Raw genomic sequence first — 72,089 nt, 5'->3', positions numbered from 1 at the left:
AATCTGAATAGAAAATCAAAGAAGCAAACAATTCTATTATGCAAATAGCAGTAATTTATTCTGCAGTTAGAAAATAACAATCTCTAAAAATAAATGTTTGTAACAAACTATCTCATGCATATAAGTAGATCAACAACTTATTGCATATTCCTATGAAGCTTGCCAACAGATCTAAGACACAGTTAAGAAGTTAAGATGTTTAAAGACTTTCTTTATCTGTTTTATATTGTTTCCTCTAAGGTCATATTATTATTGAAATAGTGTGCGTGTGTGTGTGTGTGTGTGTGTATGTGTGTCTGTGTGTGTTTGGGGGGGGGGGTATGAGATTCCTGTAATATACATTTTTCTCATTCAAAAGCCTGATTCTGAAAACTGAATTTCCCAAAACATTCTGATAGAGAAACAAATCAGTTTCCTAGAGTTAAATGGAACAGTAGAATCACGTATTTTAGATTCAGAATTTTCTTCCACAGTGAGATTAATTTTCCAGCCTCTCTCTCTCATTCATTGCATATTTATTGGGCATTTTTTATTTGCCAGTGCTTACACTGAGCAACATAAATATAATATTGAGTGAAAACAGATATGATCTCATGAAGGTATAGTCTGGTGGAGAAATACTTTACGCAAATCATTATATATGTAGAATTTAATTATCAATTGTGGCAAGGGCTGTGAGAGAGGGGAATATGATAGGTGGTATTGCCTTAATTAGGAAAGTCAGTAATAGCTTATCTGAGGAAGGGATGATTTGAGTCTGAAAAGATCCAACAGACAGTATTGCACTGCCCTCCCACCCCCACCTCCATCTCAAAGGAATAAAATGAATATTTTCAAGAAGAGTTGCATGAGCATCTATCCAAAAGAGGGTCTGGGTTTATGAATTAACTGTGATAATGGCATTCTGTGAACAAGATGTAAGTAACCAGTTCTATGCCCCAAAATCTTGTAACACAATACCTGAAGACAATATTAAGGGCTAACTTGAAAACACTTTTGAGAGGATAAGATGGAAGCTAAATAATTATTCTCAGCCTTCGCTGCAGATAAAATAAAAGAAAATTAATCAAAATTACATCATTTTTATTTAAGGAAGATAGCACCATGCATTAACAAGGCATGTATGCAATGCCTAGAAGTCATTCAGAATATGTGTTGAGAATAAAAAGAATTTTATCTCCCCAGAACTATTCTTGCTTTCCTTCTTCCATTTTTCTTTAATGGCCCAACAGCCTCAGGATCACTGGAGCTCAAAAACAGAGTCACCATCTATAACATTACTATGTTTAATCAGTGGCCGAGTCCGACCTATTCTACCTTAATGATATCATTCTTATTCCACCATCACTGCTGTAATTCGGGTCTGCAATACATTTCAGCTATGGTATTCTAATAGAGTCGCCACTGGTCAATGTAGCTCAGACTGTCATTCTCGTCATTCATTTTGCACATTGGAACTAGTGTTTTCTCCTTAAAATACATTTCTAGTCATGAGACATCCTTTCGCAGACTTCACTTAGTAGGCAATAGGGAATTGTTGAAAGTTTTAAAACCCATTAGGCTATAATTCATGCTTATTCTCAAGAACTATTTACAACTTATATTTTATCTCAATAAAAACATATTCCCATAATACATTTACTGAACAGATATTTATTAGGCATCTACTGTATGCTAGAAATTAGAGATACAAAAATAGAAAAAAAAAGAAAGTTCTCTTTCTATAGCTTGCAAATTAGCAACTTATACATTTGAATACAAGCATTTTCATAGCAAATACAGCTATAAAAAGCTAAATGTCATGGATTTGTAGAAAAAAGTTATTCTAGTCTAATTCATTCTGTGATGTTTTTTCTTTTGAGTTTTTTGTTATGAGTGTATCAGAAGCTGCCTAATTTTTTTAAGGTGTGTTTAGATATGAGAGTAATGACTCCATTATGTTAGGATTGTAATTACTTCTCTGTTGTCTCTGGCTTTGCATGTGATTTAATTATGTTACTGACAAATTGCTGTATCATGGTTACTCTCAAAACAACAGTGTATTCCATTGATGCTTCCTTTTGAGGACCACAGGTATTTTTAGGTGCTATTGTTTATTACAAATTTATATTTAGCCTATTTTATAGATATATATACCCACATTTTGCAAATGAAGAGGTGACATTTGTTCCTTCTCTGGCTTTTCATTTAGTTTGAGATAATGTATATTTAATTTGCTGTTATATTATAACTAATAAACTGATATTTATTATCTTATAATTAATAAGTTTATACTTATAACTAACATAAGTAATAAACTTAGTTACAAATTTTAATTTATAAATTAAATTGAGTAAAGATATTCAATTTATAGCTAGCAGATTTAGCTTGTCTGTTCACTAGTAATCAGGTATAAATATAAAGACACGCACACACATACTTATATATACTTATAAACACACAATAGTTTGTATGGATGCTTGAATTAAAAGTTACTGATTTTGATCTTTCTCTAATATGACTTTCAAAATAGGCCTATGAAATGAATGATTTGTCCAACTTCCTATAGAGGTTAAAATTCAAATGAAAATCCACAGCTTTCAAGACTTTCTATGTCCTTGGGAAGGATCTCAAATTATTGGAATGGCATGATCTCTTTCCCTGCTCCACTTCTAACCCCTGGAAATGAACATTTTTTAAAGAGCTCATTCTGCTAAACCATAAGTTTTGTGACAATATGAGTTAATTCGATTAGTATGGATTTCAATCCAGGCTGACCTAAAGTTGAATCTATTGTTTCTGTTCCTTAGCTCTGTGGTATTTTTATAGTGGTTCAATCTCTCTAAGTTTCAGAGTATTTTTGAAAAAGCAGTCACAATATCCTCTTCAAAGTTCTGTTGTGATTGATTGATTGATTGATTGATTGATTTTTGACGGAGTCTCCCTCTGTCTCCCAGGCTGGAGTGCAGTGGCGCGATCTCGGCTCATTGCAAGCTCTGCCTCCCGGGTTCACGCCATTCTCCTGCCTCAGCCTCCCAGATTGCTGGGACTACAGGCGCCCGCCCCGACGCCCGGCTAATTTTTTGTATTTTTAGTAGAGAGGGGGTTTCACCGCATTAGCCAAGATGGTCTAGATCTCCTGACCTTGTGATCCGCCCGCCTCGGCCTCCCAAAGTGCTGCGATTACAGGCGTGATCCACCGCGCCCGACCTGTTGTGATTTTTAAATGAGATAAATGTATTTAAAGCCCTTAGCATGTATAAAGCACTTAAAACACGTTTATTTCTGTCTCCCTATCTGGTATGTTTCTGTAAACAAGACATCATTTTGAAAATACTCAGTCATCTAACATTTTGTATAAATAAAATATTTTCTTATTACCCCCAGCCTCTGACAGTTTTAAATTCAAACTGAGATAAAGAAATCAAAATGCTCAAGGGCAAAGGACAAGGTTAAATCTGTGAAGCATAAGAATAGAATAAAAGTTTTAACCGTCATCCCCGATCCTTATTCCTCAGAGGCTGTGAAACCGCCTTTGCAAAAATTATAGCAGTGAGAAAATTATGGCAGTGAAAGAGATCTGACCTAACCAACTCTATCTTGCCTTTAACCTCCAAACTGCCTTTAGCCATTCCTGGGTGGAAGACCACTTTGAGAGAAACTTATTTTATAGTTTAAATGATAATGGCCCTTCCCAAAACTAAACCACCTTTATAAAACTAATAAAAGACCACAAGATTAGGATTATGAGAGGGGCCTGAATTCTGCTAAAGTTTAGATGTAGTTAAAGAATTGCCAGCCATTGTTCTAGAGGTCACAAAATTTGTAACTTTTCCAATTGCTCCTATAAATAACATCACTGTTGCAGAACCTAAGATTGGCCTTTTGAGATGTCTTTTCAGACTTTTGCATTTCTCATGACTGGGTGACTCCAGTTCCATGACTCATGACTCATGACTCAGTGATCCTGTGGTCCCAACTCGGAAGCAGATTCAGCAAAGAAGGACTATTTTCCATGTACCTATGCCACACCAACCAATCAGTATTCCCCACTCCCTAGCCCCTGCCCACCAAACTGTCTTTAAAAAAAAACCCTAGCTCTGAATTTTGGGGGAGACTAATTTGAGTAATAAAACTCCACTCTTCTGTTTAGCCAGCTCTATGCATATTAAACTCCTTCACTGTTGCAATTCCTCTGTCTTGATAAATCAGTTCTATCTGGGCAGTGAGCAAGATGGACCCTTTGGGCGGTTACAGGTGTATCAACTGTTCAGATAGTCATGTTGACTTCTTTGGCTACTGGTATGCCATCAGGGTCTCCATAACAGAACTGCTCAAGTGAGGCAAACCGGCCTGTGATACTAATCTAGGTTTCAAAAGTACCTAAGAAATTCCTTTAAAGCAGGTCACGTGCTAGAAGAATCTAGTACAGATTTAACAAAACAAGAAAACTAGGCCATAGCTCATTTAAGTCTGTAATTGCTTTGAGGTTCAACAGGAAATTGCGATCATAATCATAAAATATATTTTGCTTTGCTTTCTTTCTAAACCATTTTTTCTCTTGATCTCTCTTTTCCCCCTCCTTCCACTTTTCTGATAGATTCCAAGGACAGAAATATTAATAACTCTGGCGAGGTTAAATTATAATACATTTCTTTCTCTTATTTGTTATATTTCTATATGGTCAGATATTTTTATTTGTTTTTCATGCATTTATTTATCTTTAAATGACAATTGACTTGAATTGCAGGGAGATGTCATTGGCGAATAATCATCTAATTGAGGACTAAGAAACTGAGATGGAATTGTTCCCTTGACCCCCAGGCAGGAACTGGAGTGGCTTGTTTTACTCAGCCCACCACTGGCCACTCTTTGTGAGAGGAGGCGTGAGAGTGGGTGAGTGCGGGAACCCGAGCTAATGAATGCTGGGACTGACCAGTCACTCCTCTCTGGCAGGAGCAGGCTCTGTGCGGCCCCAGAGCAGCATCCAAGTGTGTTACAACCAGTGCTCTTTCAGCTCTGTTGTCTGGGGACATCCAAGTGCCCAGCAGCTAAGTGGAGGGTCAAGGTGGCAGCCCTTGTCCTCTAGAAAGGTTCCTTGTCCAGTGTCCAGGAAGAATCCTTGTCCAGCGTCCAGTAAGAATCAGGTCACAAGAACTGTTTGAAAGGTGATGAATGCAGAAGATTGTATTGAGTGGTGGGTGGCTCTCAGTGGAGAGGGAGGCTGGAAAGGGGATGGGAAGGTGATCTTTCCTCGAAGCCCAGCCACCTCTGGCTGGGCCCCTCGCCAAAGCCACACCATCTGAAGTTAGCCGCTTCTATCCATAGTCTCTAATGCTCAGTTGCTTCTCTGCTCACTGCTCAGCCACTTGCTTGTATCCTCAACACTCAGCCGCTTGTATCCTTGACGCTCAGCAGCTTGTGTTGCTCTGCTAGCTAAAGTCTTTTATGAGCACAGGATAGGGATGGGTCAGGCCAAAGAAAGCAACATTTGGATGGAAAAATGGGGCCAGCTGTTTTCACTTAGGGCTGCAGTTCTAGGCTTAAAGGGGGGGTTTAGCCAGAAGCCCAGCCCTTCTGTATTATTACTGTGGGGGCTATAGGACCTTGGCCCCTTAAAAATTGGCTTAAAAAAATCACTGATGTGAAGCAGGTTAATTAATAGGAGAAAAGGCATACAAATTTATTTAATGTGCATATATAGGAGCCTTCAGAATGAAGACCCAACTTCCCAATGAATTACAGAAACTTATCTTGAGGTTATCGAAGGAATGGGAACTTGATCCTGGTAAAACAGATTATGGGAGGGGAGAGAAGAGGAATTCTACTGAGAAGCAATATACGATTGCTGGGGAAAGTGGTTAAATTTAGGAACAGAGATTAACATGTAAATAGATTTCTTTGGAATACAAATGATCCATGGAGACAGTCATTATCCTCATAAAAAGGATCTGCTCAGGTGCGGTCCCATAGAGGCCTTATTTTCTGCAATAGAATAACAAGATAACAGAGAGGAAGAAAAACAATTGCTCTACTTGGTGGATCTGGATTTTAGGTAGATAAAGGAACTTTATTTTCTTTGGGAGAGTTAGTATGTGAGGAAGGTCAGAGATACCTTGATATTTCTTCAGTTTAGCATGTCACAATGTCATATTTTGGGGTCTTGGTTTCTGAGTCCCAACACCAAGGAGATAAAGGAAATGGTTTGTGCATGTGTGAAAACAAGAAGGTAAATGGGGAGGCTGGAATAATACATTTAAAAGAAGCAATGGGATTTGATTTGTTCCTGGCCTACAAACAACAGGACTCCCTGAGCTAGTCCCTGACTGTTCCCCACTCTGCCATCGCACATTGCCTCGGAGGTCTCATTCTGTGTTGTGGCTTTTGATTTAGATACCAGGAACTCTCACATTTACAGATCAATTCCTAAATCCCACACCCAGCTCCAAACTTGTATGCTTAACTGCCCTACTATGCGTTGGATATCGACGTCTAACACTGAAAAATTATCATGTCAAAAAGAGAACTATTGGGCAGGGTGCGATGGTTCATACCTGTAATCCCAGCACTGTGGGAGGCTGAAGTTGGTGGATACCTTCAGCCCAGGAGTTTGAGACCAGCCTAGGCAACATGGCAAAATCTCATTTCTTCAAAAAAAAAAAAAATACAAAAAAGAAAACTGTGGATATTTCCCGTCTTAGTATGTGCAAACATGTGCATGCATACACACACACATACATACACAGACACACACAGACAAACCTGTGTTACTATAACAATCTTAGCACTTTTAATAAATGAAACTTGATTAGGTCTGGTCTGTGGGAGTCAATATTGACTCATTTTTTTTGACATTCTCGTTGTTATTCGTTAAAATGATCCTGAATTCAACAATTTCTCATCATCTCCGTTGTTAGAAACTTCGTCAATCAATTATCAAATTTGTACCCTATGTACCTCTCAGTAAAAACAAACAAACAAAGCAGCACATTCTCCAGCATATATATTTATTAAATTCTAATTATATGTAATTAATATTCATAATGAAGTGAACAGAAGTTTTAAATATTCTAATTTGTTTATTAAAGTCATATTGAAAACATTCTTACTGACAGTAAAATTAGTTACTATTTTAGTTACCATCATTTCATGGAAAAGACTTCATTATTTTTGAAAATCTTAGTTTAGTAATTTCAGATTAGAAATAGACTTTTTTTTTTTTTTTTTCTTGAGATAGGCTCTCACTCTGTCTCACAAGCTGAAAGGCAGTGCAACCTCTAACTCCTGCGCTCAAGAGATCTTTCTGTCTCAGCCTCCTGAGCAGCTAGGACTATAAGCATGCGCCCCCACATTCAGCTAACTTTTTCATGTTTTGAAGAGATAGGATCTGAGTTGTCCAGGATGGTCTCAAACTCCTGGCCTCAAGCCATCCTCCTACCTCTTCGGCCTCCTAAAGTATTCGGATTATAGGCATGGACCACTGCAACTGGCCTGGTGTGCTACGATGTGCATAGTTTATTTTTATTTTATTTTTAGTGGCTCCCATAACTTCAAAAAATATTTTTTTAAAAAGATTCAAATTATAAAAATGCATTTTTGACTGAGTTTCCTCTATTATGTTCATTAGATTTAACAATTTATCCACCAATTGTGGGCTTTTTGCTGAAATTGCTTGCTAAATCAATTATCTGTGTAAACTAATTAGAAGATGTTGTATCTTCATGGTTTTAACACACAGATTCAAAACGACAAGCTGTTAGAAGATTTGTAAGCTGGTTAGAAAATTCTATGCCCGGGGTTTTAAATGGTACAGGTAAAAGAGATTTAATGACACATTTAACATAATTTTATTAACAAAAGGCCATCAAATAGAAACATTTCAAACATCCATTTCCAAAATGCTCTCTGAAGTGCACAATTTTTTAAGTTGTTACTTTCTCAGTCATTTTAAAACATAATTTGAAAGACCAAATTAAGATTGTTTCCTCAAAAACATATATTAAATGATTTAATACTAATATTTATTACATGAAAGTGATCAAATCTGATATACTTTTTGTAAAAAAGAAGTTTACTTTATCTTTGCGTTTCATAACTCTTCATATATTTGGACAGGAAACAAGTAAACTGCTGTGCATCTATAAAATGTTCATTGTCCCATCCATCTCATTAGAAGATGATGTAAAAGGTTCAAAACTAAATGAAAACCTTACATTAAACATAAAGATATTTTTCTTTAGCATGCAAATTTTTCTGTATAGCAAGAAACTGAAGCAAATAAATGAATGAGGGAACAATTGGGACCCCTTGTGAGTGTTACACTGTTGAGAGACATTGGATGGCAGCTGAAATGTATACAACATTTGTGGATCCAAGCTTTAGACCAACAGAGGGCACCAGTGCCAATCAAGAGTGTAAACAATAGTAAGGCTTAATTTCTTTTCTTTTCTTTTTTTTTTTTTTTTGAGACGGAGCCTCTCTCTGTCGCCCAGGCTGGAGTGCAGTGACGCCATCTCGGCTCACTGCAAGCTCCGCCTCCTGGGTTCACGCCATTCTCCCGCCTCAGCCTCCCGAATAGCTGGGACTACAGGCACCCGCCACCACGCCTGGCTAATTTTTTGTATTTTTAGTAGAGACAGGGTTTCACTGTGTTAGCCAGGATGGTCTTGATCTCCTGACCTTGTGATCCACCCGCCTCAGCCTCCCAAAGTGCTGGGATTACATGAGTGAGCCACCGTGCCCGGCCTAGTAAGACCTAATTTCTTAAAGTTAAACAGCTTTCTAAATGGAAGTCCTAATATAGCTTCTTTTTTACCATTTTGTTTTACCTTGTGTCACTGGCATTCTTGGGAGGCATGCATGTTACATTAATGACTACCAGTTAATGCAATAACCTCTATTCGGCAGACAGAATCATTTTTAAAAATATGTATATACATCTGTCATCGGAAAAATGCAAATTAAACTTCAAAATGCTCTTCAAAATATTTAAAGTTAAAAAGATGTAAAATATTATGTTAATTAGAACACGGGACATAAAGAACCCTCATAAACTGCTGGTATGAGTAAAAAAAATTGGTACAACTATTTTAGAAAACTATTTGGTAGGATCTGCTAAAGCAGAACATATGCATCCTTAAAACTCAACAATTCCACTTCTGTCCAAAAGAAATGCGACTTTCTACCCAAAAGAAAAGACCTTCATAGCAGCACTATCTTCAAAGGACAAAAAAATGTGAAACTATCCAAATGGCTATTAAATAATGGAGAAATTTATACCAGTGTATTTCTATAATGTAACACTACAATGCAATGAAAACAGTTCTAGCTACTGCTACACAAAATGACATGAAAATAAAAACCTTATGGGTATGTTAGCTAAAAAAATCCATGTATCAAAGAATATGTAATCTAAGATATTATTATAGCCTGAACTGTGTCCCCTTCAAAATTTATATCTTGAGGACCTAAACCCCAATGTGACTACATTTGGAGATAGAGCTTATAGAGGAGATAACAACTGTTAAATAAGGTTTAAAGGGTGGTGCCCCAATATAATAGAACAGATATCCTCATAAGAAAAATAAGAAACACTACAGCTTTCTGTCTTGCACACATTCACAGAGGTGAGGCCATGGGAGATCACAGCGAGAAAGTGTACATCTCCCAGCAAGAAACAGGGCCCTCACCAGAAGCCAAATCTACCAGAACTTGATCATGGACTTCTAGCCTCTGGAAATGTGAGAAAATTAAAGTCTGTTATTTAAGCCATCCAGTTAAAGGGGTTTTAATATGGGAGTTGAGACTACTAGTACAGATTTTGGTAACATGACATAGGGGATAGTGCTGAATAAATACTTAAAAATGTGGAAGAGCCTTTGGAATGGGGTGGTGGGTGGAGGCAAGAGTTTTGAGTTGCTTCCTAGAACAGCCTTGACTGTCTTAAAGGGAGTGTTGGTAGAAATATGAATGAGCTACACAGAGTATATAGATATCCTCATGAACAGAATGTTGGCAGAAATACAGGCATTAAAAGCCATTCTGGTGAGGCCTCAGACAGAAATAAGGAACATGTTAGAAACTGGAGGAAAGTTGATCCTTGTCATAAATTGGCAAAGAGCTTGCCTCAATTGTGTCCTAGTGTTTTGTGGAATGTAGAAATTGTGAGAAATGAAATTGGATATTTATCTTAAGACATTTATAAGCAAAGTTTTAAAGGCATGGCTTGGTTTCTCCTTATCACATATAGTAAAATGCAACATGAAAGAAATAAACTGAAGAACTTGTTAAGCAAAAAGGTTCAAGAACTTAAAGATTTGTAAAATTATAAGCTTATTCATATTGCAAAAAAAGAGGAAGCATGTTCTGAAGAGAACGCTAAAGCTGGAGCTGAACAAGAATTTCATAAGGAGAGTATGGTTGTGAAGCCTGGATTTATTCAGCCACCTCAACAGAAGCCAGAAATAGACATGGGATTATACCAGCAAAAACTCTACCAGGTGGGACTAAAGGTGCAAAGAAAATGTGATGGAATGAAGGAAAGCTGTTGTGCTTATGAGGTTCTAAAGAATGGGACCGTAGATCTATCCAGCTGTGCATATGCATAATCTTTCAAGAAAAGGAAAGCGTGGACCCACAGTGATTCAGAAATCTTTAGGGTTGCCACTCCCACCACAAGCCTAAGGGGCAGTACTGATTTCTTCTTGGTTTCAAAGAGTGGAGCTATTGCCTTGATCTCAGCTGACCAGACCACCTCTGCCCTGTGCCTCAACACTGGGGATGTCATAAAGGCCATGGGGACAGGGTGCTGCCCAGAGCTCAGGGATAAGGGCCACCACATAGGAACGTGGAGTTGATGCTGCCACCTCAGCATCAGAAGGTGGGGCGTTGGGTCAAGGATGATTATTCCCAAACTTTAACATCTAATGCAATTTACCTTGCTAGGTTTTGAATTTGCTTAGGGCTTATCATCTGTTTCTTCTTTCTGATTTCTCCATTTTGTAATGAGAATGTCTATCTTATGTCTGTCCCATCGTTGTATTTTGAAAGCACATAATTTGTGTAGTTTTTTTTTTAAAACAGAGTTTTTCTCTTGTCGCCCAGGCTGGAGTGCAGTGGCATGATCTCGGCTCACTGCAACCTCTGCCTCCCAGGTTTAAGCGATTCTCCTGCCTCAGCCTCCTGAGTAGCTGGGATTACAGGTGGCCACCACCACGCCTGGCTAATTTTTTGTATTTTTAGTAGAGACAGGGTTTCGCCATTGGGAAGGCTGGTATCGAACTCCTGACCTCAGGTGATCCACCCGTCTCCACCCCACAAAGTGCTGGGATTACAGGCGTGAGCCACCTTGCCTGGCCAATTTGTCTAGTTTTGTAGGTCATAGGTGAAGAGGAATTTTGCCTCAGACTGAACTGTACTTCAAGTCTCATCCATATCTGATTTAGTTGATATTTAGATGAGATTTTTGGCTTCAAACTTCAGAGTTGATGCTAAAATGGATTAATACTTCTGGGGCTGTTGAGATGGAGTGAATGCATTTTGCTTGCAAGAGGTACATGAATTCTGAGAGGATGGCAGAGGATAAAATGTTATGGACTTAATTGTATCCCCACATCACCCCCCCACCACGAAATTCATATCTTAAAGCCTTAACCCCCAATCTGACTGAATTTGGAGCTAGAGACTATAAGGAGACAATAAAGGTTAAATCATGTTATAATCCAATGAAACTGATGTCCTTATCGGAAGAAAGATAGACACTGGAACTCTCTTTCTCTCCATGTACACACAGAGAACAGACCTTGTGAGAACACAGCAAGAAGGAGGCCATCTACCAGCCAGGAAGAGAGCTTTTATTAGAAAATGACTATTCTGGCACCTTGATCAAGGACTTCTAGCCTCCAGAACTGTGGGAAAATATATGTATGCTGTTTAAGCCATTGAGTTAGTGGTATTTTGTTATGGCAGCCTGAGAAGAATAATACAGATACTGTTTATGGTGATAGAAGTCAGGGTACCCAAGTAATGAACATTTGGCACAAAGGAGCACCAGGGAACCCCCTGCATCTTGATTTGGTTTCTGTGTGTTGGTTACATGAGTATGTTCCATTTAGAAACATTTTTCAAGCTTAGCATTTCTGATGTGTGTATATTATATGTCCATAAAATACATATGTATGCATGTTGTATATTAGGGTTATGTGGATGTGTGTGGGTATGTATTTGTATCAGGTGAAATGACATTGAGTTTCAAATGTCTCAGTAGATATTATCACATTCAGAATAAAATACAAACTCTTAACTCTAGGCTATAAAATTCAACATGATAAGACCCCTTCATATTTTGACACCTCTATATTCCTAACACCTTTGCTATCCTCCCTGCTCATTCACACCAGCCACACTGAACTTCTTGCTAATCTTTGAAAATGTTTTCATGGGGGCAAGATTCGCAGCTGTTTTCTTCTCAACTCTACTGCCATTAATTAAAACAGTGCCTGGTTTGGAATAAGTGCCCGTTAAACATTGAGGGAATGGAATGCGAAGACTCTTGATGGTCGACTTGAACTCAGTAATAAAGAGCCATCATTCACTAGCTCCCACATGTGAATTTTAGCTCTCTAAATAAAATTCCTAAAACTCTTCCGTGATTTTTCTTTGCTAACAGGGCAGTTTTTCATTTTACTTCAATCAGAAAGGATATAACAGCTTTAAAAAAAAAATGTGGAGAGTAGAATGGCTGTTTTAAACCCATTTCTCCAAACATCCACATATTAGACACTGCTTATAGTAGTCCCCAAAGCATTGGCTTTTATGTTGTCTAAAGTAAGACAAATATTCTTACCTAATTAACAAACATTGCAATGATATTTTAATCTCATTCAACCTGAGATTCAGAAGCATGAAATAATTATAAACACATTTTAAAGGTATCCTGCTAGCAATCATTCATAGTGCAGAGACCTAGAAGTTTCCAAAAGACATGTATTGAGAATATAGGTAAAATAATATCTATGGAGAAAAATTACTTTTCCAATAAAATGAGTCTTTCTTCCATTGGCCATATGTTCCCACAGCTAGGAGATTTCAGAAAACTGAAGATAGCACAAGTTTAGTGTAAGTTAATACCAGGGGTGAGGGGAGCTAGGTTAGAAATTTTCCTTTGCAAGGATGGCATTTCCCACAGTTCTGCCCCCTTGCTTTGCAGAAGTATGGGATCCATCCGGCCACAGTTTGTGGATACTAAGGGAGGAATGCAGTTTGGAGGAGTGAGGTGCTGAGTTTGGCATGACTCAGTGCCATCTGCTCACTCTTGGAATCCACAGATGTTCCATATCAAAAAACTGTGTAAGTTAAGGCTTAACATGCTCGGTGGGCACTCAGACCCCCACCCGCCAGAGCATCTCTGTAGGTAGGCAGTGGCAGAGTGACAAGGAAGGAAGCATCCCTTCTGAGCCCGATGCAGGGGAGACTTTGAGAAGAAAGAAGTCTCCTGCTTCCTTGAACAGTCCACTTTGCCAACAAGCACATCTGAATGACTTGAGCTTAGAAGCAAATTGTACACCATGGAGAGACTCAAGTATGGTGGATTGTGCATTGGACAATGAGTCCAAAAGATTTGGCCACTGTTCCTGGATCTATTACTGATTCCCTTTGTGACCTTGAGGAGGTCAGATAACTTCTCTGTGCCTTCGCTTTTCTCTTTCCAAAAACCGCCAGTTTTTCTTGCTCCTGCATACTTCCCAGCAGGATTTCTTTTCTGTATCTATTTGAATTTTTGATGTGTAAACTCTTGCATAAAATCTTGGGGGTTCCAATAAGCTCTATATATTATCATAAGAAATATATTGAAATACTTAGCTTCATAATTATGTTAAAACTGATTTTATCAATGTGATGTCTACTCACAAAATTTTTTTTTAAAGAGCAAACTATCTGTGATGTTAAGATAATACTAAATGCTGAGTTCTTTGGGGCTCTACAGTATAAATATATAGATATAATAAAAATATTTTGTATTTATTATTTTAATCATAAATAGATTTTTGCTAGCTATTTATCATTTCTTAATTTTGTTTACCACAATAGAGTCAAATATAACAAAAGTAAATATTATAGCCTAGCCTCTCAACTGGTTATATTTGCATCTTATATCAAAACATTTACTGAGAGAACACCCTGTCTTCTCTGGCCATTGAGTTTAAATTTTCTTACATGTAATGTCAGCCTTCTAGTCATTGAGTTAGCCATGTTGTGAGATTTAAAAGGAGGCCAGAGCTTGTGAAACATGATCATGACTTTCCTAGAATTTTGAGGAATGAAAATGAAGTTCCTATTAAAAGTTCTTCTTCCTTCATCATATTGAGTTGTATATGGAATAGATGAATATTAGCAATAGAGAAGGGGCACAGGAGAGGATAACCTTAATTCTGTTTCCTCTGAGATCAGGTATCTGACTGATAGGGTGTAGTCTATACAGGAGCTGATTATATAGAACATCAGTATGAGCTGTCATGGGAGAGTGCAGCTTAAGTGTAAGAGCACGAACTTTGTAATAAACTGAGTTTAAATCCTGATTCTGTCATATAGTTGCTGTGTGATATTGGCAATTTAACTAACATATCTTTGTACTTTGCCTTCTCCTTTGGAATAGGAAATAAATTATATCCCAGCCTTATAAAGTTTTTTTTTTGTGTGTGTGTGTATGTGTGTGGAGATTAAACAAGACAATGCATGAAAAGTGCTTAGCATAGTGCTACCTAAATATTAGCTTCGTGGTGTTTGTCATACATTCAACTGTGGAAAGATTCCTTTACTGACTATGAGATATTTTCTAAGAGTGACGTATTGTTTTGTTAAGTACCTATTGTATTGTCTTAGGATGGGTTCCCATAAAAGTAGAGCCTGAGATACAGATTGTGCAAGTTATTGATTTTGTAAGTGATGTCTGGAAGTACCAGTAGGAGAGTAGGACAAATATTTTCTTATTTTTATTTTGTTTTGAGACAGGGTCTCGCTCTCTCATGCAGGCTGAAGTGCAGTGGTGCTGTCATGGCTCACTGTAGCCTCAATTTCTCGGGCTCAAGCAATCCTCCCTGCCCAGCCTCTCAAGCAGCTGGGACTACAGGTGTGTGCCAGCACTTCTGGATAATTTTTATAGGTTTTTTTTTTTTTTTTTGAGAGAGGGGGTTTTGCCATGTTGCCCAGGCTGGTCTTGAACTCCTGGGCTCAAGTGATTCACCTACTTCAGCCTCCCAAAGTGCTGGGATTACAGGTATGAGCCACCATGCTTGGCCGAGAGTAGGAAAATTAAGGAAGAAACAAAGGCAATGTGGAGCATGTTAATGAACAGGTTACTCTTATGGGCATTTGAGGCTCATTCCAATTGCTGACTTCTAGTAGATTTCATGGGATGCTCCTCAGAGATAGTCCTCACAAAGAATGAGGAAGTTGAGATATTTACCCATAGGTCCCCTTCCTTGAGTGGCTGAAGGCTGATCCCAGAGGTGTAAACTTCTAGCCACTTTCATCTTATTCAGGTTCCCTCAAGAGCCAATTGCAGGATACCTTGGCAAGCACGAGGGAACAAGTGCAAGGAAATATGGACTGAGCATCATGGTGCCACACTGAGGCTGGCACACAATAGCCTTTTAAGAAAAGTGTCATTTTTACAGCAAACCTATGAAGTCGATTTCTAATATTATCCACTTTATTCAGTCAACAGAATGCTAGCCCAAAGATTACCTTTAAGTTACTTTTTTCAAGGTCATGCATCTAAGAAGTGGCAGAGTTGAAATTGGAACCCATGTCTATACTCTGTTGATAAAACGGAGTAGAACCTAAGTCTCAAGGTGTCTATTTCAGAGCTATTTTTAATATCTCTCCAAAAGTAATTTAAACAAATACGACTGAATATATTGCTTTTTAAAATGATATTTACTCATGCATTTTCTAGATGTGAAAATCTGCCTCAATAAATACATATTTTTAAAAATATAAAAAGTACACCTTTTAAACTAAATTTTAGTGAGGCTTTAGAAGGAGAAAACAAACAAACAAAAAACACGTGGACTCTATGAACTGAAAGTCCTGAGAATGCAAGAACATAATTTTATGTGCTTATGGCAATTAAAAGAGGTTAACTGAGTAGCATTTAAATGGAAAATCACATTTTCATATGACTGGAGGGGAATCTGTGTGCAGTTGGCTAATAAGAACCAGTGGTGATTATTAGGTGGGGCCATGATCTTTGAATGTCTGATCCCACTTCAATACAGTGAATATCAAGGTTCAATATTGCTTTATTTGCTTTTTAAAACCAAACCAAAACCAAAAACCCAACTAATTTGATTTGCCGCATTAAGCATCTTACTCTTAAAGCCTACGGTGTTTAAGAAAATATAGTGTTGGAGGTGAGGCATAGCCACGGCGTGCTTCCCAGCTCTGTTCACTCTATTTGGAAGACAGATAGAGGGATAGTATGTCTATAGATTTGACAGAATCTGTTAAATTAAAACAACAACAACAACAGAAAGAGACAGGATGACCTTCTTCCATAGAATCTGAGATGATGGATGGCTTGTTAATGATCAGAGCAGTTGGGTACCAGGATCATGAAACCTACAAGTCTGAGGTCAAACAGACTGGCCTTCTAGCACCCTTGTAGTCCTGTGGGGACCATAGGCAAATTATGGAGCCCCTTTGAGCCTCAGTTTCTGCATTCGTTGAAAAAGGACTGAGGTTCGTTCTTACAGCAGGATTGCATGAAGATTCTATCAGGTAAAGCATGTAGCTGAGGAATCACACATCCCACTTTGCATGGGACTGTCATGGAGTCATTATATATTCTACTTTCACTTTTAAGAGTGTTCCAGTTAGGATTATCATTTAAATGGTCACTCTAAGGAGCAAGAGCATAGAACAGTGCCTGGAGTGAGTGAGTCCTCACCGAATGTTTGCTTATTTTTGCTAAAGTCATTGCTAGTGTTTTTACTGTTATACTGTATTAGTAAGATAAGTAATTTCCATACACTATGTATTTTCAATATATATCCTAGAAGCTAAGTAAAAGTGATGTGTTTTATATATTCTAATTGGTTTATGATTTTTAGTTCCTTTAAAACTTTAGATGGAAATGAAATACATTTATATTAAGATGTGCTACGTAGAACCTGTGTGTCTAATATTTGATAGATGAACAGTGTATTTACACTACCAGGGTTCAGCCCAGAGTTGACTTCATGTAATTTGAACTCCAAACAGTAAAACTTGCAACTGAATTATTTGTGATCGGCCTAATTTCCTTCTTTTTTTTACATTAATATTACAGTTTGTGGGCTGCATATAACCCTACTCCAATCAAAGTGTATTTTATTCTGGCATTGTGATATCAAAACCAGATTTGAAAGAGGAATATAGATGTCCAATATCCATGAAAACCTCAGTTGAACTCCTTAATGCAATCTTCTAAAATTTTATGTTTCAGTTAGGGACAATTCTCACCTCGAAACCTAACACATTATAAGGCAATGAGGCATACACACACACACACACACACACACGTCTCACCACATATATATTGTTATTTAATGGAACTGAATATATCTTTGGAAAGCCAATAAAATTTGGGCTGAAGGCAAGTGAATGAATCCAAAATAGGAATGAGACTCTCGCCTATGAATTGAGAAAAAAAAATTTTAAATAAAGATTCTAAAACCTATGATCCAAAGATTCTTTATGGAAGCATTCTGATATACATAGTAAAATAAGAATAATGCCAACAAAAAGAAACAATCATAAAGAACTTAATAAAAAGACCCTAAGACGAAGAAGAGGAGACTGTCAGATAAAGACTAATGTCTCACTATTTTTTATTTTTATACTCACTAAATGTAATGTTGTGGTGGATTAATGGAAGCTAAAAATTCTCCACTTTGCCTGTAAGGCAGAACTCCATTCTCCTTGTCTTGAATCTGGGATGAATGGGAACTCAGCTGCTACTGTGAAATCTAAAGACATGTGTTAATGACTTCCAGACAATAAAGCAGTGAGTAGAAGATGAAGGGGCCACAGAGAGACTACCAGTGATGGCTAGGACAGTGAGGAAATGGTTCTATGAGGACATCTATGTTCTTTCCACCTCACTTTTTGGGAACAGGAGTGTCTACTGCCGTCTTGCAGTTAACTTGTATCTGCTACACTGCTCTTTGTTGGGTAGACAAAGAGTGCACACACACACACACACACACACAATTTTATGCTTAAAATTATATATATGTATATATGTTTTCTTTTAGCCAATTTTTTAATGCATTTGTGTCTGAAAGCTATTTAAAAAATATTGGAAGATGGCTGCATTGACATCAAAGGCAATGGGAATCCCTTAGCTCTGAGAATCTATACAAGGGCATCTAACCCCTCCAACTCCCATTTCAGCTGCAGAATTATCCACAAGCCTATTGGTGGTAAGCATGCCCATTTTGTTAGCAAGTTACTAATCTAGAGGCTAAAATGTTCACATCCTCCAGACTTTCTTTTTCCTGCCCCTTTCCTAGCAACCTCTCAGTTCATGCAAACATGGGGGCAAGCACACTCACTGTGGAGTTTTTGCTCTGAGTTAGAGTGTATCCACCTCTGACCTGTGCCTTCTTAGGGAGCTTCACCTATCCAGGGGCTACCCTAATATCTCATTGGCTTTGAAAGGCACATGGGCTCCATTAGTTTAGTTGGTTCACTGTGTATGAATAAAACATTGCTTAACTTCTTCAGATTTAGTTTCCTTTTTTTCACTTAAAAATTGCATCTACCTGATACAATTTTGTGAGCATTAAATAAACTAATGTGGAAAGCAGTCAGTGCAATGCTGGGCACACACTTGGCACATCCTCCGTAAATAGGAGAAGTATGGGATAAGTCAGAGTAATGAATGTTATTGTGATAATGAGGCTAGTCATAATGGCATCACTTAAATGATTTGCTAAGTGCTGGGTACTATTCTAAGCAGTGGGCATATATTGACTTATTTAGATCTCACAGTAATGCTACGATGCTAGTTTTACATTATCATTTTAAGATGAGAAGGCTGGTGCATATATGAGTTCAGTATCATATCCAAGTTCAGCATAGCTACTGCTGCTGCTGATGATGATGATGGTAGTCACAACAGAGGCCATGAGAATAGGCAAGGAAGAGAGAAGAGGGGAAAAGAGTAGAAACAATAGAGAGATGAAAGAATTAGAGGGAGACAACTGGGCAGGGTGGCTTAGGCCTGTAATCCCAGTACTTTGGGAGGCCGAGGTGGGCGGATCACGAGGTCAGATCGTGACCATCCTGGCTAACACGGTGAAAACCTGTCTCTACTAAAAATACGAAAAATTAGCCCGGCCTGGTGGCGGGCCCTTGTAGTCCCTGGAGTAGCCGGGAGGCTGAGGCAGGAGAATGGCATGAACCTGGGAGGCGGGGCTTGCAGTAAGCCAAGATCGTGCCACTGCACTCCAGCCTGGGCGACAGGGCGATACTCCGTCTCAAAAAAAAAAAAAAAAAAAAGAATTAGAGGGAGAGGGAGATGGGGTAAAACACGTCCATTTTCAAGTGTATTTCCAGACCCAGAGAATAAGAATTTGTATTTTTGCTACCAGATGAGACTGAAAAAGACACAGAAGTTTATTATTCAACTTGATGTTTGGAAAGCAAAAACAAGGGGCAGTGAAAGTGTGCAACTGGTCAAGGGTCTAACTTTGGAGCTATCTGGGTATGTTCGTACTATATTACTTTGATCAGATTTATTTGGACAAACAGGAAATGTAACTAAGCAACAAGCGGAAACTAAAGAGATCATATTTAGAATTTGGTAAGAAGTGAAATGAATTTGAATGTTCTTTACTGCTGGAGCTATAATTATAGGTTTTAACTACCTGCCGGGGGTAGAAGGGGAAAGGGAATGAAATGGTTTAGCATGAGTCAAAAAATGATCTTTGAGTGGCATGCCAGAAAATGTTGACATAAGAAGTAATTGTTCTTATTAACTTTTGTCTGAGGTAATTTCATAATTGATCTAGAAATATAAATGATAACATAATGTTTGCACTTTTAGAAGGAAAGCTCTCTTTAAGATTAGTAATATCTGTAATTTGTCAAGAAATCTTTTTTCCTACCTTCATCTCCTCTGTGTACCACTTCAAAGAAAATCAAGCATTTTCAGGCATTCTGAAAGATATCTGTCTGTTAGAACAGTATTTACTAAAATTAAGTCGGCAGGTTACTTATCAGGGGATGGGTTGCCAAAATCTCAGAATTCATTACTAAAGAACTTATACATGTAACAAAATACCACGTGTACTCCAAAAACTATTAAAAAATATTTTTTAAAAGAATAACTTTATGATTGAGAAATCACATTATAAATAAATATCCTTGGACTCCAACAAAGAAATGCTATACCATAATCTCTGATAAAGAGTCCCAGGAATTTTCATCTTTAATAAGCAACCCAGGTTATTTTATTTCTTTCAGTCATGCTTTGAAAACAAAATCTAGAAAATGTGTTTTTCTGGTGTAATCAAGAACTTCTCTATTTCACTGCAGCTTCTAATCATAATTTTGTGTCTCCAAATAGTTATGCCAATGAACTGAGATTCTTTTTCTTACTTAGAAACACTGGCTTTACACTACAAAATAGTTTTAAAGCTTTGAGGACATGAGTCCTTTTTCTCAGTTTCTTAGCACTGGAACAGGAAGAAAAACAGAAGTATTGGTATTCGTAGATATGGGTTGAAAGAACTCAAAGCGAACTTGAAGATATTCTAGGCACTAGCAAAGATCTGCCTTGCCCCATGAAAGTATAAGGGAACTAGGAAGGCTGTATGTCAAAGATAATCAAGTTTAATTACCCTGCATCTGAATCAGAAGTCTATTTCTCTCAATTACTAAATCCAGAAAAGAAACTTAATGGAAGACACATATTATACACAGAGTCCCTCAGAAATAAAGAAGGAATCCTACTTTATATTAATAGTATGTTAAACAATTATATAATATATATATGATACAAATATTCTCTCTCTTTCTTGACTGCATGGAAAATCCTAGAAATTCTGGAAAGGAAACAGTGAATAAAAGCTTTCTTTTGATCTCCGTTTGCAAGGACACTAGTTTTCTATGACTTGGTGGAGAGCATCATGATTATGGCCTTTAATGACAAGAAGGACTGACATAAATAACATAAGCTTAAAGAATTAGGCTTGAACATTGGGGGAGGAGGACCAGGATCAATAGGTTGAAGTAACTGGAAGGTAGATTTCTGAATCCATATAAAAATATTTGTGCGAAGTCTAAGATGACAAACAGCAGAATAGACTTTCCTAACAGTTACTAAAATTACAGCCCACTAGGAGGATCCAAGCAGAAGCCACATAAAATGTATTCCTGAGTACATTCAAAGAGAAGGTATGGCTGGTTGAGATAGTAACTAAGAAGATCCTCATTTATTCTTCCTGTGACTTGTCTTATTCACACTTTTGGTTCTGTGGTTTTATTTATTTAATGCCATAATTCTTTGTCATCTTTCTTTAACTTTGTCATCTTCTTTTATTTTCTTTTACTTTGAGGTGTGTGTTGTTTAAAGGGTAAGTTTCAGAGACACGATGAGCATATTGGAACAGAGGTAAAAAATGTTTATTATGTTTCCAAGAAGATTATGTATTGTTCACCAGCTGTTGCATATTAATCTATCTTAATCCTTCTGCCATCTGTCTTTAGTTACCCCCCAAAATTAGACTGTCCTGAAAACTAGACAGGATAAAGAAAAATATAAAGACATGTGAAATGGAATTAATTATAATCAAGTTTCATACTTACATCAATGCCAATCTAATTCACCTTGCCATAAAGAAGCTGAAATGAATGAATAAAAGTTACTGTTGCTTTAGGATCTACATAATATCTTTTGAAAATAAACATCTTTGCACATTAAAAGCCACTTGAGGTTTCGGGTTCCACATGTAAGAAGCTTGAAAGTTGCTAGTCCATTGTAACAAGAAGTAAAAAGCTGAAAAAATTGAAGAAACAAGAACTCTTCTAATTAGGTTTGTTTAAAAGTAATTACAATTTTTTACTTTTGAATCAACCTAATAGATCTTAAGACTGTTAAGGACATAGGACAAACTGTTGCCCTCAAGACTGGAGAGAGAAATAGGCAAATACAAGGAGTAGGAAGCAGAAAGCACTGTGGGAACAACTACAGGAGTAGGGGAACCTAAATTGTAATAAACAAATTGCTGGGTTCATTGTGGATGAGTCTGAGAGTTACAAACTAAGGGAGATTCCAGTCGTATGGAACCCCCACAGTCTTGTGAGATTTACCATCAGGAGGTTGACTAGCTTCTCACTGGTCAGTTCAGTGACTTAGAGGAAATTCCCCTCATGCTTCCTGCAGAGGAAATGAAGAAAGAATCATTTTGAAATAAGCCCATACACTCTATTCTTAGTAAAGTCTGCCCTCAGGAGAAATCAGTTAATCACATCCTAACCTGCTGAGACACTATCAGAGCCCAGCTGTTCTTAGGGAAGGGTATTACATAACTCCCATCAGCCATAGCCATCCACATGGGGCCGGGGGGGAACAAGAAAAACGTGTTGTTCACAGTCCAGAGACAAAGGCTCCTGAGACCAAACCATGGGACCATGGAACTCTTCCCCATCCCCACACCTTACTATCACATCACTACATGCCTATTTGTAGCAGTTCCTTTCACATGATACATCATGTCTGGATAGAAAGAACAAAATTTACAAGGTATACTAAAGGCAAATCAACAACAAGAAGAAAAAAAAACACAATTTGAAGACAGAGAGCAATCAGGACCAGGCATAGCAAAGAAACTGGAATTAGAAATTTAAAGCAACTATGTTTAATATGATAAGGACTCCAGTGGATAATGTAGACAGCATGCAAGAACAGATGGCCAACCTAAGCAGGGAGATGGAAATTCTAAAAAATGATCAAAAAGAAATACTAGAGATCAAAAATACAGTAACAGAAATGAAGAATGCCTTTGATGGGATTAGTACTAGTCGACACAATGGAAAAAAGAATTTCTGAGATTGAGGGTATCTCAACACAAATCTCCAAAGCTGAATAGCATGAAGAAAAAATAAAAAAGACTGAAAACAAAAAAGAATATCCAAGACATTTGTACAACTACAAAGGTTTTAACAACTATAATGGGAATACCTTAAAGAGCAGAAATATTAAAAGGAAGAGAAGAAACATGTAAAACAATAGCTACAGATACAAGAAGGTGGCTAGGCGCATTGAACCTTGCCTATAATCCCAGCACTTTGGGAGGCCAAGACAGGAGGTTGCTTGAGCCCAGGATTTTGAGAACAGCCTGAGCAACATGAGATCCTGTCTCTATAAAAAATATTTTAAAAATTAGCCAGGTGTCGGCTGGGCATGGTGGCTCATGCCTGTGATCCCAGCACTTTGGGAGGCCGAGGTGGGTGGATCCCCAGGTCAGGAGATCCAGACCATCCTGGCTAACAGTGAAACCCTGTCTCTACTAAAAATACAAAATTTAGCTGGGTGTTGTGGCAGGCGCCTGTAGTCCCAGCTACTCTGGAGGCTGAGGCAGGAGAATGGAATGAACCTGGGAGGCAGAGCTTGCATTGAGCCGAGATTGGCCACTGCACACTCCAGCCTGGGCGACAGAGCCAGACTCCCTCTAAAAAAAAAAAAAAAAAAAAAAAAAAAAAAAAAAAAAAAAAAAAAAAAAATTTCTCTTGATGTCTTCAAGGGACGACATTGAGGGCATGTTTAGGCAAGCCCCTGTGCAAGTTCCCTCATCTGCACAAAACGTGAGTCAGAGGCTCTCCAGGGACTCTTCCCTTACTGTCTGCCTAAAGCAAGCTGGCTATAACTCCTTTCACAAGGGATCTGAGAATTTGAGTGTCTGCTTTGGTCCCTTGTCGAGGCATCAGTGCATGGTTTGACCTGTATCTACTGTAATCTCTACAAATGGTATTTGGCTTAAGAGTGCATCAATCCAATGTCAGTGTCACATCTTCTTGCCAAACAATAGCTGAATTAGGCGTCAGGCCAGTCTCAGGATTGGTGAGGACAATGGGCAGTATTTCTTTTCAGCACAAACTTGCCTCACTTACGTCCTTACTCAATATTCAAAATGAGAAGATATATCTCTTATCACATGCTGCAGAGTTTTACCATCAAATTGAGATGGATTGGCTCCCATCTTAATATCGTAAACATCCCAGTCTATTTTGTCTAGAACTCTAGCCAACTGCTGATTATTCTCTGCAAGATTCACTCCAGGTGACTGTAGGCTCAACTAGACAAACAAATTCACAAGACCCAAATAAGCCACTTTTGGCAATAGCTTCATTCATTAGGGCATGAGGACAGAAACACAGCACGACAGCAATGAGTGCCCTCTCAGCAGGGTACTATGATGGGAGCCTCTTCAATGATTGTCCTCAGGAGTTCAAGCCATTTTCCAGTGACTATTCTCTTTGCCCCCTGCCAAGTAACAGCACAGATGAAAGGGGATCAGTCACATTAATAGAAGCAAGAGTTACTGGCTTAGAAATTCCATGTTTCACATAGAAGATGAGTTTGTTATAATAGTTGTATGTGCACCACCCGAATTGATCCTAAAAAAGAGCACACGCAGTCGCAAGAGTAACTTCACTCTAGGGAGAATAAATCCTCTAAGTATTTATAGTTAATTCACAGTATTCAAATAAACTAAGACATAGCCAGATTCAGTGCTTTTAAGTCATTGAGTGGATCATAGGTTTCTGTTCTTTGGAAATTTTTGAGATATTTACTACCTGGTCTTCTACACCTCTAGGCACCAGGTCAATATACATACCTTCGAGTACAGATCTCTCTTTCTGGCTTACTTATTATTATTTTCATTATTATAATTATTTAAGAAAAATTAACTTGATATCTACCCCATTAATACATTTTTAAGTGTATAACACAGTACTGTTAACTGTAGGCAAAATGTTATATGCTGTGCACAAGTAAATCTTGATAACATACTCATCTTTGCATAACTAAAATTTTATTCCTATTGAACAGTAACTCCTCCTGCCCCAGCCCTAGGCAACTTCTATTCTATTCTCTGTTTCTCTGAGTTTGATTATTTTAGATACCTCATATAAGGGGAATCATGAAGTATTTGTCCTGTGGCTTGCTTATTTCTCTTAGCACAATGTCTTCCAGGTTCACCCATGTTGCCACATATGATGGGATTTTCTTCTAAGACTGAAGAGCATTTCATTGTATTTATAGACTACATTTTCTTCATTCATTCATCCATCAATGGACATAGATGTTCTCTATATCCTGGCTGTTGTAAATACTGCTGCAATAAACATAAGAGTATAGATACCTCTTTGAGATCCTGAATTCCATTTTTTTGATACATACCAACAAGTGGAACTTCTGGTTCATAAGGTAATTCTATTTTTAATTTTGTAAGGAACTTCCATACCGTTACTGTTCTCCATAGCAGCTGCACCATTTTACACTTCCATCAAGAGTTTACAGTTGTTCCACTTTTTCCACATCCTCAACAACACTTGTTATTATTATTGTTTTCTTTTTGGTAATCACTATACTAACAGGTGTGAGATGGTTCCTCATTGTGGTTTCCACTTACATTTCCTTGATTATTATCGAGCACCTTTTCATATACCCATTCGCCATTTGTGTGTCTTCAGTGAAGAAATGTCCACTCAAATCATTTGCTCATTTTAAATTGGGTTGTTTCTATGCTCTTGAATTGTAAGTATTTCTTATGTATTTGGATATTAACCCCTTATATCACATGTATAATTTCGAAATATTTTCTCCCATTCCCTAGGTTGTCTTTTCATTCTGTTGATTTTTCCTTTGCTCCGCAGAAGCGTTTTAGTTTCATATAATTCCACTTGTCTATTTTTGCTTTTGTTGCTTGTGTTTCTGGTGTCGTTACAAAAATTCATTGCCGAGACAAAGTCATAAAGCTTTTCCTTATTTTTTTATTCTAGGAGTTCTATAGTTTTAGGTACTATTTTTAAGTCTTTAATCTACTTTCAATTGATTTTTGTGTATGGTGCATGATAAAGATCTAATTTCATTCTTTTATACATATATAAAAGTTTTTCCAACACCATTTATTGAAGACACCATCTTTTCTTCATTGTGTATTCTTGGCACCCTATACTTACTTTGTTGAGAATTTTTATCATGAAGGGTGTTAAATTTTGTTAACTTTTTTATGCATCTATTGAGATGATCACATGATTTTTGTATTTTATTCTATTAATGTGGTATATCATATTAACTGAATTAGGTATGCTGAAACATCCTTGCATCTCAGACATAAATCGCACTTGATCATATTGCATGATCCTTTACTATGCTGTTGAGGTTGGTTTGCTGGTATTTTGTTGAGGACTATTTAATCTACGTTTGTCAAAGCTGTTGGTCTATAGTTTTATTTTCTTGTTGTGTCTTTGCCTTGCTTTGGTATTAGAAAAATCTGGCCTCAAAAAATGAGTTTGCTAGTCTTCACTCCACTTCAAATTTTTTGAACAGTTTGAGAAGGATTGGTATTAATGGTTGGCAGAATTCACCAATGAAGCCATCTGGTCCTGGATATTTATTTTTGGGGATATTGGATTACAGATTCAATCTCTTTACTTGTTATTGGTCTGTTCAGATTTTCTATTTCTTTATAATTCAGTCTTAGCAGGTTGCATGTTTCCAGGAATTTATCCATAGTATCTGAAAGTCTTTTCATTTTTGATGCATTAATTTTAATATATTTCTTTTCATATCTAATTTTTCCTCTTTTTTCTTAGTGTGGTAAAATTTATTAATTTTATCTTTTTAAAAAGCAACTTTAACTTTGTTTATTTTTTCTATTGCTGTTCTTTTTTTATTGTGTTGATTGCTAACATAATCTTTATTATTTCCCTCCTTCTGCTAAGTTTGGTCTTAATTTATTCTTCCTTTTCCTAGTTTCTTGAGGTGTAAAGTTAGGCTATTTGACTTCTTCTTTGATCCATTTATTGTTCAAGAATATATTGTTTAATTCCTACAGACTTGTGAAGTTTTCTTTTATTTCTAGTTACAGTTCATTGTGTTGAGAAGAAATATTTGGTATGATTTAAAGTTCTTAAATTTGTTAAGATGTGTTCTGTGACCAAATATGTTATCTATTGTGGATAATTTTCTACATGGATTTGAGAAAAATGGGTATTCTGCCATTTGGTGGTATATTTTGTATGTGTCTGTTGTGTCCATTTGGTCTATAATTTTGTTCAGGTTCACTGTTTCCTTACTGATGTTATGTCTGGATATTCTATCCATTATTGAGAATGGAAATTAAAGACTCCTATTATTATTGTATTGCTGCCTATTTCTTCCTTTAGTTCTATAAATTTTTGCTTTATATTTAGATGTTCTGATGTTGGGTGCATGCTTGTGTGTGTACAAGTATAATTGATATATCTTCGTGAACAATTGACTGTTTTATCATTATATAATGACCTACTTTGTCTTTTTTGACAGTGTTTTTCAAAGTCTATTTTGTCTCATATAAGTATAGTCATCTTTGCTCTCTTTTGGTTACAACTTGCACAGAATGTGTTTTTCCATCCATTCACTTTCAGCCTATAATTGATCTTAAATCTAAAGTGAGTTTCCTTTACAAAGTTTAAAATTGAATCTTTCTTTTTCTTTTTTTTTAATCCATTGAGCATTCAGCCACTCTGGTCTTTTGACTAGGGAGTCTAATCTATTTACGTTTAAAATAATGATCACAAAGAATTAACATTTGTTACTTGTTTTCTATATCTTGTAGTTCTTTTTGCCTCTTTTTCTCTCTTACCGCTTTCTTCTGTGATTCATTGGGTTTCTTTCTGTTTGTTTGTTTCTTTGTAGTGTTGTGCTTGATGCCTTTCACTTTTTATATTGTGTGTCTTCCACAGAATTTTCTTTGTGATTACCATGAGGTTTACATAAAACATCTTAGTGTTATGAGAGTTTATTTTAAGCTGATAACAATTTAACTTCAGTCAAATACAAAAATTCTACACTTTTACTTTCCCTCACACACACAATTAATGTTTTTGGTGTCACAATTTACATCTTTTTATATTGTATATCAATTAACATAATTGGGATATGTAATTTTTAATACTACTGTCTTTTACGTTTATACTAGACTTATAAAAGATTTACATAAACCATTACAGTGTTACAATATTCTGTATTTTTACTTTTACCAGTGAGTATTACACTTTTACTTATTTTTTACTGCTGTTTAGTAGTCTTTCATTTCAACTTGAATAATTACATTTAACACTTTTTTGTCAGGTGTATCTAGTAGTGATGAAATATCTCAGCTTTTAGTTTTCTGTCTATATCTATCTCTTCTTCATTTCTAAAGGATAATTTTAGCAGGTGTTATATTCTTGGGTAGCAGTTTTTATTTATTTGCTTTGTTTTGTTTCATTTTTCTCTCTGCACTTTGAATATATAATCCATTTTTCTTCTAGCCTGCAGAATCACTACCGAGAAATCCACTGATTATCTTGTGGTGACTCCCTTGTATGTAGCAAGTAGCTTTTCTCTTGCAACACAAAAGTTTCTTGGTCTTTGATTTGACAATTTGACTATAATGTCTTTTAGTGTAACCTTCTTTAGGTTCATCATCTTTGGGTTTATTGGGCTTCCATAAATCTGAATGTCCATTTCTCTTCTTAGAATTGGGGTTATTTCACTCACAATTTCTTTAATTAAAAGTTCTTTTCCTTTTTCTCTCCTGTTTCTGACATCAGTATTACCTATATTGATTTGCTTGATAGTACCTTGTAAGTCCCTGAGGCTTTCTTTACTCTGTTTTACTATTTTTTTCTTTTTTCCCTTTTGACAAGATAATTTTAAAAGACTTGGCTGATCTTTTCTTATAATTTATCAATTCTGCTATTGAACCTCTCTATTAAATTTTTTAGTTCAGTTATTGTATTCTTCTATAGAATTTCTGTTTCTGTTTGGTTCCTTTTTGTATAGTTTCTCTCTCTGTGTTGATCATTTCACTTTATTCATGTGTCATTTTCCTAATGTTACTTTTGTTTCTTTTTTAACTCACTGAGCTTCTTTAGATGATTTTATTTAATTCTTTATCAGGTAAGCCATAGATACCCATTTTTTTTGTGATTATTTACTGGAGATTTATTTTGTTATTTGATTGGCTCATAATGCCCTGATTCTTTTTGTTTTCTTACGGCTTTACATTAGTATCTGCACATTTGCAGAAAGAGCCACAAGTCCATTTGAAGAAGTGAGCTGGCTTCAACAGAGAAAGACTTGTTCCAGTCAGCCTGACTAGACAATCTGAGAGCCTCTCGAGACTTTTTTTTTTATAGATGTGGCTTCTTTGGATTTCTGCCTGTAGATTTCTGTTAGACAGTTTCACTCATTTCTTCCATTCTTTATTTTCAGTAGCTCTTAATCTCCTGTTTTATCTGGTGTCTGATTGTTGTACTGCAGACCAGAATGATGGAGGCAGTGTCCACTCCTCTCCCTCCTTCCCTTAGGAGATGCCTCAAGTTACGTATTTTCTTCCAACAGTATTATGGAGCTTTCTTTGCTGCAGCAAGCTGCCTGCCCCTTTTCATGGCTTTTAACTTCTCCAAGTATTCAACCTTTGCTGGCTTCATCAGTTCTCTGATAAGATCAGACAAAAATGATCCCTGAGGCAGCACACTCAATGACCAGAAATGTTTGGATGTTCTCAAAATACCTCCTACACAGGTCTGAAATAGAACTATAATCTTGTTTTACTCATTGTCTCTATTTTTTAGTATACTCTATCACATAAATGAAGCTATCGTCTATCCTTCCCTATTATTCTTCATCTTCTTTGTACGATTTTGAGTATTACGCCTAGTAGTTAAGGTGCTTCTTACTTTAATAAAGAACCTTCATTTACATACCATATTAATTAAGAGTTATGACAAAACAAACATTGTATTTGAAAATGATTTTTAATTAGAGATGTTAAGTATTACCTTAACTATGGGTACTATAGGCACTATGCTCACTACCTGGGTGATGGGATCAATTGTACCCCAAGCCTCAGCATTATGCAGTATACACATGTAATAAACCTGCACATGCATCCCCTGAATCTAAAATAAAGTTGAAATTAAAAGAATAAATATAAACTATTAACCTACCCTATGTTGGATTTGGATTTGTTGATTACTGCAAAATTCGGTATAATTAGGATGTCACGTAATTTCTTAAACAGTCCCCTCAAGTACATAAAAGACACAGAAAAGAAATGAGAGTATTGTTCTTTCATTCTCCTTTCTCAAAGAAAAAAATATGTCATGCCCTTATCTGGCTCTACAAGTATATCTTTCTATGACTCCTCCTTCTCCCTTTAATTGCACATTCATACAAAAACCTGCAAGTGCAAAAAAAAGAAAAACCTCATACTTTGCCTCTTTAACATATTGTTTAATGCCTTATAAAAAAGTAATCAAAGTAAGTCCATAATTATAAGCATAAAGAAGGTCATTATCACTCAAGGTGTCCCTCAGTTCCTACAATTAAAATGACAAGACATATCATATCAAATGAGATGTAAGATTTAAACAAATATTGAATAAACAACCAAATTAAACCCAGCATTCAAAGAGCCAGAGTTCTATCACATGTAAAATATTTATGTAAACATTTGATATTTAATTTTACAGATTGACCCTCACCTTCTTGTAATAAACACAAATATATTTCTTAAAGAAGAAAATCTTTATGTAATATTTTGCTTTGTAACTGAGGTTGATTTCTTCTGGCTCTGTGACTTTCAAGAGAAAATGAGTATCCAAATTTTCAGATGTGGCTGGGTGCGGTGACTCACACCTGTAATCCCAGCACTTTGGGAGGCCTAGGTGGGCGGATCTCTTGGGGTCAGGCGAGACCAGCCTGGCCAACATAGTGAAACCTCGTCTCCACCAAAAGATAAAAATTAGACGGGTGTGGTGTTGTGCCCCTATAATCTCAACTATTCAGGAGGCTGAGACAGGAGAATCACTTGAACCCAGGAGGCAGAGGTTGCAGTCAGACAAGACTGCGCCACTGCACTTCAGCCCGGGTGACAGAGTGACACTCCATCTCAAAAATTTTCAGATGGACCAGATCAAAAGTAGGGCTACTTCATGTGTAGTGAAAATGAAAGGCTAAATCCTGGGAGGAAAGTTAGTTGTACAATTTTAAGAAAACAGCAGAATTTAAGCAATATTAAAAAACAGAGTTTTTTAAAATGCCATGATTTTTTTTTTCTTTTAGGTGGAGTGTATATTTTAAAATTTTGCCAAATCTTATCTTTTGTACATTTGATGGTTCTAGTTACGTGCAACTGTGACCTGTGCTATCTGTATTTCTTCAGGAAATTTAAATGTCATTTTATCAGAGTATATTGTCATGAGAAATAAAAAGGAAATGATAACAACATAAAAGTGCCAATTTATCTAGTTTTTTTTTAATGGGTTGCCACTATATATGTAATGGAAAGGAATGACGCATTTTAATTTCAAGATACAAGTAACCTGGACAAAACTGGTAGTGATTATGTCAAGTGAAATAAGCCAAGCGGAGAAAAACAAATATCACATGTTCTCACTCATATGTGGGAGCTAAATCATTGATCTCATAAAGGCAGAGAGAAGAATTATAGATACTAGAGGCCAGGGAGGGGTGAGTGGGTGAAAACAAATATCACATGTTCTCACTCATATGTGGGAGCTAAATCATTGATCTCATACAGGCAGAGAGAAGAATTATAGATACTAGAGGCCAGGGAGGGGTGAGTGGGTGGAGGCAGAATAAAGAGTGGTAGGAAAATGGGTACAAACATACAGTAAGATAAAAGATGTAAGCTCTACTGTTTGATAGCAGAGCAGGTGACTATCATCTCCAACAATGTATTGTATATTTCAAAGTAGCTAGAAGAGAGAACTTGAACTGTTCCCAACACATAGAAATGATAAATACTCAACATAATACATACTTAGGTACTCTGGCTTGATCATTATAAATTTTATGCATGTAACAAAACAGCACATGTACCTTATAAATATGTAAAATATATATTAATAAAAACATAAACAATTAAAAAACATAAATACTAAAACAAGATTTTTTTCCAATGTCATTCCTCTATTCTCCTTTTATTCTTCTCATGTTCTCCACTCCTGCTATGGTTTTAATGTGTACCCTTCAAAATTCAGCTGATGTCAATGTGATACTCTTAAGAGATGTGGCCTTTAAGAGGTTTCTTCCTCATGAATGGCATTAAAGCTCTTATAAAAAAGGCTTCATGCAGCATTCAGCTCCTTTGCCCTTTCATCTTTCTCCATGTGAAGACACAGTGTTCCTTCCCTCCAGAAAATAGAGCAACAGGCACCATCTTGATAGCAGAGAGCAGCCCTCACCAGACAACCAAACCAGCTGTTGCCTGGATCTCTGGACTTGCCAGCCTCCAGAAATTTGAGATAATAAATTTAAATTTAAATTTTGTTATGGCAGCACAAAATGGATTAAGACAACTTTAGTTATAAGTACTGTTTGTTTTTGTTAAATTTAATTTCATTTAATGCAAATTAAAAACAAACACATATAAATGTAAACAATAATTAATATGATTTTTTCTCCACTGCTAAAACTGACCCGTTTGAGAGAAAATACCTTAATTCTTCATTGTTCTAGCACATAACCAATTTCATGTGTATGCTTTTTACAGTGCTGACTAAATTAAATTAGAAACATTTGAAATTATTCTCTTTAGATAGTGCTTAATATATTTCTATTTTTTCTAATGTTTATAAATATAAACCACATGGTAGCTATGAATATATATTTTCACTTTGTCCTTCACTGTGTTATAAAATTCAAATTTAAACAATTATTTCATTCTCACACTGCATCTCTAAATTTTAGGAGCTTTTTTTTTAGTGTAAACTATAGGGATGATTCAATTTTATTTTACAGATTAAGAATGTGAGGCCCAGAAAGGTATTATAACTTTCTAAAGGCCATACAATTTATTACCAAAGCTAGTTGATAATTTTTCATTTTTCTCATATCTCCCAGACTAATTAATGTCATATTTTAATTATAATTTTTGCTTCATAAGTGTGTCAACTGGTTAGTAGAATGATTCTTATTTTTATTTATTTATTTTTTTGAGATGGAGTCTCACTCTCTCGCCAGGCTGTAGTGCAGTGGCGCAATCTCGGTTCACTGCAACCTCCTCCTCCCAGGTTCAAGCAACTCTCCTGACTCAGCCTCCTGAGTAGCCAGGACTACAGGTGCGTGCCACCATGCCCAGCTAATTTTTGTGTTTTTAGTAGAGAGGGGGTTTCACCATGTTGGCTAGGATGGTATCAATCTCTTGACCTCGTGATCCGCCCGCCTCGGCCTCCCAAAGTGCTGGGATTACAGGCATGATCCACCGCACCCAGTCGTGATTCTTATTTTTAAATAATTAAGATTACTTAGCTGGCTTGTTGTAGTGTTCTGGTTTTTGTGCTGTGGTGTAATAAGATTAATTAGTGTTCTGTTATTAGAACAAACAAAATTTTTATGAAAGATGAATTTAGTTGTAAAGAGCATCACATTTTAAGCTTAAATCTCAACTAGTCATGAGCTTACTGTTAATTTTATGCTTCATTTTTAAAGTTTCTTTTATCCACATAAATACTGAGATTTAGTGTTAATGACTAATATAATCATGGCTCAGTGTGTTTATTACTTCTCTGTAAATGTTCATTGATTCAATCTGCTGATTTTAAATATCTACATTTCATTATTTTTTAACCTATAACAAATGGCAGGCATTTTAAGATATCCCACTACATAACCACATTGTACTACTTCAACCACCTGCCATCCCTTATGTGAAACCAAAAGGTATCTTTTATACAATTACTTTTCACAGCATGTCAAGCTAAAAACTTATTAGGGTGGATGGATTTTTGAATGTCAGATTCAGATGCTGATAAAGTGAAGAAAGGAGAAGAAAGAACACTCATAGAGTAGTTTCATGTTTTGCTTTTCTTTGAGACTGGAATACAGGGTTTGTTTGAATATACAATTCCTAAAGTGAGGGTGTTTTGATTTTTACCTGGTAATAATTATTAAAAGTTCTCTTCTTTATTATTTTTATATATCCCCATATTTTTAAAAGTGAAGAGTAAGTTATTTAAAATAACTTTTAAGTTCATATACTCATATCGTATCCAGTTTTCCTTTGATGTATGGTTAAGTTTTAGTTTAAGTGAAATTCACCACATAAATAATGGAGTTTGTTTATTAAATGCACGGTTATTTTATTTCTTCTTATGAAACTCACAATACTAGATGTTCAATAATTATGAAATATACCATTTATAATAAGTCATATTTCGGGAATATAGGAAAGATATGTAGCCCATTATGATCTCATAATTTACCTGGAGATTCCTAGTAGCAAAAGAGGAAAGAGAAATGCATTTGTATAAAGAGATCTTGTTATCAGTGAGAAGGAAACATATCATTAATTTAGGTTAAGCATTTTTTTCTTGACTAAATTTGTCCTATATGAGTTCAATTAAAACCTTATTTTTATGGACCATTTGATAAAAATTCTTCCAAAAAGTAATATATTGTTGGTTTCATACTGAATAAGTGCTGTAGTTTCTGTTGAGTTTAAATTTATATATAGATACAGAGGCAGATGTCTGTCTACCTACATACATAGATACACAATTAGAACAACTTTTAACTTTTAAAATAAACATTGTATGCTACAAATAAATTACTTTGGAAAATTACAGATTGTTTAGTTGACCCTATACACACTGGATTTCACCACATGTATTTGTTTTCAGGGTAAGTTTTAATGGTTTAGAATTCTTAGAGCTCCTTTTATGTGCAGTTCATGTCTTCAACCTTTATATATTCCTGCTTTTAAGAAATAAAGTCAACATAAACTGTGATCTTTTCTGAGCTGTCTTATTCTGGTATAAAGTTTAAATGAGAATAACTCAACATAAAATTATGTGCAAAGAGCTGGTACCAGTCTTAAATTTTATATGTGTGCATATACACACATACATGCATATATACACACACACAGATACACACACATATATATCTCACACGCACACACATATACATATTTACACACAGTGGCAAACAGGAGATTTACAACTTTTTTAAAATTCAGCTGAAATAAAGTATTTAGAAGGCCATTAATTACGCCAAAATAAAATGTAAGACAATAAATATCTACAAAGAGAAAAATAATCAAAATGTTTTAAAAAAAGAAGCCGGGAGAAATAATGAAAAATAGTGGTTTTAAATTGCTAGAAAAAAAACAAAGGGGCAGTGTTTGAAAGCCTTGATTATTTTCCCTAAGAACAAGAGTTTTTCAAAAGCCACTGATCAAATAATGTCTGTGTTCACTATCATGAAACCATTTTCTATGATTTTTCGAGAAGAAGAAAAGATTTGGAAATTCTTACCAAATAAAATTAAAATCCATGGTGAAACTTACAAAGATATTTTAGTAGAAATGTCCAACTGGAAAGATATTTGAAAGTCACAAGAATCAACTCTGTAAGAAAAAGTCATGGATAGTACTGCAATTTTTGCAGTTTATTATGAAGTGGAAAGTGTTCTTGATGAATTAACATAGCTTAACAAATTTAACTTTATCCATTAAACACATATTTTAAAAGGATAATTTTGGAATGCCAGGTGCGGTGGCTCATACCTGTAATCCAGCACTTTGGGAGGCTGAAGCAGGTGGATTGCTTGAGCCCAGGAGTTTAAGAACAGCCTGGGCAACATGGTGAAACTCTATCTTTCTAAAAACAAAAAAAATACAAAAATTAGCCAGGCATGGCAGCTCATGCCTGTAGTCCCAGCTACTCAGGCCATTGAGGTGGGAGGATCGCTTGAGCCCTGGAGATTGAGGTTACAGTGAGCCATGATCACGCCACTGCACTCCAGCCTAGGCTGCATCAAAAAAAAATAATAAAAATAAAAATAAATAAATAAATAAATTTGCAAAAATTAACACAAGAAAATAAGAAAAGTAGTATTATTTCTGCAATAGACATATATGCACATTTGTATACCTTGTTTAGAAAATGTTAATGTAATTAAAGAGCATTAATGCATGACTTTTTTCTTGTGCTGTAATACTCATTTCTACGTTTTATTTATTTTATGTATGTTTTATTTATGTGTTCTATCTGGCAATTATTATTTATTTTATTTCATAAATATGTGTGCAAATAACTTTGTCATATAAAAGGGAGTGATTAAAAGGGATCTCCTCCAGGCGTGAAATATTCTGAGTCCCACTTCATTTTAAAACAATTGCATAGCTTTTCATACACACACACGTGCAGGCAGGATCCACATAACAGTATTACTGGTTCCCTGATCCTTTTATGATCTTGGACTCTATAATATCATTGCACAATGTCAGTTCTTGTTTCCACTCTGGTCCTGGTTTGCATGACGCTTTCACATTGACTGAATATTTCATGTCATCTTGGGAAAAATCATATTTGTCTGAAAATGAATGACAATATTTTCAACCATGGACAAAGTGAAAGGATTCTATTGGTCTTATCCACATGAAGGAAAGACGGAAAAGAATACAATTACATTTGGGTCAAGTGAAGAGGAACAACAATATTTACTCAGAAAAAGGGTACTGCAAAGAGTGCACGTGTGAAGATGTAAGGGAGCAAGGAAAAACTGATGAGGAACTGTAGGAGTACAAGCAGCTTTTGCACTCTTTGACTTCTTTTAGTGAGCTATATGATTAATGAGAACAGAGATTATGCCTTTTCCCCCATATAATCTTCAGTGAATGTTCCATTGCTTGTCTGTATGTATTAAACATACAAACTTCTCTAGTGATCTACTCCTCCCCATGTTCTAAACAAGTCTGGTCAAGTGTCCTGTTCACCCTGTTCCCGCAGCCTCAGCATCTGGGGAGTGCAAACATGCACCAAAGCAAGTTGGCTAGAGTCTCACCCTGAGGATCAGACCACTGACACCCATTTTAGGATATTGCATCCCCCAAAAGTCTGAATTTTCTAACTCCTATTTTTTCTGGTACTGCTATTTTAATCTGTGAAATGTTCATAATGTTTCAGATCATTTTTTCCTTTTTTAAAATGAATGTTGCAGTGTTGATTTCTGTTGCTTATAAATTGAAGACTGTGGTTATTATACACATCAACTAGCCCAGTGCCTGAAACGGGATATACTCACTAACTATTTTGTGGATGAATCAATGAATGAATGTCTTAGTTAGAACTGCTATAACAAAAACATCATAGCTACGTGGCTTAAAGAAAGAAATGTATTTCTCAAAACTCTGAAGTCTGAGAAGTTTACAGTCAAGGTGTACATCAATTTGGTTTCTGGTGAGGACCTTTAGAAAAAAAGAGAGAGAGACAGAGAGACACAGAGAGAGAGAAAGCTTGTCTTTCTTTTAAAAAAAAAAAATAATAATAAAAGAGATTAATCCCATCATTGTGTCTCTATTCTCTTGATCTCAGCTAAATCTGATTATCCAAAGGTTCCCCCTCCTAATACCACCTACTAACATGCCACTGAAAGTTACAGTTTCAATGTATGAATTTGAGGAAAACAAAAACATGCAGCCAATAACGATGAATAAACAATGACCTTTATCTTCTCACTCAGCATACTGTACTGGGAAAGACGGTGACTGCTAACAAACTTGATTGTGAAAGCTGAAACTACTCTGTATTATGTCCAAGGGGAAGAAAGTTTCTGGTACAGAAACCAGTAATAAATTTCTGTCTGCATGGACCTAACATGAACAAAATAGCATGAAATAATCACTAGATGGATGCTTATAATTAGGATGTAAGAAATATCTTACATAAATTAATTCAATCTAGCAGCAGTATGCAAAACTATCCATAATTATTTTCTATATCAAGCTCACTAAGAACACTGAGTTTATTTTATGCCAAGACATTTCCAGTTACTATTGTGAGCTGCGTAGAAGTCCTGGTTATGTGGAAATACGGTGCAAGCTCAGCACCACCTCCTTTTCCAATATACTGTTTTGTAATTTTCGGGGAAGTTGCAGCATTTTGTACCTGGAAATATGACAGCAGCATTATAGTCTACATTGTATATCCCTTATGTTCTTTAAGGGGCTTGTTCTATCCAAATTACTCTTGACTTGATTATTAGCAATATTGCTGAGGTGAAATAAATATTACTTCCCTTATAAAATGAATGCTCCTCCAATAAAAGCATGTTTTAATATGCTTAATAGTCAATGAAAATATCTGAAGGATTTTTATTTCATGGCCCTTTTGAGAAAACATATTTAAAATTTGCATTGTATTGTGTTTCTTCAAGTAATGACCCCATTTTGACATCATAGCAATGCATCTGTGAAGAATATACATATTCACTGTTCAATGACTGTGTGACAAAAAACGTAAATACAAGCTTATCTAAGTGCAGCAATTAGCATAAATATGGTTCACTAGTATGCATTGGGGAAAAATAAATATATAAAGAAGTAAATTTACATTGATTGACTCAGAGGTAGCTCTTGTGATAACAATTTAAAAGCATTTCCTGTCTAATTCAAAGTCTCAGAATGTGGTTAGGGAGAATTCAATTAATGTAATATACATGGCATTTTAGTTTCAGTTCAAAGTGGCAATACATATTATCAAACTGCCACTAAAACAATCAGTATCATATTTTTATAATGTTCTTTGGTAGTAGATTCTGAAAAGGTTTAATATTACTGAATCTTTAGCCATTAAATTCCTGTTCCCAAATTATGGCTTGGAAAAAATGAAAAAAAAAACAGATAAAAAATGAAAACTAGTGCAAATTCATGCAGATTAGTGAAATTTTGTGCTTTGGTGCAAGTCAAGAAACCCAAGAGATTATAAGCAAATATTTACCTCTGTTGAATAAAATGTGAGCCAAAGATTAGGCTCTGCCAAAGATTAGAGACAAAGAAGCATTTTGCAGACAATTTGCATGCATTCATTCCATCTGCAAATTTGGTGGCTGGAAATGAAACAAGTGGACATTAACAAGGCATGATTGTATATTTTATCTGGAATGGGCAAAGCCCTGACAATGCATCTTACCTCTGACTAAAGAGCATTGTCTCCAAAAGTATTACAGCAATTCTCTTCTTCCTTTCCCCTTTTTTCCTACCTTTCTTCATTTTCTGTCTATTCTTCTTTCTTCTCTCTTGCAGTTCTTCACCCTGCCCCATCCCACCCCATGAGAATTTGTGTTAGAGAATAGAGTAGGCTACCCTGGAATATGTTCACTATGAAGTCTCAGCAGGTTAACTGAGTAGTTTTTTGTTTGCTTGTTTGTGTGGTGTTTTGATTTGCTTTACTTGCTTTTTTTACATGACTGATGTCGTCTGAGGCTTTACTCAGTCCTTGGGATTTTACTTATACCAAAAGAGGTACCACCATCATGAACTTTGCTAATTCTTACAGAAAGGCCAGAACAGCAGGGAGGGCAGAGGAGTATCAGCTGTTAAACGCCAGGAAAATTCAGAAACAACACACATCACCTCCACTTATATAATGTTGTCCACTGTTACAATCTTACTAAGCATTTTGTGTGCCTTATGGTATGAAGTTTCTAACATCAGTCCCATGTGGCTATTTTATGTTATATTTTGTTACATTTTAATGAAATTCCAATTATATTGCATAGACACTGGAAAGTGTGATGCATGATATGAGATTTTTAGATTTGTTGAGACTGTTTTATGTCCTTGTACATGGTAAGAACTTACAACAATTTTAAGTGCTTAAAATCCATGTGCAATTTTGAATCATTGGCAAAGAGTTCCATTGAAGTCCTTGAAGATGAAGCTTGATGATTGTTTTATTTGATTTTTTTTTTTTTTTTACTGAGAAAGGTGAGTTATCATCTTTCACTTGGACTAAAAGTTCCCCATCTTCCACTCTGAATGAAAATGAATAATTGTCTTACACTTTAATTCCAAATAATACTGTTTAGCGTATTGACCAAGACCACTATAAAATTAAACATTAACAGGCACTAATCATAAATTCCTTGATGATGGAAGTATTTTCTTAAATTTATGAGTGAGAAAAACTTATTCTCTGTAAGGTAAATGTGTTGTATAATTTGAAGGTAGGTCTATTTGACTCTAAACCTCTGTACCAACAATAAATATAAAATAATAAATCTGAAAAGATATTTATTAAATTTCTCTGGAACTTCAAACTTAGAATAAGAATAAAATTAATACTGGTTTCTATTTAGCAACCCTTTAATATATGTCCCAATTTGAGTATGCATATTTCCCTTAGCCAATTCAACTTCAAGATTTCTTTCTTTTTAATTCCATAATAAACATGATTAAATTTACCATACTATATGGATTGTCATAAAACATGCAATCTAGTCAAATTAGCATGACAAGGATGAAAAAGAGACTAGTAAATAAAATCAAAATATGCCATAATATTTTATCATGTTCTAAATATTACATAATGCAATTGTATTAGCACAAGGATTTAATATTTCAACATCACTGTCATACACTATATTTCTTTGTATTCCTTCATTGAATCTAGGACAGAAATAAAATTACATAATCTGAAAGCATTTTAATTATGGAAAAGTAAAGGTTACTAATAAATTCAAATGATTTCTGTATTTCCGGCAACTTGTTAATAGGGAAATAAATTTGCAAAGGGTTATGATTACATAATTTATGACAATTCAATATTATTTAGGAAATAGATATTTCCTTATCTACACACAAACACACGCACACACATTACACACACATACACACACGTTACATTTTTAGTGTTTAAACTTCTGTAATGAAGTGAGGATTTTTTTCTTTAGATGATTTATATCTGGTACAGTTAGATTTCATCAAAATCATTTTGCTCCTAATTTCACGTATCTTTAAAAATGCATGCTTTGAAACAGTAAAGTCTAAAATTATGAAATTACTTTTGTTGTAAATAAGTAATATAGAAGCCTAGCCAAAATGATCAGGCAGGAGAAAGAAATAAAAGGCACCTAAATAAGAAAAGAAGAAGTAAAACTATCTTCACTGATGATGTGATTCTATACCTAGAAAACCCTACAGATTCTGCCAAAAGACTACTAGAACTAATAAATGATTTTAGTAAGGTTTCAGGATACAAAATCAGTGTACAAAAATCAATCACATTTCTATACACCAATAATGTCCAGACTGAGAGTCTAATCAAGATCAAAATGCCATTTACAATAAACACAAATAGAATAAAATAACTAGGGATACATTTCACCAAAGAAGTGAAAGATCTCTACAAGGAGAAGTACAAAGCACTGCTGAAAAAAATCAGAGATAACACAAATAAGTGGAAAAACATTCTACACTTATGAATTGGAAGAATTAATATCATTGAAATGTCCATACTGCCCAAAGCAATTTACAGGTTCAACACTCTTTCTATTAAACTATCAACACTATTCGTTGCAGCATTAGAAAGAAAAAACTATTCTAAAATTCACATGGAATCAAAAAAGAGCCCAGATAGCCAGAGCAATCTTAAACAGAAAAAACAAAGCTGGAGGTATCACACTACTCAACCTCAAACTATACTATGAGGCTTTAGCAACCCAAACAGCATGGTATTGATACAAAACCAGATACTAGACCAGTGGAACAGATTGGGAAACAAATAAAGCCATACACGTAAAACCATCTGATCTTCAACAAGGCTGACAAAAACAAACAATGGGAAAATGATTCCCCATTCTATAAATGGCACTGAGATAAATGGCTAGCCATATGCAGAAGAATGAAACTGGATGCTTACCTTTCACCATATACAAAAATTAACCTTAAATGAATTGAATATGAATTATAAAACCTCAAATTATAAAAACCCTAAAAGAAAACCTAGGAAATGCCATTCTGGACATCGATCTTGGCAAATAATTTATGACTTAGTCCTCAGAAGCAATTGCAAAAAAAAAAAAAAAATTGACAAGTGGGACCTAAGAAAATGAAGGATCTTCTGCCCAGCAAATGAAACTATTAACACAGAACACAGACAGTATACATAATAGGAGGAAATATTTGCAAACTATGCATCCAACAAAGGTCTAATATCCAGAATCTATAAGGAACTTAAATCAGCAAGCAAAAAACAACCCAATTTTTAAAAAAGGGAGAAAGCATGAACAGACACTTCTCAAAAGAAAACATGCATACAGATGAAAAATGTATAAAAAATGCTCATGATCACTAATCATGAGAGACATGCAAATAAAAACCACAATGAGATATCATCTCACAATAGGCAGAATGGCTATTACTAAAAACTCAAAAAACAACAGATGCTAGTGAGGCTGTGGAGGAAAGGGAACAGTTATACACTAGTGGGAATGTGAATTAGTTCAGCCACTGTGGAAAGCCATGTGGAGATTTCTCAAAGACCTTAAAACACAACTACCATTTGATTCAACAATCCCACTATTGGGTATATACCCAAAAGAAAATAGATCATTCTACCAAAATGACACTTGTACTCATATATTTATTAGAGCACTATTCACAAAAGCAAATACGTGGAATCAACCAAGATGCCCATCAAAAGGGACGGGATAAAGAAACTATGATACATATATACCATGGACTATGCACAGTCATAAAAAAGAATGAATTCATGCCCTTTGCGGGAGCATGGATGCAGCTGGAGGCCATTATCCTAAGAAAACTAATGCAGGAACTGAAAATCAAATATCTCTCGTTCTCACTTCTAAGCTGAAGCTAAACAATGAATACACATAAACACAAATATGGGAACAATAAACACTGGGGACTTCTTGAGGAGAAAATGAAGAAGGGTGTGAGCTGGGAGACTACCTGTTGGGTACTATGCTCACTAGCTTTGTAATGGGATCACACATACACCAAGCATGAGTGACACCCAATTTACCCATATAGAAAACCTCTGTTTGTGCCCCCTGAACCTAATATAAAAGTAGAAAAAAAAAATACACAAGGGGAAAAAAAAACAACTTTTAGTTTTGTTGATCCTTTATATTTTTGTTTAGTTTTGCTCTGATTTTTATTATTTCTTGCTTAATTTGGGGTTTTGTTAATTTCTTTGCCTTTTTAATTTGTACTTATTGGCTGTATGCTCAAGGCTCAACTTTGTACTTATTGGCTGTATGCTCTAAGCCTGGGTGTCTGGAACTGGGTCCTCAAGTTTTTCCTCTGGTCCCTTTGGTTTTTTTTTTCTTTTCTTTTCTTTTTTTTTGAGACAGTCTTGCTCTGTTGCCCAGGCTGGAGTGCAGTGGCATGACCTTGGCTCACTGCAACCTCCACCTCCTGGGTTCAAGCAATTCTCCTGCCTCAGCCTCCTGAGTAGCTGGGACTACAGGCAGTGCCACCATGCCCGGCTAATTTGTTGTATTTTTATAGAAATGGGTTTTCACCGTGTTAGCCAGGATGGTCTCAATCTCCTGACCTTGTCATCTGCCCGCCTCAGCCTCCCAAAATGCTGGAATTACAGGTGTGAGCCACTGCTCCTGACCAATTCTTGCTTTTTAAGTTTCTTAAGGTGCATCATTAGATTGTTTATTCGAAATATTTTCACTTTTTTGATGTAGGCACTTATTGTTATCAATTTTCCTTTTAGCACTTTTTTTTGCCGTATTCCCAAGGTTTTGGTTTGTTTTATCCCCAGTTTCATTTTTTTTCCATTTTTAAAATATTTAATCTTAAATATTTCCTTGATGTAATGGTAATTGAGAAGCATGTCGTTTAATTTTCATGTATTTTTATTGTTTCCAGTGCTCCTCTTGTTAGTGATTTATAGTTTTATTTCATTTTGGCCTGAGAGATACTTGATATTATTTTAGTTAAAAAAATTGCTGAGACTTGTTTTGTGTCCTAACATACAGTCTATCCTGGAGAATGTTTCGTATATTGATCAGAAGAATATATATTCTGTAACTATTGAATAAAATGTTCTGTAAATATTTTAGGTTCATTTGTTTTAAAGTGCAGTTTAAAATTTTTGTGTCTTAATGATAAATCTAATGCTAAGAGTGGGATGTTGAAGTCTGAAATATTATTGTATTGGAGTCTATCTCTCCCTTTGCATCTAATAATATTTGCTTTATATATCTGTTTGCTCTGGTGTTGTGTGCATATATGTTTAGAATTTTTATATCCTCTTGTTGAATTGATCCGTTTACCATTACATAACAGCCTTCTTTGCCTTTTTAAAACTGTTTTATATTTTAAAAGATATAAACTTTTGTATTTATAATCTTTATTTCTCCTAAGGGTTTGAGGGTGGCACAAGTTGGGTGTAGTTGAATGGTTTTGTTTCTGGGTGTTTTCAGAGGGCCAAGGCTCAACTTTGTACTTATTGGCTGTATGCTCTAATCCTAGGTGTCTGGGACCGGGTCCTCAAGTTTGTCCTCTGGTCCCTTGAAGTTGAGCTCCTGTTGGAGGGGCTGAGTTGCTCCAAGACCACTGGTAATAGCATTCCATAGTGGATGATGGGGATGAGGGGGAGCCACGGGTATAAGTGCTCTGGTGGGAGTGGCAGGGGCATAATGGGCAAACATGTTTCAGAGGGAAGCTGTCAATAAAAGTGCTCCAGTGAGGCAATGGAGGCCTCAGGTGAAAGCACCATGGCAGTAGCTGCTGGCAAAAGTTCTCCGGCAGCATAACTGAGGCTTCACTGTGTGCAGGCATGACCAGGTTGGGACTCTGGGGGGCACTGGTGGACATCGGGGTGTGCAGATTAGACTCCAGTACCATAGGAACGACAGCCTTGCTCTCCCTGGGTCTGACAGACTACATAGGTCAGAGCTACTAATTCCTTAGGAACCATTCAGGGCCATGAATGTGTCCCAATACTCAGCAAACTCAGCTTCCTCTCCCTTAAGTCGTGGCATCTGGGTTGTCTCTCTACCCTCTGTCAATGTGTTCTCTCAGATGACGTTGTTCAGAGTATGCTGGTGTAATCAATATTCCAGTCTGTCTCATTAAGAGTTCCTGGCTGCCTCTAGTCAGCCACCTTGTCTCCTGGTGGTTTTTTGAAAAGAGAAACAAAATCAATTTATCACTAGACAAACTAATCAAGAATAAAAAGGAGAATACCACAAAAAATAAAATGAGAAATAAAAAAGGAGACATCACAACAGATACTACACAAATGCAAAAGATCATTAGAGACTATTATGAACAACTATACAGCAACAAATTGGAAAACCTAGAGAAAAATGAATAACTGGACACATGCAACCTACCAAAATTGAATCAGAAAGAAATATAAAATCTGAACAGACTAATAATGAATAATGATATTGTATCAGTAATAAAAAGTCTCCTATCCAAGAAAAGTTTGGGACTGAATGGTTTACTGCCAATCCCAGCCAACTTACAAAGAGAAACTAATACCAGTTCTCCTCAAAATATTCCAAACAATTGCATAGGAGGAAATTCTCCATACCCCATTTTACAAACCAGTGTTATTCTGATACCAAAACCAGAAAAGATATAACCAAATAAGAAAATTAAAGCTAATATCCTTGATGAACATAGATGCAAAATCTTCAACAAAATTCTACCAAATCAAATCCAACAGCACATAAAATGGTAATAGACCATGATCAATTGGGATGTAGCCCAGGGATGCAAAGATGGTTCAACCTATGTAAAGCAATAAACATAATACATAACATTAACAGAATGAATAACAGAAACTTTGTGATTATCTGAATAGACACAGAAAGGGCATTTGATAAAATTTGACATCCCTTTATGAGAAAACTCTCAACAAACTAGGCACATATGGAATATACCTCAACATAATAAAGGCTATATGAAACAAACCCACAGCTGACATCATCATAAATGAAGAAGAGCTCAAAGCCTTTCCCCTAAGAACTGGAACAAGACAATAGTGCTCACTTTGACTTCTGTTCAACAAAATATTGGAAGTCCTAGCCAAAGCAATCAGGAAGAGAGAGAGAAAAAACAAAGGAATTCAATTTGAAAAAATGAAACTCAAATTGTCTCTCTTTGCAAGTGACATGAACTTATATAAAGAAATCTCTAAGTTCTTTATCAAGAAATTCTTAGATCAGGTAAATTCAATGAAGTTGCAGAATACACGATCAAAAATAACACAACAGATAAAAATAAGTAGCATGTGTAAGTGCCAATAATGAATTTGCTGAGAAAAAAATCAAGAAGACAATTTCATTTTCAGTAGCTACCAAACAAACAAACAAAAATCAGCCACACATAAACATAAAACCACCTAGGAATATATTTAACCAAAGAGTTAAAAGACTTCTACAAAGAAAATTACAAAACTCTGATGAAAGAAATTGAAGAGAACACAAAGAAGTGGAAAGACATCTCATGCTCATGAGTTGGTAGAATTAATATTGTTAATGTGACCATATAACCCAAAGCAATCTGTAGATTCAATGCAATCCCTATCAAAATGCCAATGTACTTTTTCACAGGCATAGAAAGAATAATTCTTTCTATAATTTGTGTGCAACAACAACAACAGAAAAGTCCCAATAGTCAAAGTAATATTTATCAAACAGAACAAGTATGGTGGTATCACACTCGCTGACTTCAAGGCATATAAAAAGTCTATAATAGCCAAAACAGCATGATGTTTGTATAAAATCAGACACACAGGCCAATGGAACAAAATAGAGAACACAGAAATAAATCCATATATTTACAGCAAACTGATTTTTGATAAAGTCACTAAGAACATCCATTGAGGAAAGGACAGCCTCTCTAATAAATGGTGCTGGAAAAATTAGATATCCATCTGCAAAAGAATGAACATATCCACATTTCTCCCCCTATAAAAATATCCACTGAAGATAGTGGATAGTGGTCTTAAACGTAAACCCAAATTATAAAACTACTAAAAGAAAACATAGGAAAAACACATCAGGGCATTGATCTAAGCAAAGAATTTGTGGCTAAGACAAAGAAAGGAAAGGCAACTAAACAAAAAATAGACACGTGAGATTATTTTAAACTAAAATGCTTCTGTATAGCAAAGGAAACATTCAACAGAGTGAAGAAACAACCTCCTGAATGGAAGAAAATATTTACAAACTATTCACCTGACAAGTAATATCTAAAATATACAAGGACCCCAAACATATAAAAGTAATATATAATCAATATGATGGATACCTGACTTCATCATTACACATTCTATGGCAGTAACAAAATATTACATGTACCCCATAAATATGTACAAATATATTCATCAATAATAAAATAAAATGAAGAAATCACAAGGGAAATTATAAAATACTTCAATACATATGAAAATAAAACCATGACATACCAAAACATGTCAAAGGCAGTGCTCAGAGGGTAATGCATAGCTGTAAATGCCTGAATTTTAAAAAGATGAAAGATCTCAAGTTATTAACCCAACTTTACATCTTAAAGAGATATAAAAACAAGAGCGATATGAAATGAAAACTAGCAGAAGGAAAGAAATGATTAAGATAAGAGCAGATACCAATGAAATAGAGGATAGAAAAACAACAGAAAAAATCAATGAAACCAAAAGTTCTTTGAAAAGGTCAGTTAGTTTGACAAACCTTTAGTTAGGCTAACAAAGTAAAAAAAAGGGAGAAGATTCAAATAACTAAAATCAGAAATTAAAATGGTGATAATACTAATGCCCTTAAAGCAATAAAATTCATTGTAAGAGAATATTATGAACAATTACAAACCAACAGGTTAGATAACTTAGGTGAAATCACAAAAATTCCTAGAAACATGTAATTTGTTTACACTGACCCAAGATGAAATAGAAAATCCCAGAATACCTATAACAAGTAAAAAGATAAATCAGTTATTAAAATATCTTAAAAAAGAAATATTCAGATCTAAATGGCTACACTGGTGTATTCTACCAAGCACTTAAAGAAAAATCAACACCATTATTCTCAAAGTCTTCCAAAAAATTGAAGAGGAAGGAAGACCTTATAATTTATACTATCAGGCCAGTGTTACCCTGACACCAAAGCCAGATTAAGACATCATAAAAAAGGAAAATTACAGTTTATTAGTCTGTATGGATGTATCTAAAACACCTTTAATAAAATATTTACAAATCAAATTTAATTTTATATTAAAAGATTTATATACCATGGCCAGCTGGGACTAATCCTCAGAATGCAAGGGTAGGTCAGCATAAGAAAATAATTAGATGTAATACATCACATTAGTAGATGAAGAAATAAAAACTATATGATCATCTTAATTGATTAAGAAAAGACATTTGACAAAATCCAATACCCTTTTCATGATAGAAACACATATAAATCTAGGAAAATAAGATAAATTCCTCAATATGATAGAGAGCTTTTATAGAAAACCCACAGCTAATATACTTAATGATGAAAGATTAAAAGTTTTTTCAAAAAGATTAGGAACAAAATAAGGATGTTTATTTTCATTACTGTGATTCAAGACCTGCTTAAATACATTGATGATGTTTACACGGAAATTGTGAATTCAATATGGAAATGATTTTATATCTTGGACCTTAAGTATTGATGCTACTCTGATTTTAATGGATGTAGAATAAAATAAAGAGACAGATAAATGGCCTCGCATTATCTTGTTCTACATCCATTCACAAAATAACTGATTGCAATAAATGACTTTGAGCATAAAGTTAAAACATGTCTGCAATCTGGCACAACCTTCCTGGCTTTCTTTATCTTTTTCCTCGTGGGGCCAACTAATTGAATAGCTTTTTCTCTCAGTTATGTAGTTAGGCTCATAGTTATATTTGTAAAGCATGCTTTTAGTAGGGCAAAGGCACAGCTTTGTAAACAGTTATCTATGTATCATATAAATTGAATTCTCAAAAATGTCATAAATAAGTGAAGTGCCCATTATAAATATACCAACATAAATATATTTATACCCATGGCCTTATATATGGGTTTGTTAAATGAAAATTAAAGATTTTTTAGAACAAAACTTGGGCGTGCAATAAGAATAATTTAAATTAAGCTCTTAATTTCCTGGATTGTGTATTAATTATGGCTTTATTCATCCATTTATTCATTCCTTCAATAACTCAACTCTCAGTCAATTATGTATGTTGCTTTTTTTCACTGTCTACCAAAGACTGTGCTCAACTGTGAAAAACATAGATATAACCACTTGCCTTAGAATTTTCAGTCTAATTAGTCACTATGTTTAACCTCATTGGTGAATCTTTTTATTAAATTATAAAAGAATATCTAAGATATTAACTATCAAGGAACTATAATGTAACATATGTCCTTTCAATATCTAGGATGAAGTCAATACAAAGTACTTAAGAAAGCTCAGCTATGTTGTAAATATTATGTCAAACTTTTTATGTGTAATCTTATTTAATTCTCACAACAGCCTTACAAGATTTTGCTGATCCTTTTTAACTACACTTATTTGCCATTTGCTAATAAAATGAACCCATTGCTATTATAGAGAAAGGGAACTGAAAAAAAAATCTCCCCTCTACTTCAGAACCTGATCTTCCTAAGCCAAAACCAGGTCCAATTTCATGTCTAAATGAATTCTGAAGCTATCACTTGAGCCACTATTGAGTCCTGCATTTTTCTCATAACCATATTCAACTATTGACATAGCATGACCCCTTTTAAACCTTAAGTATCATTATCTTAAATATCTAGGCAATGTGATTTACTCACCAGTACAATTTCAACTTCAGTAGTTGAGGACCTCGTCATATCCTGCATGGACAATGGCAGTATATTTCTAACTATACCAATGAACGACCTTTAAGAGGTGCAAATAAGAACCTGTCTATATTCAATTAAAAATTCTTCACTAATTCCTTATTACCTTCACGATGGAATCCCACTCCATTGCATGCCATGTACTTGTTACAATCTAGATCCTGCCCAGCTTGTCATATTCATGTCTTACCACTCTCTTGCCTGAACTTTATATTACTAAAATATGAATTCCCTATGGTGTACACTTTCACTCAAGCTTCTAATATCTTTGAACAGGACATTTTTATTCCTGAACTGTCTTATCCCTTTTTTCCCCCACAATCCTTTAAGATTCTATTCATGCTACTTCTCAAAAGAACCTTCTTTGAACAACTCTCTGTCCCCATTCCACACCAGTATGGGTTAAGTAAACTTTCCATCTTCTTCTAATCAAAGTCTATGATCATATTTACTTCAGGATTTATTGCACAGTACAATTTTTGACTTGCTTGTTGGGGGATTAATTTATAACTCTCAGCCTGAGACAGTGGTGGAATCAGGATTTTCAAAATTTGATGTCCAAATGGGTGACTTTTTTCCTATTGTAGACTACCTTCAAAAAGGCTAAATTTGCACATAATATAATTTATGGTGGCTGCAACAATGATCAGCGAATCATTTTGCCTTTTTAGCAGAGTTGATTCCCTGACCTAACAAAACAGAATGCAGTTAAACCATAGGACAATTTTCACATTATAGCAGTTAAGAGAAGTAGTCACCATCTTTATTGGCTTTAATGGGGAGCATTTTATTTAGTTAGGTCCAGAAAAGTTTATTTAGATTGGTGAGAGAATTCTGTGGCCAGATTAACACATTCCTCAGTATAATATGAAGCCTAAGGTTTTCTAGACAGATGTCTTCTGAAAAGAATAAGAATTTCATTTAGTTTTGTTAGTTCTAAGTAGCAAAATACAGACTTGGCTGGTTCAAGCACTAAATAAATTCCTTAAATGATACTGGTAGTTCTCAAAATTGTAGGAAAGGCTGTCTCCTAAAATCTCTCCTCTACTTCAGAACCCGATTTTCCTAAGCCAAATCCTAATCCAAATTCAGATCTGAATAAATTTTAAAGCTATCACTTGAGTCATAATTGAGTCCTTCACTTTCCTCATGTGTCCCAGACTTCACATTATATAGTTAGTACCTCAGCCCACATCATATACCTTCCTGGTATGTGGCGGCACTTGATATGATAATGTACCTTATCAACACTGCTGAAGATTGGGTGCCACCAAAAACCGTTTTCTGCTACTTAGCTTTCCTAGATCCTGTCTCAACTTCTGGCCAAATGGCACTGAACTGTTGAGCCTAGGTTTCAGACTTCTGTTCTAACTGCAATGAGACCAGGAAAAATGAGGATCTAGAGTTTTCAGCTTTAATTTTGGGAGGAGAACTCTGTCTCCATTGAGATTCATATTTAAAATTTTACAAACATAAAGTGAAATTTGAGTTCTTGAGTGGTCGAAAATAAAAAATATCTACTACATATTTTTTCTGTGTAGTGAAGGGACAAAACAAATCAATCAGTCAATCTATTATTCACTAAAATGTATTTATATACCAACCCTCATGATATGAAATTTAGGCACCTTATCACTTTATTCCCAAAGAACTCTACAATGTGGGCAGTATTATATTCACTATAACCATTTTATAGATGAAGATTCTGAGACTCGACTACATTAAGTCTGTCCAAAACCACAGCACTGGTAAGTGATTGAGGCTGGTATTTATTTCACTAGAACTAGTGTTTGGTCCACTATATTACTTGTTCCCTGAAACAGTAGATTTCTCAGAAATATAACCAGTATTTGAATTATTTCTTTCATGATTTGAAAGGCAAAAGACGAGTCATAATAAAACAAAATTTTGGGGACGGGGGAATAACATAGCTCTGATGATGTGTGCTGTCACCTGTGTTTTGAAGGCAACATTAGCCACATATACAAAATAATTTTCTCAAAGAAGATATAAGTAAGCCGTTGTTGAAGTAAAAAGAGAAAGAAATTTAGCGGTAACACTTGAACTTAACTCTATTTCTCTCTTGATTACATTATGAACTATAATACTATTTATATTTTAAAATTATTTTAAATTAATATATAATATTTTTACATACTTAGGGGTCCATGTGATATTTGATACATACATACAATGCGTAATAATCAAATCAGGGTGTTTAGAATATCCATCACCTCAAGAATTTATCATTTATTTGTGCTGGGATATTTCAAATGTTCTCTTTTGGCTACTTTTAAATGTACAATATATTGTTAACTATAGTCACCTTACTGTGCTATTGATCACTAGAACTTATTCCTTTTATCTAACTGTATGTTTGTACCCATTAACCAACATCTTTTCATCCCCCCACCACAATACCCTTCCCAGCCTCTGGTATGTGTTTATATATTTACATGAAATGAGAAGTACTCTATGTTTTTTGCAAGGAGTTTTGTGGCAAATACTTGAAAATGTCTTTCTCATTATTCCACTCTTTCCAAGTCAGTTCTCTTTCCTTGCTTTTTTCCTTATGAAGAAAAATACCTGCTTTCTAACAAAATCAGAGAAGAGTATAAAACAATTACATACTTTTTTCTCTCTCTAATAATATATAGCATTGTGTTTCTATTAAACATAACAAAAGGTAGATGAAATAGATATTAGTTGCTCTTACCAAAAATCTTGGAGTCACTCTATCCTGATGTTTTCCTCTCACCTTGACCATCCAGTCTATTACAAATCTTGTCACATTTTCCTTCAGAGTATATCCAGATTTTGACCACTTGTCATTACTCCATCTGTCATCAGTCTGGTTCAAACTCACCATCGACTGCCTGAATTATTCTATTAGCTCCCTCCAAGGCTTCTCCATTTCTGTCTTTCTCTGTACATGCTGAACACAGCAGTGAGAATAATGCCAATAAACCATAAAAAATATTGTGCCACTTATCTGCTAAAAACCCTTTAATGGCTTTTCATCTCACCTAGAATAACAGACAAAATCTTTTTTCTGACAAAAGAAGTCTTATCACTTCAGCTACCCTGATATCTATGACCTTGTCTGCTATGGAAGCAGCTCACATAGTTCCTTCCAGCTCTGCTGGTCATCTTGCTCCAGTGCAGCACCCTCCCAACTCAGGGCCTTGGTGCTTGCTTACTCCTCTTCTCCAGAGTTCTCGTCCCCAAAGATATTCTTGCCTGGCTCCCTCATTTATTTCAGTGCCTTGCTCAAAAGTTACTGTATGAGTCAGGGTTCTGTAAAGGGACAGAAGTAATAGGATATATGTATATATGAAAGGGAGTTTATTAGGAAAATTGACTCACATGATCACAAAGTGAAGTCCTGCAATAGACTGTCTGCAAGCTGAAAAGCAGGGAAGCCAGTCAGAGTCCCCAAACCTCAAAAGTAGTGCAGCCTTCGGTCTGTGGCCAAAGGCCCGAGAGCCCCTGGCAAACCATTGGTATAAGTCCAAGAGTCCAAAAGCTGGAAAACTTGGAGTCTGATGTTCTAGGGCAGGAAGCATCCAGCAAGGGAGAAAGATGAAGGCCCAAACACTCAGCAAGTCTGCTCTTCCATCTTCTCTTATCTGCTTTATTCTAGCCACACTAGCAGCTGATTAGTTGGTGCCCACCCAGTGTGAGGGTGGGTCTGTCTCTCCCAGTCCACTGACTCAAATGTTAATCTCCTTTGGCAGCACCTTCACAGATACACCCAAGAACAGTACTTCATATCCTTCAATCCAATCAATTTGACACTCAATATTAACCATCACAGTTACCTTCTGAGAAAAAAAGAGTCCTTGCAATTTTTTTAAAATTAATTCTTAGTAGGGTTGCTAGATTTAGCAAGTAAAAAAAAGGAGGCCAAATTAAATTTTAATCTCAGATAAACAATGAATAATATATTAGTATGTCATGATACTCCATGGGAAATATTGCATCAGACATACACTTTTAAAAGATGATTTATCTAACATTTAAATTTAATTGTCATTGTGTATTTTATTTAGTTTCTACCCTGAAATTTAATATTGCCTTTCCCTACTTTGTGTGTTTTCCTCTTATTCCTTATCACTAACACACTATATATTTTTATATATTAATTATGGTTTGTCTTCTGTCGACAATGGAAGCTCTTTAATAACAGAATTTTAACTGCTGTCTTAACAGTATCCTCAGTGTCTCTAGCAGTGCCTGTTCATTGTAGACATGGCAAGTATTTATAGAATGAATGAATGAATGTTCAAATGATTAAATTAACATAACAGAGTGCCTTTGCTCTGTGCAAGTCACTAAAGTGTTTAACATATATTCTCAAATTTCATTCTTGCCACTGTCTTTTGAAATAGCAACTATCAAATTCCCATTTCTAAGCTTAGGATCCTGAGTTTCAGAGAGGATAGTATTATTTTTTATTTCCCTTCAAATTTTAATGATAAAGCTTAGATTTAAAACATATTATGTTTCATATTAGATTCCATATTTTGTTTTACAATTTAATATGAAAATTATGCATGTCAAAATATGTATATAACTGACTTGAAATAATTTAGTCTTTTTTCTTTTGAGGTAGGTAATAAAAGACTTCATGGTATTTTCTTAAATATTTTTGATATTTTGAGAACATCGTCTGATAATGATGTCTAATAAATCCCTCTGTATATTTAATCCTGCTAATTAAGAGTTTCACAACCTAATCAAATTTTTAAAAAAAGATTACGACTTAACACATCTTTAGAATATATTTTGAACTAATTTCACAAACTTGCTAACATCCAGAAGTCATACCAATAAGATTTGTATGTCTAAATGAAATCACTATTTGATTTACAATTTAATAGGCAAATTATTTAAAAATCCCTTCTTTCTTATGTAGATTTCTAAATAAATTAATTTTTACCCCAAAGCCCCAAATTCCAAATTTTGAAGCTTAAGGTAGGGCTATATTTTTAAATATTATGAAATATCAAAAGCAGCAAACAACGAATATAAATTGTTCATTAAAATTAAAATTAAATTATTCATTTAAATCAATTTGAAAATAAGCTAGAGATAATTTTATGTGGTGGAAAGAGGAAAAACTTTGGAGTATTCTAGGCCAAGTAAGGATTCTATTATTTACCTGAATTATTGTCTAAACCAACGAGAGTGTCTATCATTTATCTACATTAACTTGAATATTTAGGGATTTTATCATTTTCTTGCATTGTTGCCTTGGACAAATTACGTCATTCATTTCTTCTTTAGAGAAACACTAAGTCATTGTTTCTAACAGATCATTAGTGATGTACCAGAATACCAGAACTGAAGCAGGGAGTTACATGTTATATAAATTTCATACAATGGCAGAAAAAGACATGCAAGCTAAATTGCCAAAATCAAGTGAGAGGCTTTAAAATTGCATGTTTGATCAGGGCTGAAGTTCCCTAACCTTATTTTTATCCAGTATTTTTCCTATGTATTTGTGTCTATAGATGGAGCAGACTGGGCCAAAGCTTTAAAATCTTAGTGCTTTCATAGCAGGCAGACTCAGAATAATTAAAAAAAAAAAAGACAAACAAACAACTTAGTGCAATATTATTACCTGTGTGAAATCAGGAAAAAAAGAGAAACAAAGAAAGAGAGACAGATTGCAAGGAAGAGGAGGAAAGAGAGGGGTTAAATAATCTCCTCATTTCTTAAACGTCCCAAAATTTTTTGATTTTGTGCTATTTTTTAAAAAATCAATATAGCTATAAGTGTCCTGACAACTATGCAACATGATTAGAAATTTTCAGTGCTGTCTTACCATGTGTTGTCAAAAACAATCACATACATTTACATACACTTATACATATTTTTTTCTCTTGAAATAAAATTGAGAATAGTAACATGTAACTGTGTTTGGTTTATATCTATTTGATGCACCATTGACCAAAAATACAGCTATTAAAATGTGACATAAAGCATGGATTTTGTACTACCTCATTGTACATAAGAAGAATGAGCTACTGTCCTGTCACTTCTGAATTAACACAAAGCAAACCACCACCACTACAGCATTTCCTACTATTTACCAAAAGAAATCTTTGCAATAATAAGCCTTCTCCATATGGTCCAGAGAACATCCTCTCCATTAGAGAAACATGTGTAACATTTTATTAATAAAGCAAAACATTGGTGATAGAGTTCATTAAAAATAAAGCCAGATCAGCAAGCTAGAGAGCCACAATAAATTTAAGAAAATTGAAATTCTACCAAGCACTCTCTCAGACTACAGTGGAATAAAACTGGCAATGAACTCCAAAAGGAACCTTCAAAACCATGAAAGTACATAGAAATTAAATAACCTGCTCCTGAATGAGCACTGGGTCAAAAACAAAATCAAGATGGAAGTTAAAAAATTATTCGAACTGAACAACAGTTGTGATGCAACCTATCAAAACCTCTGAGATACAGCAAAGACAGTGCTAAGAGGAAAGTTCATAACCCAAAATGCCTACATCAGAAAAACTGAAAGAGTACAAACTGATATTCTAAGGATAAACCTCAAGGAACTCGAGAAACAAGAACAAACCAAACCCAGCAGAAGAAAGGAAATAACTAAGGTAAGAGCAGAACAAAATGAAATTGATACAAAAAATATAAAGGATAAGTAAAACAAAAAGCTGATTCTTTGAAAAGATAAATAAAATTGATATACCATTGGCAAGATTAACGAAGAAAAGAAGAGAGAAATCCAAATAACTTCACTAAGAAATGAAGCAGGAGACATTACAACTGATACTACTGAAATACAAAAGATCTTCAAGGCTACTATGAAAACCTTTACACACATAAACTAGAAAACCTAGAAGAGATGGATAAATTCCTGGAAAAATACAACCCTCCTAGCTTAAATCAGGAAGAATTAGTTACCCTGAACAGACCAATAACAAGCGGCAAGATTGAAATGGTAATTTAAAAATTACCAACAAAAAAAAAGTCCAGGACCAGACAGATTCACAGCAGAATTCTACCAGACATTCAAAGAAGAATTGGTACCAATCCTTTTAACACTATTCCACAAGATAGTGAAAGAAGGAACCCTCCCTAATTCATTCTATGAAGTCAGCATCAATGTAATACCAAAACCAGGAAAGGGCATAACTAAAAAAGAAAACTACAAACCAATATCCTTGATGAATATGCTAAAACCCATAACAAAATACTAGTTAACTGAATCCAGCAACATATCAAAAAGATAACCCACTATGGTCAAGTGGGTTTCATACCAAGGATGTGGGGATGTTTTAACATATGCAAGTCAAGCCTGTAATTCCAGCACTTTGGGAGGCCAAGGTGGGCGGATCATGAGGTCAGGAGATCGAGACCATCCTGGCTAACACAGTGAAACCTCGTCTCTACTAAAAATACAAAAAATTAGCCGGGCGTGTTGGCAGGCGCCTGTAGTCCCAGCTATTCGGGAGGCTGAGGCAGGAGAATGGCGTGAACCCGGAAGGCGGAGCTTGCAGTGAGCCGAGATCACGCCACTGCACTCCAGCCTGGGTGACAGAGAAAGACTCCGTCTCAAAAAAAAAAAAAAAAAACATATGCAAGTCAATAAATGTGATACACCACAGAAACAGAATTAAAAATAAAAATTACATGATAATTTCAATAGATGCAGAAAAAGCATTCGACAAAATCCAGCATCCTTTATGATTAAAACTCTCAGCAAAATTGGCCTACAAAGGACATACCTCAATATAATAAAAGCCATCTATGGCAGACCCACAGCCAACATAACAATGAATGGGGAAAAGTTGAATGCATTCCCTCTGAGAACTGGAACAAGGCAAAGATGCCCTCTTGCCACTCTTCTTCAACATAGTACTGGAAGTCCTAGCCAGAGCGATCAGACAAGACAAAAAAAAAAAAAAGGGCATCCAAATTGGTAAAGAGGAAGTCAAACCGTCACTGTTGATAATATGATTGTTTACCTTGAGAACCTTAAGGACTCTTCCAGAAAGCTCCTAGAACTGATAAAAGAATTCAGCAAATTTCCAGATACCAGATTAATGTACACAAATTAGTAGCTCTTCTATACATCGACAGTGACCAAGCAGAGAATCAAATCAAGAGCTCAACTCCTTTTACAATAGCAGCAAAAACAAACAAACAAACAAAAAAGGAATATACCTAACCAAGGAGTCGAAAGACCTCTACAAGGAAAACTACAAAACACTGCTGAAAGAAATCATAGATGACACAAACAAATGGAAACGCATTCCATGCTCATGGATGGGTAGAATCAATATTGTGAAAATGACCATACTGCCAAAAGCAAGCTACAAATCCAATGCAATCCCCAGAAAAATACCATCATCATTCTTCACTGAATTAGAAAAAAGAATTCTACAATTCATACAGAACCAAAAAAGAGCCTGCACTGCCAAAGCAAGACTGAGCAAAAAGAACAAATCTGGAGGCATCACACTACCTAAATTCAAACTATACTATAAGGACATAATCACCAAAACAGCATGGTACTAGTATGAAAATAGGCACATAGACCAATGGAACAGAATAAGGCACCCAGAAATTAACCCAAATACTTGCAGCCAACTGATTTTTGAAAACACAAACAAAAACATAAAGTGGAGAAAGGACATCCTTTTCAACAAATGGTGCTGAGATAATTGGCTAGCCACATGTAGGGGAATGAAACTGGGTCCTGATCTCTCAGCTTACACAAAAATCAACTCAAGATGGATTAAGGACTTAAACCTAAGACCTGAAAATATAAAAATTCTAGAAGAAAACATTGGAAAAGCCTTTCCAGACATTGGCTTAGGCAAGGATTTCATGACCACGAATGCAAAGGCAAATGCAATAAAAACAAAGATAAATAGCTGAGACCTAATTAAACTAAAGAGATTTTGCACTGTAAAAGGAACGGTCCTCAAAGCAAACAGACAACACACAGAGTGGGAGAAAATCTTCACAATCTATACATCTGACAAAGGACTAATATACATACAGAATCTACAACAAACTCAAACAAAGCAGTAAGATCAAAACAAACAATCCCATCAAAAAGTGGGCTAAGGACATGACTAGGCAATTCTCAAAAGAAGATATACAAATGACCAACAAACATATGAAAAAATGATTGACATCACTAATGATCAGGGAAATGCCAATCAAAACCACAATGTGATACCACCTCACTCCTGCAAGAATGGTCATAATCAAAAAATCAAAAAACAGTAGATGTTGGCATGGATGCAGTGAACTGGGAACACTTCTACACTGCTGGGGGAATGTAAACTAGTACAGTCCCTGTGGAAAACGTGGAGATTCCTTAAAGAACGAAAAGTAAAACTACCATTTAATCCATCAATCCCACCACTGGGTATCTACCCAGAGGAAAGGAAGTCATTTGAAAAAGATACTTGCACACACATGTTTATAGCAGCACAATTCACAACTGCAAAATCGTGGAACCAACTCAATTGCCAATCAATCAATGAGTGGACAAAGAAACTGTTTTTTATATATATATATACACACACACACACATAACACATATATAACTGTTATATATATATACACACATATACATAGAACTAACTGTGATATATATATGTGAATATATATATATATGATGGAATACTATGCATCCATAAAAATGAATGGATTAACAGTATTTACAGTGACCTTGATGAGATTGGAGACTATTATTCTAAGTGAAGTAACTCAGGAATGGAAAACCAAACATCGTATGTTCTCACTGATATGTGGGAGCTAAGCTATGAGGACACAGAGGCATAAGAATGATACAATGGCTTTAGGGACTTATGGGGGAAGTGGGAGGGGCGTGAGGGACAAAAGACTACAAATATGGTGCAGTGTATACTGCTCAGGTGATGGGCGCACCAAAATCTCACAAATCATCACAAAATAACTTACTCATGTAACCAAATACCACCTGACCCCAATAACTTACGGGGCAAAAATAAAGTGACATAGTAATAGCAAAAATAAAAAATAAAAAAATAAAAAACCCACAAGCAAACAAATACCTTCAGTGTCTCAAGCATCTTCCAAAAGTCCAAGGAATAATATACAAGACAATCCTAACGTGGTGAAACTGCGTCTCTACTAAAAATACAAAAATTACTCAGGTGGCAGGAGAATCACTTGAACCCAGGAGATGGAGGTTGCAGTGAGCCGAGATCACGCCACTGCACTCCAGTCTGGGCAACAGAGTGAGACCCTGTCTCAAAAAAAAAAAAAAATCTTAGATGTCCTCACTCCCATTCTCCTATCTGAACAAACTATCTGAACAAACTAAAATCTGATGACTTTTATTGGGCCCGTGAGACAACAAGTCACAGGACAAACTGCCATCCTGAAATCTAGAGGGACAGGATATGCAGAGAGATTCAGCCACTGTGATCTGCTTAGCTGCAGCAGAAGCTGAGCCATCACATGTTAGGAATATTTAAATGATAATTTTAACACATTGCTGGAGAATGAATGTGGATGAGGGCAATAGTGAGAACCCCTAAGGGGGTCGTAGTTTTAGAAGAGCCCTTATAATTTTGCTGAGTTTATCTCCAGAAATTACTCTAGGTTCTCACAGTGAAGAACCAGGATATGTTCATTTGGGCCTCTGGCTGCATGATGGGAAAAGTAATCTCTGTAAAATATACTCAGCCTTCTTCATAACAGAGGCTTACACTTCAGGCGAAAGACTTTGCCAGAACTATGTCTCAGGTGGGAAAAGGGATTTCAGCCCGATGTCCTGATGCCTCTGGCCTTCCTGCCTCACTTAACACAGAAAAATAATCGGGGCTGGTATCAGGGCTTTAAGAAATCAGGTTGCAAACATTGCAGCCAGAAAACTGAGTAGGGAAAAAGGCAAACGGACAAAAAAGCTGTACTTCTTGTTTCCAGCCTGGCACGTAAGAAGCTTAGAAGTTGCCACTCTGTCCTATTGACATACAAACCTGAACAAACTAAAACAATCAATAATTATTCTTAGAATCACAAAAATAAAGAGGTCATAGGAGCATGATGCTGCATCTAAAATTGGAGAGACAAAGAAGGAAATAAATAGAATTACAACTCAACCAAAGACAAAATCCGTCAACAGACACTTCCACAGGGACCTGTGTCAGGATAGGGAAACCCAAATTGTAACTGACAAATTGCTGGGGGCTCTGTGTGAAGTCTGAGAGATAAAAACTCCAGGGAGACCCAGGCATGAGGGGGCCCCACACTTTTATGAAGTTTACCTCCTGGAGCTCTACCAGGTTCTCACAGTGAATATCAGAGAAAAAACTCCCTGTGATTCTGGCAGGGGGAGGAAAAAAAAACGTTTGGAAACATGCCAGTGTTCCATTCTTCTTAACAAGGTCTACCCTCAGTAGAAACTCTTTAACCCGAGCCTAACCTGCTGCAGTTTTATCAGAGCCTATCTGAACTGGAGAAAGGGAAATACCCAACTACAGCCCCTTCAAGCCAACCTGTCCCACCTAAGCAGGTAGACGGGGGTCTGAGAGGCACTCGCAAAGTTCACCATCTAGGGGTACAGGCTCACTAAGAAACTGAGATCTAATCATAGAACTATAGAAGCATCTTTTCCCTGACAACTGATCATCATACTATTTAAGACCCATAGAGAGGAATTTTTTCTACTCAGTATATCATATCCAGCTGTCAAAAAGCTATTACGAGGATTATTAAAAGATCAAAGATGATTGGAGGAGATAGAGCAAGAAACAGAACCAGATTTATATCTGGCAAAAATATTGGAATTATCAGACTGGGAATTTAAAACAACTATAATTAATATGCTAAAGTCTCTAATGAAAACTAGGAATAGAGGATAACTTCCTCAATTTGATAAAAAATATCTACAAAACACCTACAGATAACATCAGATTTAATGGTGAGAAATTGGAAGCTTTTTCGCTAAGATCAGGAACAAGCAAAGCTATTTTCTTTTACCATTGTTTTTCCACATTATACTGGAAATCTTAGGTAATGCACTAAGACAGAAAAAGGAACAAAAATTGTTTACAGATCTGGAATAAAGTAATAAGCTGTTGTCATTGTTTTTGTTCACAGGTGACATGATTGTCTGTGTAGAAAATCTAAAAGAATTGTCAAAAAATTCTGAAACTAAAAACTGAATATTTAAGGATGTACAATACAAGGTTCATATTAAAAATCAATGGCTTTCCTTTATAACAACAATAAATAAGAGGAATTTGAAATTAAATGTACAATACCATTTACATTATCACCCAATAAAATGATATGCTTAGGTATAAATCTATCAAAATATGTATGAGATCTGTCTGTGGGAAGAATACTACAAAATTATTTTGAAAGAAATTGAAGAACTAAATAAATGGAGAAACAATACATGTTCATGGATAGGCAGACTCAATATTTTCAAGATGTCAACTTTCCCCCAATTTATGGATTCAATCTAATCCCAATCATAGTCCAAGCTAGTTATTTTGTGCATATTCACAAGCTGATTTTAAATGTTATAGGGAGAGGCAAAAGGCTTAGAATAGCAAACAGAAGATTAGAGAACAATATATGACTGGCACTACCCAAATTTAAGACTTATTTTAAAGCTACAATAATCAAGACAACATGATCTTGACAAAATAATAGACAAGTTGATTAATAAAACAAAATAGATATTCCATAAATAGACCAATATAAATATATTCAACTGATGTTTGACAAAGGAGCAAAGGAAATACAATGGAGAAAATGTAGTATTTTTAACAATTGGCCCTGTAACAACTGGACACATGCAAAAAATAGAGCTTGACTCAGATCTTACACTCTTCAGAAAAACTATGTGCAAATGAATCACAAATCAAAATGTAAAACACTGCTGGCCTCAGTGGCTCACACCTGTAATCCCAGCACTCTGGGAGGCTGAGGCGGGCAGATCATCTGAGGTCAGGAGTTTGAGACCAGCCTGATCATCATGGTGAAACCCTGTCTTTACTAAAAATACAAAAAAATTAGCTAGACGTGGTGGCACACAACTGTAATCTCAGCTACTTGGGAGTCTGAGGCAGGAGAGTGGCTTGAACCCTTGAGGCAGAGGTTGCAGTGAGCTGAGATCACACCATTGCACTCCAGCCTGGGTGACAGAGTGAGACTCTATTTCAAAACAAACAAATAAACAACAACAACAAAAAAAAACAGAAAAACAAAAAACTAACTATTAAGCTCCAATAAGGTAGCATAGAAGAAAACCTACATGACTTTGGATATGGTGACGAATTTTTAGATGCAACATAAAAGGCATAATCCAAGATAGAAAGAAATTATAAGTGGGGTTACATTAAAAATAAAATTTCTGTGTGCTCCGTGAAAGACATTGTCAGGAGAATAAAAAGACAAGCCACACACTGAGAAAAAGTATTTGCAAAAGACATATTTGATAAAGGATTATTATCCCAAAATATACGAAGAACTCTTAACACTCAGTAATTTAAATAAAGCTTTTTTTTTTAAAGGGCAAACAACAAAAACAGTAATTTGACAAGTGAGACCTAATTAAGCCAAAGGGCATCTGCACAGGAAAAGAAACTATCAATAGAGTAAATAGACAACTACTGAATGGGAGAAAATATTTGCAAACTTGCATCTGATAATGAACTAATAGCCAGAATCTATAAGAAACTTAACAAGCCAAAAGCAAATAACCTCATAAAAAATGGGCACAGAATATGAACAGACGCCTCTCAAAAGAAGACATACAAAGTGGCCAACAAACATGAAGAAATGCTCTACATCACTAATCATCAGAGAAATGCAAATCAGAACAACAATGAGATACTGTATCTCACCAGTCAGAGTGGCTTTTATTAAAAACTCAAAAAATGACAGATGCTAGTGAGGTTATGGAGAAAAGGGAATACTTATACAATATTGATAGGAATGAAAATGAGTTCAACCACTGTGTAAAGCAGTTTGGAGATTTCTCAAAGAATTTAAAATAGAAATACCATTCAACCCAGAAATCTCATTACTGGGAATATGTCCAAAGAAAAATAATTCTATCAGAAAGACACAAGTAGTTGTATGTTCATCACCGTGCTATTCACAATAGCAAAGACATGAAATCAGCCCAGGTGCCCATCAACAGTGATTGGGATAAAGAAAATGTGGTACACATACACCTTGGAATAATACATATCCATGAAAAAGAACAAAATCTTATCCTTTGCAGAAACATGGATGCAGCTAGAGAACTTATCCTAAACGAATTAATACAGAAACAGAAAATCCAATACCACGTGTTCTTACTTATAATTAGGAGCTAAACATTGAGTACTCAAGGATATAAAGATGGCAACAATGAAAACTGGGGACTACTAGGGGGTAGAGGGTGGGAGGGTGGTGATGGTTGAAAAACTAACTATTGGGTACTACGCTCAGTATCTGGGTGATGGGATCAATCATACCCCAAACCTTAGCATCATGCAATATAGCCAGGTAGCAAACCTGCACATATAACCCCTGAATCTAAATAAAAGTTGAAACTATAGAAACAACACCCCCCGCCAAAAAAAAAATGAGCCAAAGACCTTAACAGACACTGCATCAAAGAAATACACAGAGGTTAAATATATAAAAGGATGCTCCCATATAATATGTCATCAGGGAAATGAAAATTAAAGCAACAATGACATGCCAGTCCATACCTATTAAAATGGCCAAAGTCAAGAGAATTGAAAACACCAAAGCCTCGTGAAGCAGTGGAACAATAGGAACTCTCATTCATCGATGGTAGTAGTAGAAAATGGGATAGCCACTTTGGAAGACAATTGGGTGATTTTTATCGAGCAAAATATATTCTTACCTTATAATCCAATAATCATGCTTCTTGGTATGTATCCAAATGAAGTGAACATTTATGCCTACACAAAACCTGCACTCAGATGTTTATAGCAGTTTTATTCACAATAGTCAAAACTTGAAAGCAAGTTTGAGTTTTGTACCATAGTTTGTAACACAGTCTCTTTATCCATTCATCTAATGAAGCACATATTCTTCATTAGACGAATGGATAAAGAGACTATGGTACCTCCAGACACTGGAATTTTATAAAAAGATATGAAATATCAAGCCATATAACAACATGGAGGAAACTTAAATGTATATTACTAAGCAAAAGAAGGCAATGTTAAAAGGCTACATTATGTATGACATTCTTGAAAAAGCAAAACTATCAAGATAGTAAAAATGTCAGAGTTTTCAAGGATAAAGGAGGGATGAATAGTCAGAGCATGGGGGCTTTTCAGGTTAGTGAAATTAGCATGTAGGATACTATAGTGGTCATTATAAATTTGTTTAAACCTATAGACTGTACAACACCAAAAGTGATCGCTAATGTGAACTGTGGGATTTGGGTCACAATGACATTTGATTGTAGGTTCATCAATTTCAAGAAATGTACCACTGTGCTGGAGGATGTTGATAATGGGAGAAGCTGTGCATGTGTGGGGACAGGAGGTATTTGAGAAATCTTTCTACCTTGTGATCAGTTTTTTCATGCAACTAAAACTGCCATAAAACAGAAGTCTGCTTCTGAAGGTTATACTTTGAGTCATAGGCATACAGGATTGAAATTTAACTAGAAGGTTATAGAATGCTACTGGTCCCACACGTTACCACCATACCAACAAGCCTGGCTCCTGTATAAGGGCAAGAGATTACTGCCACTGATAGAATGACAAAACACAAAACCTTTCTCAACTGAAGTATTTATGGAAGGCCACAGTCAAGAGAAGAGATAGTAAAAAGGCCATTAGAGACATGTGAAGCATCTGCCACCTATAGTTACAGAAGAAAGTGCTACTTATGACCAGATTAACAAATTCTTGCATTTAATGCCTGTTTACTTTAGTTTTCATTTTTTGATATAATATGTTGGTTTTTCAACAGCAACAATAGAAATTGCAAGACAGGGCAAAAGGTAAAAAAAAAAAAAAGTCTTATAAGCTTCTGCCACTTATAGCTACAACAAACGTCTCAGAACCAGACTCTGATATAACATAATATTAGAATTATCAGCTAAGTAATTTAAAATAAACTATAAATAATATGTTATGTGTTTAATTGCAAAAGCAGACAACATGTAAGCATAGATGGACCATATAAACTGAATGATGAAAATTAAAAGAAAGAAGTAAAAGGAAATACTAAAAATAAAAAACACTGTAACAGAAACAAACCTTTCAATGTGTTTATCATTAAGTATAACATTGCCTAAGTGAGCTTTAAGACAGGATAGGAGCTTTAAGATAAGATTTTATATATATGTATATATATATATATATATATATATATATTTAAGATGAAGTACAAGAAAAAAATGAAAACAATAAAAACAGAACAGAACATTCAATAACTCTGGAAACAAGGAAGAAGAAGAAAAAGAGAATGCAGAAGAAAAAAACCTGACAAGTAATAATGGCCAAGGGTTTTAAAAAATTATTGTCAGACACCATATTAGACATCCAGAAAAATCAGAAAACACTAAGCAGAATAAATCATACACACACACACACACACACACACAGACAGACGCATACACATCACACCTAGACCTATCATATTCAAACTGCAGAAAAAACAGATGAGAAAAATCTTGCAGAGAAACCGGAACTCTCCTCCATTGTCAGTGTGAATAGAAAATGGCACAGCCATGTTAGAGGGCAGTTTGGCAGTATTATTTTTACAAAGCTAAACATATCTTACCTTACAATCCTGCTCTCTTAGGTATATACTCCCCCTAGCTGAAAACTTACACCCACATAAAAACTTGCATATAATGTTTATAGTAGTTTATTCATAATCACCAAACTGGAAGCAATCAAGATATATTTTAGTATTGGATGGATAAATAACCTTTAGCACATGGATATAATGGAAGACTATTCAGTAATTTTTTAAAGGTAAGATATTAAGCTAAGAAAAAATATGGAGGACCTTCAAATACATACTTCTATATGAAATAAGCCAGTTTAGAAATGCTATATACTGTATCATTCCGTTTATATCAGAGGTCCTCAAACCCCTGCCCCGGGTCATGTACTGGTACTGGTACTGCTGATCCCTGTTAGGAACTGGACTGCACAGCAAGTTTGGTCTAGTGGCAAGCGTGGTGGGGAAGCGGGCATTACTGCCTGACTTCTGCCTCCTGTGGAATCGCGGTGGCATTGGATTCTCATAGGAGCGCGGACCCTATTGTGAACTGCACATGCAAAGGATCCAGTTTGCATGCTCCTTATGAGAATCTCACTAATGCCTGATGACCTGAGGTGGAGCAGTTTCATCCCGAAACCATCCTTCTGTTCCTCACCTCTGCCTGTGGAAAAATTGTCTTCCACAAAACTGGTTCCTAGTGCCAAAAACATTGGGGACCGCTGATTTATACCTCCACAAATGGTGATACTATAGAAACAGCAAACAGATTAGTGGTTCCCAGGGGTTCAAACTGAGGGAGAGGAGTGGTTGAATAGGTGAAACACAGGGCATTTTTTTAATACAGTGAAACTATTCTGTATGATACTGTAATGGTGAATATTCACTATGTCTTTGTCAAAACTCATAGAACTTTACAGAATAAAGAGAAAATCTTTAAATAATGCAAATTTTAAGAAGCCATTTAAGACACAGGCAATCCCAGGATGAAATGCAGATGGTTATAACTGTCTAAGTATATTACAATGTATGAAACAATCTCACTCAAGTTACTGTGGGTAAAGGTGCTGACCTAAATAAGTTTGAAAGTTGGTGAAATTGTAAGATTCATGGCAAAAGAGACTGTCCGTCAGCATTCTAATCTAGTTGATAAAGGTTTTTCCCATGTAGGTAGAGTTAATAATTCTGAAACTCAATATGTATAGGGGAATTAAACATTGAGGTAAATAGATGTATGGTGCCAGCCAGCTTTCTCACTGTTGGAGTGGAAGGTCACAGGAAAGCAAGGGAGAAGGTTAGAATGACCTATGGGGTAAAGGAGTGGAGTATGAGGCCCTACGGATGCATGATTATCTTAATATAGATAATGATGGTAATATATAGTAAGCCTGGGCAACAGAGTGAGACTCTGTCTCAAAAAAAAAAAAAAAAAAAAAAGAAAGAAATACATTTAAACATGTGTGTGTACCTGGGTTAGTATAGACACAAATTTTCTTGCTCTGTCTGCCGAGAGGGACTAAAGGGAATCCCCAGGCCTGAGGCATGATCTCTTTATCAATACCAGTGAATTATAAGGCTTTCCACATTTCCAGTAGGAACAGGCACTATTCCCGACTCTGTGTGTGTACCACATCCTGTTTCTTCCAGTACTTTGGAATACATTTCTTAGACTTGAGTAAAATCCTCACACACACATATTCTGATTAGTGTTCTGATGAACTCTTGAGTGGGACTCTCTGCTGCTTTCCAGGGTTCTCTGTCTTTTCAGATCTCTCATCTTCAATACTCTAATTATCTTGGTCTCCCCGAGACTCCCACCTCCATCTCCTGACCTCAGGGAATCTGCTGGGTTTCACCTGGTATTCATCTTACTGCGTCACAGCCTAGACACCCTCTAGTCATTAAGCTAGGATGACCTTAAGGCATAACTCACTTGTTTTATGTCTCTTAGAGATCACTGTTCTTTGGCACTTGCTTCCCAGGGTCTTGAAAGCCACTGTTTCACGCATTTTGTTAGCTTAGTTGTTATCAAATGTAATCTTTGAGAAAAAAAAAAGCACAATATTGTAAATTTGCTTTTATTACTAAGAATCATCCAACATTCAAAATGATTTTCATTCACACAGATTATTTTCCCTAAATAATAAGCATAAGACCTTATATTAGTGAGTTAATTTGTTCATAATACACCATGTATAGGATAGAGGATAGAGCAAAGACTTAAAATGAAAAGAAAAGCATCCCTTCTTACAGTTGTTTATCCTTTGAGATTTCACCTAGGGCTGTTAGCAATAATCTGTGAAATACAAGACATTTGGCAGGGCGAGTAACTCCTTCATTAGGGTCCAAACTATGAAAGAATCCTGTCATATCAAAGAATTAACAGAAGTAAAATTTCCACTGCCCTGTGTTTTGAAACTTTCTGTCCTGAAACGGCTCAGGACTGAATTTCAGGCATCCTTTATAGGCACATACAATTTAATAGTTCAGGAGCAGGAGACGCACTGATATCTTTACCAAATGACATTTAGTGTAATATTTAATAATACATAGCTGGCTTCACCTGAAAAAGTATTTTCAAAACCAGGAAATAACTGTGCTGCAGGCTTAGTATTATTAATATGATTTTATTCCATCCTCAAAATCTTCATACGACTTTGGTTTGGGAGCTCCATTGAGTATCAGGTTCCCCAAAGGGAGGTTTGAAGCGAGTCTGCCAAGCCTATCTTCTATCTACAGTGAGAAGGACAGTAACCTTTTGCAAAAGGAGTTCTGGAATGCCTTTGTGAGATAGATTGGTGATAACCCTTCTCTCCTTGTGCTTTTCTCCCTGCTTTGGGATTTTATAAAATAACTTGCTTATGGTCCCAGAAGGGTTGGCAATTGAGGCAAGAGCTGAACTCAGCCCCCATCCCTGTTTCCAGGCTTTGTCTTTGACAGTTTCTAACAGCTCATAAATGGTCTTGATGCTGAAACTTTCCTTAGAGGCTTTTTTGAAAAGGAGCAATTGAGGATGTTTGATGAATTCTTATTACCGCAGCTTCCTTTTTCTCCAATGTGTTGTACAGTCATGCAGTCAACAGTAAAATGTATAAGTGCACATAAGTGATCCCTCTATTGTGAAAATCACAGCAGAAGACAAGCAATTATGTGGGGGAGTACATTAGGTAATACTGTTTTGCTTAGTTTTGGAGCCTCGGCTTTATTCTGAGTGTTGAACTCAATTTCCATATTACTCAGAAGACATTGATCATTACTAGCCTAAGTAAATATTCATTTTGATTGTCTCAGCAGGCATTCTCTGTGGTCATGTTTTAAATCCTCATGCAAGCAAAAGGAAACATTTGATAGATATTTTGGCTGGTGTCGGCCATTACAAAACATACCCAAGCAGGTGTAGAATAATGATAGCATATGAAAAAAAGGCCATGTAAACAATATATTGTATTGCCAAAGTAATGCACTTGGTTTATCTCATTTGACCATCCAAAGAATATATAAAAATAAAATTGTATTCTTAAACCCACATGGGGGTGGGTAAAACAGAGCACACAGTATATGAGGCATGTTGGCATTCCCATGGCTAATAAGAAGTTCTGCTGCAAATTGAATTCAGAAAATGATGTGCCTAGTACAGTGATGATTCAAATAGGAATCAGGTATTATTAATTTGTTTCATCTCTTTCTCTTTGTCTCTGTCTTCGATGTTCTCTCTCTCTCTCCTTTTCTTTCCTTTACTGTCATGCAACAGATAAAGAGAAAGCTACAGAGAATATAAGAATATAGAAAGCTCTTTAACAAGGCCCTTTAAAACCTGCTCCAACATAATTCTCAGCCTTAGTACCACTCCCATACGCCTACTTGGTAAGACCCCACTTTCTAAGCTCTCAAATTTCCCAAACTGGTTGCACTATGACACTGTGTCCTAGTACATATCACTGCCTTTTGCATATTTCTGAATTCTACCCTTTGCCTTGAAAATACTTCGTCTTCAATTATAGACACCTACAAAGGCTTCTGCTGAGTGATCCCACAGGACTTTGGTCATTATTAACCTTTGTGATTGTTGTACTGTGATATACTGGATTTTCTAGTAAACTCAGGCCCTACAAGACAACTACAAAATATTTTAATCATTTTTTTCCCCAGCATCTAATCTATTTATTAAGCATTGGTTTAATTCAAGAGGTCCAGCCCCACCCGGGAACCCCTCCACAGGCAAGTTTAAAATCCTTCTTGAATTCAGGGTTACTATAGAATTTCCAAAATATTGAGATATTTATAATGAAAATAGCCTGTAAATCAATTGCTTCACACACACACAAACACACAGTTAGGTAACTCTTAATATGCTTATGTAACAATTAATATGTCCATTTTCCAGATAGGGGAATCACCTTCAGAAAATAATCTAAGTTACTCTATTTGCACAGCTAATGCTAAGCAAAAAATGAAGCCTAGGCAGGCTGATTCAGGGTGCTACGCATATTCACATATATATATATACTTTTTAATCGATAAACACAATAATCTTCCATGCACTGATTTAGTTTCTGTAACACTTTTTAAAGCAGAACTGCACCAGCCACTGTATTCTGCTTTGTTATTCTCAACAATATGATACTTTAAGATCAGAGAAGGCACATATTGAGACCAGAGAAGTAGGCCAGGCCCAGTGCCTCACGCCTGTAATCCCAGCAGACTGGGAGGCTGAGGCAGGCAGATCACTTGAGCTCAGGAGTTCAAGACCAGCCTGGCTAACAGGGTGAAACTTTGTCTCTACTAAAAATTGCAAAAATTAGCCAGGTGTAGTGGCGCATGACTGTAATCTCAGCTACTCAGGAGGCTGAGGCATGAGAATCACTTGAGCCTGGCAGGCGGAGGTTCTGAGGAGCTGAGATCAAGCCACTGCACTCCAGCCTGGGCGACTAATTGAGACTCTGTTTCAAAAACAAAAACAAAAACAAAACAAAACAAAAACAGAGAAGTAAAGTAACTTACTCAAGGTCATGCTCCTAGAAACAAGTGTTGGAACAACAATTTGAATTTCAGCCACTCTGAGTGCAAATCCTGAGCTTTTGCACATACCTTATCCTCACTGGGAGGCATATTATTATCCAAAGAATCATGATAAATGGAAATATGAATACAACACTAATTCTTATAGCACTCAGCCTGGTATATCTGTATACAATCACATTTCTTATAAATATGATGAATCTTTTTGTGTGCATGATTACAGTGATAATAATTTTCCTTCATAAGAGAGGTCGGATGTCTTTAATTTGCTCACATTCAAGCAATAGCAAATGGTTACCTCTGTACTTTCAAAGTATTTCTTTTTTTTACTCTTTCCTGTTTCCAGATGGTTTCCTGATTCCTATCAGAATTAGTGTCTGTTGATTAA

This window comes from Nomascus leucogenys, chromosome 2, assembly GCF_006542625.1.
Source record: "Nomascus leucogenys isolate Asia chromosome 2, Asia_NLE_v1, whole genome shotgun sequence".
Taxonomy (NCBI): domain Eukaryota; kingdom Metazoa; phylum Chordata; class Mammalia; order Primates; family Hylobatidae; genus Nomascus; species Nomascus leucogenys.
Note: the sequence above shows the minus strand (reverse complement) of the source record.